Source organism: Dermacentor silvarum, unplaced genomic scaffold, assembly GCF_013339745.2.
Source record: "Dermacentor silvarum isolate Dsil-2018 unplaced genomic scaffold, BIME_Dsil_1.4 Seq257, whole genome shotgun sequence".
Taxonomy (NCBI): Eukaryota; Metazoa; Arthropoda; class Arachnida; order Ixodida; family Ixodidae; genus Dermacentor; species Dermacentor silvarum.
In genome coordinates this window covers 1-60,001 of record NW_023605938.1, presented here as the reverse complement: position 1 = coordinate 60,001, position 60,001 = coordinate 1, and the positions used below count along the sequence as shown (strand labels likewise).

The following is a 60,001-nucleotide window of genomic DNA, read 5'->3' as shown; positions in this document are numbered from 1 at the left end:
CCAGGAGAGGAGTAAAGTCACAGAAAACATTCAAGGTAATAGGCACCACAATGGCTGCCATCAGCCATATTATGCTTAAAACACCTGTTCTTAAAAGATCATTGAAACTAGGAACTAAGCAGTATTCTCATTGTTCAGTACTAAGGAGGGGACCAGCTGGGAACACTGAGTACGTATGGCTCCTCCGCGGCCGGGAAATAGTCCAGGCATGTGCAGTGGGAACCCATAACAATAAGCACTCTTTTTCCTGCAGAGCTGTTGCGTTTGTTACTTCATGGGCATCTGGTATGTCGCATGTTAGGACTATTCTGAACGAGGTGGTCTTGTCTGGTCACATTCAGTGCCATGTCTGTGCCTAAAGAGTACCATGTTGTTCGAATCGACTACCTCCCAAGTGGCTGTAATTAAAAAAAAAAGGGGGGGGGGGGGGGAGATGGGCAATGTTAAGTGTAAAAACAGAAAGATTCATAAGTTGCGTGCGAAGTATAGTCTAACCTACTTATAATCATCCTACATATAAGAACTGATAAGCTATAACAACCAGGCTATACTGTTTCTTAGCACCCCAATTACCTATGAATAGGTCAGAAAATAAAAGTGCTGGCCCTGTTTAGGATAAGAAAAGCGTAGGGCTGCCGTTTCCAAGGGTTAACAACAGCAACAAATTACTCTTGGAGGAAGACGAAAAATTTATTTCTGCGCTTTGTGTTAACCCTTTAATGACAATACATATAAATACCCAAAAGGGATGCTTATTTTCCATCTAAAGGTACAATACTCATGGAGAATAAGCATAATCAAAGAAATAAAAAAAGATATTTTGCGTAACCTTTTTTAGCAATAGGACGGAAACACCTGGCAAAAGCTGCAAGTGGGCTTCACACCAAGCCACCCAGGGCTTCGTTTTGGATTTGTGCAGACAGCTCTCGTCATATGTGAACCACAGGTGCACATTTAGTTTGCTTTACATCACGTGTGTGGCACCATTACAGCCAGAGATCTTGCATCCGTCTTACTCCTTCAACAGTGCTTTCAAAAGAAAACGAGTCACGTGCCAAACTTCCTGTCATTCAGTGTTGGCCAAAGACATTTAGCCTGAAGCTTCGTACTCAATACTGAAACTCGGCAATAAAAAAAAAAAAAAAAATTCTGCTATGTTGCCTGTGGGCAACACTCATCAATAAAGGGTTAACCTCCTAAAGACTATGCAAAGCAAAAATTTACATAAAACCAAAATCTATGAATGATCTGGCCTGGATATTGAAGCTATCAATTAGTGACTCAAAAATGACATCAAATTTACAGAAGCCTATGCTAGTTGTAGCAGCGAGAAATCCACTCCATCTTTCACAGCACTGCTAGTAGTTTTTCAATAGCTCTGATACTTTTTGCAGGTTTTCTGCAATTCAGATGTCTCTCTGCATGGTCGTAGTATATACCCATGTCTGCATGACATATCATAATGATACATGATAACTCTGACTCATAAAATCACAACCACGCATTTCTTTAAGCAATTTAGGTTTGTTTAGGCATATGTGGCCTAAGCAAGGCTTGTCTAACTTTCTCACAAGAAAATAAAAAATTAATGCAGTAAGGGGCTAATTGCCCAACTTTCTTTGCTTTTGGAGCACCTCTACCTTCTCCTGTGCAAAAAAAAAAAAAAAACCAAAAAAAAAAACACGCTTTGCCCATAGAAATGTACTGCTGCTTTGTAGAGCCTACTGATGAGATCTCATTAAGCACAGACTAAAATTAATGAAAATTCACTTTGATGTTGCATGCGTAAGTTGGCACTCATTCACGAATACGACTTGTACTCACTCCACACTCATTTCACAGGCGTGAGATAGAGCGTTAGTGTATGACAAAAGGTGTGAAAGGGCGTGAGTATCAACGAGAGTGAGTGCCAGTTAACGTGAGTATGAACCAAAGTCAATGATAGTGAGTTTGAGTAGGCATGAGTATGAACGGGAGTGACTGTCTGTGAGCGTGAATAGGAATGTGAGTGAGTGCCGACAAGTGTAAGTGCACATGAGTATGATTGAGTACATAGCGCACAAAACATCCGCTTATTCTGCTAGCCTATGGTTGCATGATTTAAAAATAACTTTTGCTGGGCCTGATGATCATATTGTGACCAATGCATGTACGTGTCAGTAGTTAAAGCTACAGTAACATTCTTTCAGGTATATGCCTTTGCACAGCGGGAACTTGCAGATCTTCCGCCTGAAGAGCATGTACATGACAGCACACCACCTCGTAAGAAGAAGAAAAAACATCGGCTGTGGTCCATGCACTGTCGCAAGATTCAACTGAAAAAGGACAGTTCCTCTAATCACGTGTACAACTACACTCCGTGCAACCACCCAGGCCAAGCTTGTGACCAGAACTGTCCCTGTGTCATGGCGCAGAACTTTTGTGAAAAATTCTGCCACTGCAACTCGGACTGTACGTATTCACCTCATACCTCCTACTTTATTATACTGCTGGTTTAGATAAGTGCAGGGATGTAGAGCATGGAAGTGTCTGAATATGCACATATGAAAATAGGCCGAGTGTGCATAAGTGATACAGCCAATGCAATAATTATGAATGGTGCTTGTACGTTTTCATTGATGTCTTAAAAATACTGTTATCATTTCATGCTCATTGTTTAGAACTTTAACAGTGTCCATGACCACCAAAAGCATCATAGCACAGTGTGTTGAACCGAACCAGAAATAAATACTAGCTGGAACTGAACCTGAACCCAAATTGTTATTTTTATAACGTGTCTGAACCCAAACTGAATTTAAACGGGAAAAAAAAAATGGTTTCCGGTTCAGTCCAAAATAGCTCAAGCATATAGGGGGCCAAACGGGTTATCAATAAATAAACAATTCTTCGAAATAATTACTTTTTTCAGTCGGCGCACACCACAAGCATGTTCTTGCGACTCGCAAGTTCTTAGATGCTAGTGTGAGGATAGACATAGGTTTGTGCTGGTGACTAGGTATGGCCACTTTGGCAGAGAAGCTTGCACTTCTTAAACTCAGCCATGCCAGTTGTGTTCGTGGCGGAAACATAATTTCAGCAGCACTGCAGAATGATGTTTTCTGCTGGAGCTCCAACTTCAGTCGTTACGCCAGCTCGCTACTATTAGTACGAAATAAAACATGAAACGCACATGGTAGTACACACAGGGAGCAAAAAAGACTGTCATTGAGAAGGGAAAATAGAAAAACCGAGTTCATCAGCACAGCTTCTTGTAACAATAACACTGCGGTCACTAATGAATTCCGTCACCTTCTCGATGTACGGTAATGATGGCTGTAAATGGCACAGGAAATGTGCTTTTGTTGCATGCCATGGTTCAACGCATGTTTGGCACCTCCAAGCAGAGTACAACAATCTTTAATTTCTGCAAATCATTCCCAGGGTGCAATATGTGTGATTTGGACGTTTTTCTCCACATTTAGTCAGTGCAAGGCTTTGCGCCAAGTGCAGTTGCATAAAAAAGATTGTTGTAATGTTTAGTGAAAACAGTTCTTGTTCATGGTTCAGAAGCATCAATGTCTTCACTTGCTTTTATGTAAAAAAAAACTCAGTAAAGGTGTCCCTTGCTGGCTTCTTTCTTTGCTACAGAATATGAGTTTAAAGTTGTAACTTGTGTAATACAAGGTGAATCCGTGCTGTCATATGCCGCAGTTTGCTCACCACCAGTCCAGTAGTAATTACTTAAGTTAAACGAAAAATTCATTACGCTGCCATCAACGCATAGACACTAAGTCTACCCCATTCAGACACAGGCATTGTCGCTAATGGCAGTAGTATTCAAAATAGGCAGACTTTTTTTTTTCTTCGGAAATGATCCTCAAAATATGGTATCGGCTTATATGTATACGTAAACGAAGATGCTATAAAGTCATGCGCATGCTATAAAGTCAGTCTGGAGATCTTCTAGACTAGCTTTAAAGGGCCCTCACCAGGGGTGCGATCTTGTACGTGTTCCAAAAAGGAACGGAGGCGGTCCGTTCCATCGAGCCGCACACGATTGGTCAATTTGATTGTCACAGTTCAAATTGACCAATCGTGTGCGGCTCGATGGAACGGACCGCCTCCGTTCCATTTTGTAACGCGTACAAGATCGCGCCCCAGGCCGCACAGAAAATTTCGGTTATAAGCTGGAAGTTGTTACGTGCTCTCTAGGGAGTGTTCTACCTCAAGAATTTTTCAAATTGGTTCTCTAATAGCCGAGATCGAAACATTTCAGTGTCACGAACTCATGTTTTCAGGAGGGGAGCTTCACAGCCAACATGGACACTCTCTCCACTTGCCCTGTCTAGCCTCCCCGAGCAAAATTTCTTCCCTGCATTCTATCATACTGCAGCTCAAGGATCGCGTGACGCATACATCACAAGCTCCGCCTTCTTCTCTTTTTTTTTCCGCCCTCACTTTCTTGCTGGGCGGCGCACTTCCGCTGACAGCATCGCGCATGAGCTGTTGCGTTTGTCTCGTTTTGCACAGCGCACAAATTTGCACACTGTGCACGAGAACACCTGACTAGCGGTATAAGTCGGTGCTATATGGACACCGAGGCAGACGCAAGCAGATCACAGAGCATGATAGCACACTGGAACAAAGTAGGAAATGATATAGTTTGATTGTCTAAGTATGCGACTGCATGACGTGGGAACAAGCAGACGAAACCGAAGTACAGTAATACCTCGTTAACTCGAAATAGTAAAAACCGGCAAAAATTTAGAGATAAGCAATAAGCAATCTTATGGAAATTGCACAGAAAAGTCAAGTTTTTTTCTAAAAATTCACCACTGCTGACCAGCTTTTCAACAAGAGCTTCTAAACTTCTAAAGTGCAAGGATAAGAACCTACTCGAAGACCTTCAGAAATAGTTATGCAGTGTTTTACAGCAAAACACATCAACTTAAATTAACAAAGCACGCGTAACCACAGTTTCGGCGTGTATTTGCTGCCCTCATACCGGCAACACCTGGGAGACGTCGCTCAAAGTCATCGCTCTCGTGGGGTTCGACTTGTAGGCGTCAACCAAACGCGACAACCATTTCTATTGCATGGCTAGTCGCCATCGCGCGCAAGATCACTTGCATGGAGTTTGTATACTTTATTTAGTGCAGAAAAAACTTCGTAAGGTCGGTGTGCTTCACGGTACTTAGACCTAGAAAGGCGTCCTCGCGCTGCTTTTCGTATCGTATGAGCCGATCATTTCCACCGCTGCACTCAACTTTATTTCACAGCAAGCGAAGCATGCTTCTTGTTTTGGCTAATGTCGGCACTTCTTCAGGTCCTTCGTAGTCGGCATCGACGTCTTCACCCTCCTCTTCGTTTGTTGCCGTTCCAGCGATTTCAGTGTTAGTAAATTCACCTGTCACCGGTACATCCTGTTCGCATAGCTCGCACTCATGCTGCGTGCATTTAGTAGAATAAAAGTAAAACGGAAATCACAGCTCTGATGGCAAATCACGAGCGTTGCGTAAAGTGCTCACTTTTGTTCACTTTACGCAACGCTCGTGATTTACCGTCAAAATAACACCCTGGATGCAACGTCCAGGGTGCTATTTTGCAGGGCCTGCCTCTGCGCACATCTCTCCCGTCATATGACATTCCACATAGTTGCTTGACAAAGTTGTTATCGCCGCTAGGTTCCGACTTCACATTTGGGGAAAGCATCCGGCGAAAAGCGTAACGGTCTGGCGGTGGAGTTTTTGTTCCAGTCTCAGTAAAGATTAAGATATCTGCAATTTGGCCCAAAAATATTTCGAGATAAATACAATAACTACATGGCACATGTGGGAAATGGTTCGGTCGTGCGGAAAATTTCAACTTAGCCGATTTTTCGAGAGATGCGAGTTCGAGTTAACAAGGTATATTACGAAGTAAAACAAAAACACAGAGACATTCGGTTGGTACGTTTTGTTATTTCTCTGAACTTTAGTTAGTCTATTAAAGCAAGAGAGTAAATAAATCATGGTAAACATCAGTTGCCTTGAGTACATAAATTCAAGGCAACTGATGTTGCCTTGAATAATTGTCGAAGTCATGGGTCACTGAAAGTGACGTCACGGCTAGGCGATGTACGTAGCGCACTTGAGATATATACGTAACTCTCTGGCTGGGAGCGTGGCGCCCACGAGGAGAAGGGAAAACGACATTTGTTGTGAAATTTCAGCTCTTTCCGCGGTGCGTAGCGATGTAATACTTAGCAGACACGATTGTTAGCGTGCATTATCAGCACTGATCTTGTCGGCTCGAAATGGCCAGACCTGGTGAGGGGCCCTTTAAGAAAGCCTGCATATTCAACACACTCGATGGCACCAAGGACAACGTTGTTTGGGGTGCCAAGGACGCCTGGGAAGCATTCGACAAGGATGAATGCTCTGGCTTTTCAGACAAGGATGCAGCTTGTGGCATTCACTAGTGAGATTCAGTAGCTGAGCTTATGGTAAATAAAGGTGTTTCAATGTTCAAAGATTTTAACTTTAAAAAAAAATTAAAGGTCGGCCTATATTTGAATAATTATTTTTTTATTTCTCAGCTAGCATAATATAGAAGTGAAGCTATATTTGTGTTCAACCTATATCGAAGTAAATACGGTAACTTTGTCTTTCATATCGACATGAAAATTTCTTCGTATCTGCGCAGTTTATTCGTAAACTGCGTGTTGTAGAGAAAAACATTTTTAATCATTCTTATCAAGGTGCCTTTGCTGGTTTTCAATCGCTCATTTTCGAAAAACACATAGCTAACATCCCGGCAATGGCAGTGACGCGACAAGTTTGTCCAATCGGGGCACATCGTGTTTCGAACAAGTGTAAAAGAAAAAATAGTCTACAAAGTGTACAAAGAAATAAGCCTGCAAAGAAAAAAACTATTCGTGTTTATAAGTCTGGGCTTTTATACATCTTGGAAGGCTATTTTCTTCTAGGGTTAGTTCTTCTATTCAAAGTTATGAATACAAATCAAATAGTCTTTGCTATTCTATTCGTCAGAAGAACTGAAAGCTGGGCGAGTTGGTACCTATTCATATTGTGGACGCAATATTTTCATCGTCTTTGTCATCTCTACATATCACCACAAGCTGCGACTTTTTTGTCGTCATAGCTCGGAATCTTCGATAATAAAGAAGTTCCTTAGAAGTGGTAGAGGTGCTGGGTTATATACAGTAAAATCTCGGTGATACGAATCTCGCGGGGTCGCGTGAAATATTCGTATCACCCGAAATTTGTATCATCAAAACATACACAATATCAAGAAAAATGAATTTATTTTTACCAGAAAAGGGGATTTTGAATAGTGGAACCTCATTGATACCTTCATCGCTGCTGCATTTTCCCGGCTGCTACATCGCGTTTTTGTGGTCCCGACCTAAATCTCATTGACTTCCATGTATAGTTGAATTTCGATAATTCTAACTCGAAGGGGCCCAAAAATTTGTTCGAATTAGAAGAAGGACATATTTTTAAAATATTCGTGCACCAGAGCACGAGGTATGAACGGTGCGATTCGTGAAATATCGCGGCTTGCAAGCACAAATCGAGCGAGGGCTACGAAACTGCCCGCGTCGGCCAACGCTCGCTTCGCGATAACGGCAGAAAACAAAACTGTAGGGAGCAGGCGGCACAGGCACGGCAAATGAGAGAGATTGTGGTTGTGAAGAGGAAGAGGCGACACGGCGACAGGCACGCGCGGGGACCGTCACCGTCGCAGGTGGGGGAGGAGGGCGACAGGGAAGCGGATTTGGCCTCGGCAACTCTGTCGCTTCGGTGGCTCCCCTCGCCCTCCCTCTCAACACCCTCGTAGCCCCCTCATCTTCAACTGTCTCCGTGCGCGTCCGCCGCTCCTGACGGCCCGGCGCCAGCTTAGCCCGCTCCCTGAAGTTTCGTTTTCTGCCGTTGAAACGAGCGTTGGTCGGAAAGCTCAAAGTTTCGCCGTTCCGCTTCTCAATTCGTCCGTCGTCGCCATCTTGTAACAAACGCACAAACACAAAAGAAGCGCGGGTCTGCGATAGGTAGTCATACGGGCCCTCCGATGAAAGCGGGCCACCGTTTGGCTGCCGTGCTGAAAGGCGTCTCTCCATTGGTTGCTGCTGTGACAGGGGCAAGATCGTAAACCACGCCGGCGTCGTCATCTGACACGCAGAATTCGGATTACAGAGAGCTCCCAGGTTAGTGATGGATCGTCGCTCATTGGAGAAGAAATTTTGGACAAAGCACTCTTCGGAATACGGAAGTGCAAGCCTCCTACGGCAAGAAAAATACGGCGATTAGCGGGAGAAGCGGAGGAGCACTCAACTGAACGTGCCGCGCTACCTTGCACCGTGGATTACGTGCCGCGCTATCTTGCACCGTGTGACTCCGGCAGCGAAACCGACAATCGCCCTGTGCCCTCGGCACCGATAACGCAGTCGACGGAAGACGCGCCAACGGAGGCTCCCGCGCCTCGGCGTACTGCCGTGCAAATCAGCCGAGATCGTATCTCGGTAGACATAGCTCCCTGCGACTAGGCAAAATGGCGCAAACGCAAAGAACGCGACCCAAAGCACAGCAGCCACTCCGTCCGGCCGATGGCACGCGGAAAAGGAGGAAAAGCACAAAAGCCACAAAAGCGCCACCGCTTCAAACTCTTCGCGCCCAGTCGCGGCCTCCGCGCTGTCCGGCGCCGCGTCCACGCCTCCGCACCAAAAGAGACAGGGAGAAAGCGCGTGCCTCCGCGCTGTTCTCTTTTGTGGCCGTCGGTGGGGCGGCGTTTATTCATATCAACCGACGCGGTTTGAAAATCGATTCGTAACTACCATTCTCTAGCACGTTGCAAACTAACGGGGCTCGGCCGGGACCAGAGAAAAATTCGTATCATCCGGAAATTCGTATTAGCCGTGATCGTATCATCGAGATTCCACTGTATTCAGAATTATGTTCCTACATCGAAAGGTTGTGAACAACATGAAAGCACTTTTTCTGCATTAAAATACAACCTTTAACTTCAATGACATTCCTGTAAAAAAACATTGATTTTGGCCCCCGTCTGCCAGAGAGACCATTTCCTTCACCTCCTGATAAAACTTATGCATGCCCTATGTGCACTGTGCAGCATATCACCATAGGACAAGATTATGTTTACTGTGCTGAACCGTAGCAATTTTTTATTTCACCGAACTGGAACTGACCCTGTTCCGGAACGAAATTGTAGCTCTGAACCTGAACTGAACTGGCATTTTTTTTTTTGACACCCTGGATAGCATGCTTAAACAGCCTGTTTCATTAATTCTGTACTGACAGCAGTATAAAACATTTTAAAATGTGTGTTTCTAACATAAATTCTTGCTTGTTGGATACACTTGCAGGTCAGCAACGATTCCCAGGGTGCCGCTGCAAGGCACAGTGCAACACTAAGCAGTGTCCTTGTTACCTGGCTGTGCGAGAGTGTGACCCTGACCTGTGTCTAACTTGTGGAGCTGGTGCGTTTTCTAAATTTGGAGTGCTCTATCCTTGCCAGACCTATGCAACCGGTGCGTTGTTGTTGTTGTTTTTTTTTTTTAATTCGGAAAGCTATATCTTTTTAAGGGACACTAAAGAGCAACATGATTTCACCTGTGTTGGTAAATTACCCTTTTTCAATAACAAAAGCGTCACTGTTATGGGAGAAGAGGCTTGATAAGACAGAAAAGGGACAAAAAGAAGACTTTTTGTGACGTCGCCTTGAATTTCCCACACCATCTAGCCGTGAGGTCATGGATTTTAAGTGTCTGCTAAGGCCTAGTTAGTTGTTTATCGGTAAAGTAAACATAAACTACATTGTGCTCTAAATGAGCCAAAGATTGAACATGACATGTTTTGGATACTTGTACTGAGCCAATGCAGCCCAAATATGAAAAAGTACTTTGAAGTCTGTGATATCACACTGACGTACTGGTGCTGGGGTTTCAGCGAAAATTAAAAAAAATGAACTTTCACTGTAATGTTCTTTTTAGTAATCAGCATATTATCATGAAATTAAAGAAAATGAAATTTTCTGAGAATACTTTTTCAGTCTCAACTGATGTAGTGTTTCTGTTTAGTATCCCTTTAATGTTCCAATACCATTATGCTAATTCTATTAATGAGTAGCCACTGGACACAAGCGCTGACACTGACATTGAACTGTAATGTGCAATCTGTGAAATATGACAGATTTTGTGTATTCTTTAAAATTTTTTTTACTGTGTTTGCATGCAAACTTAAGAGTATGTGTTTACAACAAAGATTTAATATTTAAAGGGGCACTAAAGGTAATTACTAAGTCGGCGTGGACTGTTTAAATACCATTCCAGAAACCTTGCAACGTTTGATTCGTGTCAAGGGTTTCAGTTTACGAGAAAATTTCATCTGAAGGGTCCGAATACCTTTATTGCAATTCAAATCTCCCGCCACCGAACCGGGGAGTGGTGCCATTGCGTACACTATCACCTCTTTTGCTGCTGTCGGTGAGTAAAATGGCGCCCGACAGACGGCGGTACGATCTTTTGCACAAAACGCAAATGTGCAGCCATGGAGAAACTGAGCCAAGACAGAAGGGTGAATTCGCCTCTGCAGCTGCTTTTGGTCAAGTGGCGTGGGCTGTTGGGCATCCCGCGACATCACGTGGAAATGGAATTCTCTGCTACTTGCAGTTTGTGTGAGTTTAGCGAACCAGCAAAACCACGCAATAACGATTTAACGAAACTACTGAAATGCGAAAGCGTGGGCGGCGCAGAGTCAAGCGAAAACAAAACGTTTTGACCACCCACATCGTTGTCAAAGGTAATGTCAGTGAGTTCTTTTTTCTAAAAATGAAATAGAACTGAACAAGAAGCATATTCTTTCATCTTATAATGCAATAAATGATGATGTTTGTGGGGTCTCACATGTGCTCTTGGGACAAAGGAACGACAACACAGTAGTGCAAACAATCAAAAGGGCATTTTTGCACCTTTCATACACCAATGCACACTAGCCAAATTACAACCAATTGAACATTCACATGAGCGCGCGACGAATCAAGGAAGCTCACCGCGACCCGATAGCGAGCGAATATGTTCGCCCCATGCTGTGACACCATCGCATAGTCGTTCACGTGTACGGTCACGCGAACGGTAGCGCGTTCGAACGATCCGTGTTCGTCCATACTGGTGCCCCACTCCGAGCCACGTGAGACGTCTCTCGAAGCGTTGATCGGCGCACGCGCGGGACGTCCGCGTCGCTCACCGATCCCAACCCAAACAGAGAGCGCCTTCGACCTTTTTCTCCCAAGTCACCCCGCCGTTCGGTGGCGTTAGCATCGTGACACTCGCGCCATCTCTCGCAACGCGCCGCAACCACTACGACCGCCTCCGGCGCCCAGCCACGCGGTGAAGCCGGACCACAGGAGACGCGTGAGAGTCGCGCATCCCCACATCCCCCCAGCCTTAAATCACTACACATACTCCGGCGAAACATGTCACAAGGTCTATCAACGCGCGCGTCGCCGAGGAAATGTCCACACGTTATCCACAACATGCGAGCCGACATTGTCTCTGGGGTTCACCACTGGCGTCCGTTGGTCACAGCACCAGCTCTGCAGATTCGATGGCACGACTCCAGCACAGGACTCCGGAAACGGCGACACAGAAGTCGGCACGAGAGACGCGCCCTACCGGCGAGAGCCGCTGTAGTCGTTGGTGACTGCCGGCCCTTTTCCCAGCCCCCGAGGGTAGCGAGCCGGACACAGGCGGCCGCCGAAATCGCTGCACCGAACTGGCCACAGGCTTCTGCATCACCTGGGGTAGCTCAATTGTAGTCCGGGGCAGCAGCGTTGACGATGTGCAGGTGACAGCAAACCAGGGGTGACTCTGCTCACGCTGCGTACACTCAGCGCATTCGACAGACACTAAAGTAGTGCAATTGAGAGGAATTCGGCATGCGCATCGCCCACGTGGTACGATGTTCAATTCGGTTAGCAAAATTTCGGGCGGCATTTCAAATGCTGAGTTCACGTGAACAAAGCTCGCTTTCTTGAATGGAACGAGTAATTTCAATTCGTGCGAGGCTAACTAAAATGAGGGAAGCAAGGTGCGACACCTCAACACATTGGTCCACCAGGTTGTGTCCCTCCACGTGCGACAGGTGGCTTTGTAAAGCCTTAGTCCTAATGCGTCGCTACTTTGAGAACAACCGGCATCCAAAAAAAAAAAAAACACAACACCCAAAATGGGCACAACAGGCAGCCGCGAGGAGACGTTAGCTCTGTGAGGTGGTCCTACCCCGCTCGGTGCACACAGCATCCGAGTTGACGGCGCCCACCATCCCAGACGGTGTCGGAGCGCCCGGTGCCAGGCCGCTATACCAGTCAGCCTGTAGCGGCACCCGTGGCCCGCGGCCACCCGGCTCCCTGAGCCGTGACTTCCGAAGTCAAAGAGATAGAAGAAGCTATTTACATAAGAAATTTGGACCACCCACGAGGCTTCCGTACTCACTCGCTTCAGGCTTGCCAATGCTCCGCGGGCACTAGGCCTCGCTCTCCCAGGATGCAGACCACGTGGCTCTCGTACCGACGAGTGTACTTCAAAACACTCACGCAAAGGCTTAGCATGTTGAAAAGTTCAAACACGCTACAGCAACCGTTGCCTCGCTCAAGAAAGTATGCCGCCGACACTAGCGATCAAAATCCACGCTAGGACTATGCTTCGGTTCAAGCAAAGGTTGTCTCGAACCGAGCAAAACTGTTAAAATTATCGTCCGATGCCCCAAGAGGTCCACGTTGGGCAGCCAGATGTGGGGTCTCACATGTGCTCTTGGGACAAAGGAACGACAGCACAGTAGTGCAAACAATCAAAAGGGCATTTATTGCGCCTTTCATACACCAATGCACACTAGCCGAATTACAACCAATTGAACATTCACATGGGCGCGCGACAAATCAAGGAAGTCCGACTCACCGCGACCCGATAGCGAGCGAATATGTTCGCCCCATGCTGTGACACCATCGCCTAGTCGTTCACGTGTACGGTCACGCGAACGGTAGCGCATTCAAACGATCCGTGTTCGTCCATACTGGTGCCCCGTTCCGAGCCACGCGAGACGTCTCGTGAAGCGTGGATCGGCAGCACGCGCGGGACGTCCGCGTCACTCACTGATCCCAACCCAAACAGAGAGTGCCTTCGACCTTTTTCTCCCAAGTCACCCCGCCGTTCGGTGTCATTAGCATCGCGACACTCGCGCCATCTCTCGCAATGCGCCGCAACCACTACGACCGCCTCCGGCGCCCAGCCACGCGGTGATGCCAGACCACAGGAGACGCGTGAGAGTCGCGCATCCCCACATGTTATAACGAGTGGTTGAGTCACAGAATTTAAATGAGGAGCGCCTTCGTCATCGAGCAAGTACTACTTGAATGTCCCGGGGGAGTTTATAATCGTTTCCTGCATTTACTTCAATTGCTTGATTACTAAGACTCTGTTCGTGATAATATTGACGCCTTAGAGATTCTCGAGCACGATCACTTTAGCTTGACTTATGGAATTTTTCACTGGTCGATCTGGAGCAGGATTTTTTGCTCCATGGCTGCGAATCCGAATTTCACTGGTCGATCTGGAGCGGGTTCGCACTTTCCACTGGTCGTTCCGGATCAACTCGCTCCGCGCCGGATCGCTCTCACTTGCTCCGCTGTCGAGGCGCGGATTCGGGCGGAAATAGGACGAGAAGCACACGTCACTTCCGCTCGATGGGGGACGGCGATCTTGGTGGCCATGAAAACATGCAGAGCAGAAGTCGATTTTTGTGACGTGTGTGCGCAGACTTCCGGTACGATCCAGCGCAGAGCATTTTCGCTCTCCACTGGCAGATTAGGGTTGGTGAATTGTGAGCACTCGCTCCAGGATTTCGGCGGCCACTCCAGATCGACCAGTGAAAAACACCATTAATATTTGCCTTTAGTGTCCCTTTAATGTCTGTTGTTTTTGAAAAAAAAGTTTGATATTACAATTCATTATTTGTGGAAATGCTATGGTAGTGGCATTGTCTTCAGCCATCAATGATTGTCATCTTGTAACTGGCTGGGCTGATTTCAGTGTTTTCTCTGGTCTCCTTCCGAGTGGTTGCCATCATCATCAACCTATTTATTTTCTTTAGAGAATGAGCGTTTCTGTAAGCGATCTCCAATTAACCCTGTTTTTCATCAGCTGACTGCATCCTGTGTTTCCAAATTTCCGAATCTCGTCACGCACATACCGCATTTACTCTATTGTAATGTGAGTTTTTTTTCACGACTTTCGTTGCTTGAACTCGACCCTCGTGTTACATTGGAATATGGCAAAATTGACCGTTTTAAAACAAATATTCTAAATCTTGCTATTTTTATCGTTATGTTGGCAACCTGTACATCTCAATCCAATCCATAAACACGTTTTTGTACAAGGGGCTCTATTCTAAACACGCATCGCGGTATCGAATCCCGGCCACGGCGGCCGCATTTCGATAAGGGCGAAATGCGAAAACACCCGCGTACTTAGATTTAGGTGCACGTTAAAGAACCCCAGGTGGTCGAAATTTCCGGAGTCTCCCACTACGGCGTGCCTCATAATCAGATCGTGGTTTTGGCACATAAAACCCCATAATTTAATTTTAATTTTTTTTCTCAACACGCATGGCGGCTACACGGCCGCCATTGTCCATCATATTGACTCTCTGATTGGCTGTCAAGAGGTCACGTGTTTTGAAATTTGTGCCGGGAAGCAAAGTTTTTCAAAATGCAATTTTGCGTTTTCATCAAGATAACGAAATGTGACGTGGAGCTGTAAATTTTATCAACTAATACTTTTTTCATGTCCATGGCAGCTATATTGCAATTTTAGCGCTTTACAAAGAAAGGGACTGTAGCGTTCAGAAGCCCGTACAATGCACCTGAAGTTTTGCAAATATGGGGTGGTGGCGGTTCTAGATAGCCGCCATGTCAGCTTGCTGATTGGTTGAAGGAATATCTTGTGAGGAGCGTTACAGGGCCGTTTCGTAAATGTCAATTTTACGTTGCATTAAGTTGCACTGGGCCGCTATTGCAGAGATGTTCCGCCATAATTTGTGGTGCCACAAGCCGCTCAAATTATGCTAATGAGCGGCCATATACAATGGCAGACGAGAGGCATGTGTATCGCCGTATTTTCCTCGTCGTTTGGGGCCATGAAAATCTTATGTTCATAACACATGCTTGTAGCATTTGCATCGCTCTCAGTTGGTGTTGGCATTTGTGTTTTGGGCGATCATTTAAAACATGTTCACTTGAAATAATATTGCTTGAACATTACAAACCTTCTGCGACATTTTGCACTTTTCACTGCTGCGTTTGTATTGAAATCAAGATTAATGAATCATCAGAGGTTTTGACAACATCGGCTTTTTAATTTATAAGAATAAATGTACGCATGGCGCCCTTGAAGTTTCCTCGCGCAGTGCGAGTAAGTCACACAGTAAACAAGAGATGGCAGCGCCAGCGCTTGCGTCGCACAAGTGGATGCCTGTGGCACATGCAATGCTATCGGTGATATTCAGCCGCTTCTCAGCCAGATGAGTCGGGCTGAGTCACTTGCTTTTCACGAGATAGCAATAATGCGGCCTAGAATGTGCACTCATCGCTATTGGTAGGTCGCGTAAGTTGTGTCAAATTAAAAAAACAAGCGCGTTGGCGCCAGTATACCATTACTCATTCCGTTTTCCGGGGACACGCATCCTAGCTCCCCGCAAGGGCGTCTGCGTCAGCAGGCGTTTGGTGTGTTGCGACACCACGGACCCGAGCACACGAGGGTTGGACCCTCCCGCGTGTAGCCGTGCGCGGCTTAGCCGTGTCTGGGGAAAGGGGGATCCTGGGGGTTGAGTCAATGCCGGGTGATTGGACCTTTAAGGCCCCCCAGCGGAGGCAACACACCTCTTCGGCCTCTGCTTCACATAGACGGCACCTCCAGACTGACCCTCCTGGAGGAAATCGGCAGTCTCCTTTTCCTGTCCCCCTCTTCAATCTTTTGTCTTTTTCTCTCACTTTTCCATCTGTCCTGTCTCCTACTCACTTCTTCTCACTTCCAAATTTCCGGGCGGCAAGGGTTAACCGTGTGTAATGTATCCAGTCTTGGGTATGTACATTAGGTTATAGTGGCGGTGCATAGCTGGCGTCTGCAGGTTTCGCGTAACCTGTAGCGTCCCCTTGTTGGGCTCGGTGGTGGGTGGCTACCACCGCCGCCGAACTTTGAAACCATGTTATGGCAGAAGCGTTCCCCCGACTTTCAGATCGGCCTCTGAAAAGAGGTCGCACCGATGCAATTTTCCAATTTACCCTCCGAACCGACCTAGACACCTTCCCTAAGTACCATGTCCTTCATAGTGAAGGCAACACAAGCGTAAGAAAACTCTCACCCTTTCTTGTATCGAAATGCCTCGTAAACACGATTGGACCTGACTACAAAGCCACAAAGATGGCTAGCGGAGACCTCCTCCTCGAACTGAAAAAGAAAGACCAAGTTGAAAAGCTCGCCCAACTCACCAGTGTCGGTGACATTAACGTCACAATCTCTCCACATCGCTCGCTCAACACAAGCAGGGGAGTAATATCAGAAGAAGATTTCCTAAACCTTAGTGACGAAGAGCTCCTCGAAGGGTTCCAAGATCAAAACGTAATTAAGGTACAAAGGATTACACTCAGACGAAACGACCAACAAATCCCCACAAAACATGTGATACTAACATTTGGAACTAGTACTGTGCCCACGTCACTCGAAGCAGGATACCTAAGAATCAACGTCCGACCGTACATACCGAACCCAAGGCGGTGCTTCAAGTGCCAGAGGTTTGGACATGCATCACAATCATGCAGAGGAAAAGAAACATGCGCGAAGTGTAGTGCCAACGACCATCCTTCTGACAACTGCAATGCTCCTGCACATTGTGCCAATTGTAAGGGAGACCATCCAGCCTACTCACGGAGTTGCCCTTGCTGGAAAAAAGAAAAAGAAATAATTGCAATCACCGTAAAAGAAAAAATTTCATTCTATGAAGCGAGGAAAAGGTTGGGACACTTACCTCAACTTAGCTATGCCAGTGCGGCGCGGCAGGGGGCAGCGCCACACCGGTTTCAGGAGTCTACAAGGTCCGCGCGCGGCACTCCTGCAGAGACTCCATCCGCCCCCTTGGTGGTAGCAGCCAGTGCTGCTCCATCATCATCGAATACGGGCCGGCAGACCGCAGTGTCGCAGGGCCCAAAGTTGAACCGAACTCCACGGCCCGAGACACGCGTTTCGGCGCCTGGCTCTCGATCGTCCAGCGCCTCGGAGAAGGCGATGGAGGTCGACCCAAAAACCCCGGTGTCATTGACGCCAAAAGATCCGCGCTCCCTGGAGCGCAGCAAGAAGGACAGACTTCTTGTAACTGCGCCGAAAAAGGGACAGGTAACCTGAACGGCTACCGCCCTTGATTAGTGTAGTGATCTTTTTATTACATGTCACCTATCACTTTTTAGCTCACACGCACATAAGTAAACATTTTTATTTGTCTTACAATGGCTTTCATCATCCATTGGAACTGTAGAGGCCTGATTCATAATCTAGGTGACATCAAAGACATTATAAATAAGCTATCGCCAGTTGCACTCTGCCTTCAAGAAACGAACTTAGGCCCCAAAAATACACAATTCTTGAAAGGTTTTACTGTCCTATGCAAGGACTGCGAACACTCCAGCCGTCTGTCAGGAGGAGTCGCCATAGTAGTGCAGGGCGGCACTCCTACACGAAATGTCCAATTAAATACATCTCTCGAGGCTGTAGCGGTCACCGTTCTGTCTCATAAAACCATCACCATTTGTTCACTATATCTTCCACCCCATACCTATTTTACTAGTAAAGATTTAGAAAATTTAACAGACCAGCTGCCGGAGCCTTTTGTTTTAGTTGGAGATTTTAATGCTCATTGTACTCTTTGGGGCAGTGGCAAAACTGACCCAAGAGGGCAGCTCATCGAAGATTTTATCCTGTCAAATGATATCTGCCTCTTAAACTCGGGTGCATCAACGTATTTTTCACCTACTTCACGCACTTTTAGTTGTTTAGATTTAGCTTTTTGTTCACCATCTCTTTTTAGCGATCTTAAATGGGAAGCCCTCGACACGCCATATGGTAGTGATCACTTGCCCGCAATCATAAAAATCTTACCATCACCACCAACCCTAGGCATTAAGCCACGCCGGTGGAAACTGCAGCTTGCTGACTGGCCAGTTTTTATGGAACATGCTAAACTGGAAATGGTCTTCTCACCAGAACTGAGCGTTCACGAACTCAATAAATTGAGTTCCAGGAATTGCCTACGGAGAGTTTGCAAAGGATATCTAGCCTTAAGAACAAATTCTGCCGATAGCACTGGTTTCGAGAGAAGTATCATTAAACTTTCGTTAAAAATAAATTTAAGCACCATTATTAACATTTACTTACAAACTACACCAAATGTGTGACCATTCTTTGATTGCCAATTGTTTATTAGATTTTTCAAACGCCTTTGACAACGTGTGACATAAAAGTTTACTTTATAAACGAAGCATTTCAAACTTGATTGTAACCTTCTATAGTGAATTGACACCCCACACGAACACATAATGCAAGAGTTCCGCACTATTCAAGAAAAATATAAAGATCACACAGAATTTTACACAGACGGTTCTAAAACACAAGAATACGTGGGTGTGGGAACCGTAACGGAAAATTGGGAAAATAGCATCCGAATACATAATTCTGCTTCAGTCTTTACCGCCGAAGTTATGGCTATATGGACGGCAGTAAACAAAGTTATCACCGACAAACAGAAGAGTGCTGTCATTTACACCGATTCGTTGAGTGCACTCGGAGCTTTAAATTTAAAATCCGACTGTGAACCGCTGCTCGGCGATATCTTAAACATGGTGCTTAATAACAAATACGGACGAACCATACGATTCTGCTGGGTCCCTAGCCATGTTGGGATACCAGGGAACGAATCAGCAGATAGATGCGCGGCCATGGCAGCGCACAAAGACCTAACACACACGAAACTTCCATACAAAGACAGTATACGAGCAATTCGCAAAGCCCTGACATCAAAATGGCAACAAGAATGGGACTCCTGCATTAATAACAAGTTACACATAATCAAACCCCTGCTTGGCGAGTGGAAATCGTGCAGTCACCAGCAACGGTTCTACGAGGTGATCCTATGTCGACTTCGAATAGGGCACACACATCTGACACACAACTTCTTACTTAGAAAAGAAGATCCGCCAACCTGCGATACGTGTCATGAACCTCTCACAGTAATACACATTGTTATGACATGTCCACATATAGAAACACACAGACGGAAAATTCTGCAGAATCTGTATAACTTACACATACCTTTACACCCCCGCCTTACTATTGGGAGATGATCCGCTAGTGCCATTCACTGACTTGTTCAAGTTTTTAGTTGAAGCCGGTTTATTACATAGAATATAAGGTAACGCAATTCTCGCTACATTCACATCTCATTTCTTAATACCTTGTGCCTGGCGCAGCATGGCCTTTGTCGCTTTTGCGCCATTAAACCTGAATTAACTAACTAGCATCCTAGCTATTGACGCAGACACCTTGTACGCATGCAGATGGCGGAAGCGAGAAGCGCGATTTTGATGGAATAATAGAACGCTTTTAACTAGCTGCTTTATTTTTACTGAGAAGGAAACTGTTTGCTTTATTAAGTCAGCGCAATGAGACACTTGGCACGTTTCGATTTGGCCACCTCGACAGGCTGAATCGCTGCAATTGTGTGTGTGCGCAGAGTATTCTGCACTTGTAAAATTAATTAAATTGTAAATTAGTAGCAATCGTTTGTGTTCGCAGAGTATTCTGCACTTGTATTCTGCACTTGCTCTGAAATTTTGGACAGTTAAGGTAGATAAAGAGTATAATAAACAAAGCCACAGGAGTGTCCGAATCCACAAGAATGAAAATCTGACAAATCCATGTACTTCCCATTATTCCCATGGTGGCTGAACGATCGCAGTGCGAGAGTTCCCTCTAGAGTGCCCCAAACGGCGGGGAAAATGCGGTGATACACATGCCCCTCGTCCGTCATTGCACATGGCCGCTCATTAACATAATTTGCACGGCTCGTCGCACCACAAATTCTCTGTAATGGCGGCCCAGTGCAACTTCATGCAACGTCAAATTGACATTTACGAAACAGACCTTCCTGTGACGCTCCTCACGGGATATTCCTTCAGCCAATCAGCAAGCTGACATGGCAGCTATTTAGGACCGCCACACCCCATATTTGCGAAATTTGAGGTGCATTGCACGGGCTTCTGAATGCTACAGTCCCTTTCTTTTTAAAGCACTAAACCCCAATATAGCTGCCATTGACATGAAAAAAGTATTAGTCAATAAAATTGCAAGCTCCACGTCACGCTTCGTCATCTTCATGAAAATTCAAAATTGCATTTTGCAAAACTTCCGCTACCCGGCACAACTCTCAAAACAAGTGACCTCTCGACAGCCAATCAGAGAGTCAACATGATGGATAATGGTGGCTGTGCAGCTGCCATGCGTGTCGAAAATAGAGCACTGTAAGGCATGAGAAAGTCTGTCCGACGTACGTTTAGCTTCTGGGATTTGCGTACGTCCGAGGTACCTTTACACAGAGCAACCCAGCAATCACCAAATGGGGTGTCATTACCCACTGCTTCTCCTGGTTCACCGCGCAGGCAGCCAGCGTCAGAGTGTAAACAAACTCGCGCACGGGACCTCACTCCACAATGCCTAGGGACAAACGCATACAAATTGAGCAAAGAAGCTTCTTCGTAGTACCTAGGCAAAGTCAGATATTCAAGGAGCACAAGCCCCCAGATTTTCTCTTTCGCACCCGCTTTTACTCGCACCTGTGTACAAACGTCGGGTGATTCGTCAAATGAGCATCTTGTTGTTTTTGTTGGAATCAACGCCATTTTCACTGTGCTTGTGACTGGTTTTATGGTTACGGTGTTGCAGTACCCTATGGCCTTTCGCACTTTGACTCCATTTATTCGTGACGTTATGGCGACATAGCGCATACAGTATCACACCCACTTCGAGAGACGAGCAACTTTGATGGCCGAGAGAGTGGGAAACTCCGCCGTGGCTCGGCAGCTTTACGCCAACGAGTCAATGCTTCGCGAATGGCAAGACCAATCAGAGGGCCCTCTTTAAATCTGAGGCCGGTCGAACGAACTCTGTGGACCTCGTAGTGGCCTGGTAGCGTCGCCAAATCAAAAGTTTTGTGGCCTCTTAAGAGGTACTTAATCTCAAACAAGCTCGATTATAATGTCACTTGGGCTATCACTTTCGGAGATAGTTTCGCTTTCGCGAGGCTTGGCTCGTGCCGGCACCAAACCCCTCTAAGTTCGGTGCCGGCACAAGCCAAGATCAGTGCCAAGAGGCTGACAACACTTTTGGCACTGATCGCAAGCTTGGCACAGCGGCAAAAACACTTGTTGGGGACGGGAGGCATTCGGTGCCGAGTCACTGGAAATTTCGCGAAAGTGAAACAATCTCTGAAAGGGATTGCCCAAGAGAACTTGTTTCCAAGCTATGATTTCTTGAATAAAGGTAACATTTCTTCTTCCTTTCATCTCGCGTTACATTCGCGGTTTTATTTATTTTTTTTTTTTCGCTTGACTGGAAAGTCGACCCTTGCGTTACACAGTCGTGGTTGCGTTACATTCGAGTAAATATGGTAATTTTCTGCCGCCCTTGACTAATCCTTGAGGAGGAATCAGGAGAGTTTATGCTCATTATATCTTCATTATTATTTGGTCTTTTTCAAAACTTTTTGAGGTAATACAGTAGGGCCACTTATGACAGCTTCACTTAAGATGAACATGCTTGTTGCGAACAAAACCACCGTGACCATCAAAAAGTACATAAGTGCATAGCCAACCGGTTACGGTGAATGCATGGCTACAGTGCAACGCCAGTTCACCAGTTACGGCGCCTGTGCGGCGACGTGATTCGCAATAGGTGGCCTCACCACGCATGGGTCCTTCTCCAGAACTCCGTTTCAGGCAAGCTACGCTTCCCCATCAGCGGCAGGTGATGCCCGTGAGTGTTGGTGGCATGAATGCGGGTTTGCTGGAGAGTACAGCCCATCGTTTAGAGATAGATACTTTTTCGGTTTCAAAACTCCTCCTTGCGAGACAGGCATGTGGTGCTCTTCATTACTGTGAGGGCTCTGCAATCAGAGTTTCAACTGTGCGAATGATGTTCTGCTCCACGCCAGTCTGTGCATCTTTGTGATACATTTGCTTTCAGTGGCGGCATTTTCTTTTTCACTGTGCTTGTTATTTTAATCATCGTGTGCGCATGATTGACTCCGAGAGTGTGGTACACACAAATCTAACGGACGAGTGCATAAACCATATTGTCTGTTTTATGGTGTGAGCAACCAGCGGACAGCCTCGACTTGCGTATTATTCTTCGGTCATGCATAGCACTGCTGCACTATTCAATGAAATGCTGTAGTGCTTAACAATATGCTGATGTGTCCCGTATTAAACTGTAGCAGAAAGTAGGATTAACCCAGAGAGGCATGTTCTCTCTGCCATCTGATCTGCAGTGGCATGCAAACTTGGAAAGAACTATGTTCCCCGAGCAGACAAACTGCTAGGGAAATTGTACAATCCATGCAACATACATTTTCAAGGAAACATATTGAAAACATTCAAACAAGTCATCAAGTCGTTGATATTGAGCGTTGCTGCATGGACATTGAAAAATGATTCCCTCCCTTGTGAGTTACCAATTGTTTCCAAGTACTTTCTATCCAGTCACAAGAAGCGGAGGAAACTACAGTTGTTCCTCGCAGAACAGACCTAATTTGTTCTGTAGGCAGGTTGGTTCTGCGAGACGTTCATTCTGCAGAACATGTTTTCTCATTGCGTCCTATGAGAAACCTATTAAGGTGGCGGTCCCACTCCGGCGGCACGCGCTCGGCATTTTAGTCATTGTTTGCGGACGCACTGTGCTTCCTGCGCTCATTGGATAAATGTGAACATTATTTCGTTGGAAAGCTTACTTTGTGCGCTTTCCAATGATACCTAGTATTATTGCCTAGCCTGAAGCGTCACTTAACGGCAGTCAAAACAGTGGGAGCGAAAAACGGCGTTCTTGCTGTACTAGCCTCTGCTGTACTGCCATTCCGACTAAACTGTTAAACATAACAAAATGAAATTTGCTGTGTCTTTAAATGAAATGTCATACAAGGTTTCTATGAAGAGAAATTGCGTGTAAAGCAATTAGAAATTTATATAGGCGCCAATAAAAATGGGCAAAAATACAAAAGTTTATGAATGAATATCTTTTTTCCTTTTAAATTCAGGACAACAACATTTAGTGGTTTTCTAGGCTACAGTGTACTTATCATATATGCAAAGTTGTTTTGTGTTCTAATGAACAGTTTGTGAGGTATTATTACTTACATTTGGCAATTTATGACTATACTTGGTCACGCATTACCGGCGACGGGACAAAACTATTCCAGCTGAAACTCTGAAATTTTCAATAATCAAGCAGCAAGCCCTTATCTCAATTTCTATGAAGAGAAAATTGGCTTATGTTAATTAGGGAATCTACAGGGGAGTAGTGAACTTAGCTAATTTATCTGCTTACCAGGTCCGTGCAAATTGACATTCTTTTTCATGTAAACGCTAATTCACAACAATTGTTGCACATTATTATAACCATACAGTGGCATGTAATTACTAGCACTCACGAGGTTTACTAAGCAGTGCTTGAAACAGAAGATTTTAAATAAATATTAAATCTCACAGGCGATTTTCGGTGGTGGTGCCATCTGTGCAAAAAAATATCAAGCTGTTTCACGTCAGTTCCAACGTTTGTCAAATGTGGCGCCACTAAACATTACAAAGCGGGCAAAACGCGGAGGGAATTCTTTCTCCAGGTTTGAGTGTTTGGCTCAGTCTAGTCACGGCGCCTCCCCCACTTCCTTCAAGCACACGTGTCTGCAACCACGCCTTCAATGTAGTCGTACACGAGTTCACTAACTTGTGGCTGCGGGGAGAAAAATAAAGAAAGAAAGCGCCGTGCACGGTAGATCATGAGTGCATGCCAAATCGCTAGCAGGTTAGGCCATTGTGCCAAGGAGAATTGCAAATTGCCCTCGCCCCCTCTATTTTGCAGGCCCGTAGGACGATATCGGGAAACTTGCTTTCCCCACGTGGCGAGGTGCGACGTGTGTGGCAGGGTACTGTGTTTTACTATTGTACGCGACGCCGGTGGAACGATAGGATTAGCAGCAAACCATGAGCGAGCCTTACAGACTGCAGCGAAAAGTGCTGATGGGTGCGGGACCTGCTGCATTCCAAGCCGCGTGCTACTAAAAAAATGTCATGTGTTCCGACGCCCAGTGAAGTTTTGAAACACGTGATTTCCAGTAGGTGCTTTTCTCGTTGAAAGATATATCGTATTTATCCACCTAATCATCGCACTCACACAGTGGTCCCACCCCCACTTACTTTTTTGTGTGATCATCGTACCCTTGAAAATCACTGTAGTGACTGCAGTTTGTTTGTTGTGGTGACATGGCAGCCGACCGAGCAGTTTTCCGCCATTGCATGCACAACAGTGTGCACAACAGAATACAATCCCACATTCGCTCGAAAGTCTCCGAATTCAGCAGACAAAAGTTGAGAGAGAGAGAGAGAGAGAGAGATAAATGAAAGCATGGACAGCGCGAAAAAGGCAGACAACACGTGCACAATTTACATTATATAGATTGATGACTATTATAAGAAGTACTTCTCGCAAATAATTTGTTTATGCAGTCCCTGCTTGTGTAGATCATGTGATCTTATGCCATAGGCTAATGTGAAGACTTAGTATTGAACGCCTGTGTCACGAAAACGGCTGTCGGCGAAACATGCACAACTTCTGAGGGCTGCGCGCAAGGCTGTGCGCGAGTGCTTGCGATGGCCATCGTAATCATAACGCTGGCGCGATGAGCGCTAGCAGCGGTGAGCGCGTGTGAATTTCCTAAAGCAAACGTTCTGTGCAACCGCTTCATTTACCATTCCACTGTACTGCGGCTCTGGAACTCGAATGACGTGATCTCCAAAACTATTCGCGCGGAATTTAGCGGGTGCGCCACCGAACCCGTGACCGCGCCGTAATTTCTACCCCAATAAATCAGCCTAGCCACTTGTACTATGCTCTCTATTTGATAGGGATCCTGGAATAATAACTTTCGTCACCGAATCGAATACAGTCAAAGAAAAGTCTAATCGAATAATGACTATGCGATTCGAAAACCGAATTGAACAGTACATCATTTGATTCGACCAAAGTAATGAATATTCGCACACCCCTACTAGTATTTCCTTTCCGGAAAACTTATCGCCACTGTGCACCTGCAACTTACAAATTTATAGCTGCTTTTATATAGACACAACGGGAAATCTTGTGCGGCACTGAAAGTACAAGCATGCATCGAGTTCTGCACCAGAACTACATACTTAGCTTCTGCACATCACGTCGCGCATCTTTGTGAATGCACCCTGTGAGGAAGAAATTACAAAGTAGTACAAAAAAATTCAGAGCCCTTCCACTACTGTGAAGATGGAAGCCCGCGAAGCTGTGACAATGGTGGGTCTGCTGTAGTGAATGTTGCTGTATTGAATTCATATATTATCATTATTGACAAAATCGAGCGTCCTTGGCATGTTCGTCAAAAAGCAAGAAAACCAGCATCTTGTTTTCGCCCGGCGCGATGGTCAAGTAGTGCATTTGCTGTGCCAAGTCCGCCCACGATACGCTCCGCATCGCGGGCCCGATCTTCTGCCGAGGCCTTGGCGCGACGCCGACGAGATCTCTGCCGCTCCTGCTCTCGGAGTCTCATACCCCCCTATCCAACGCGGGTATGAGCCACACGTGATTTCTTTCATACCTTCCTTCTTTCCCTCTTTCCTTGCCAATTTTGGTATATACCAAGTGAACGAGACGCCACAAAATAGTTGCCTACTTCCGGTGTACACGGACGTGGAACCTAGCTGTTACAGCGAAGCTGTAACAGCTAGGTTACATAGAAGCGACTCATAGAAACGGTTACATAGAAGCGGCACATAGAAGCGACTGTGTTACAGCGCTGTAACACAGTCGCTTCTATGTGCCGTCTCGGTGGGCCTCTTGCAAAAGCTGGGCCGGTATTTTGTGGCGATGCCTTTCCGGTAATAATGCCTTTTCGCGCTTATCGCGCTTTGTCAGTGGACAGCGCGATGGTCCGCTCGCGTTATCAACGGCATCAGCCGGCCGGGAGCGGTGGATGATAAGACTGGTATAGAATAAGTCATAAGGCATCGCTACAAACTACGGGTCCGGAGCTAGTGTTCGGATGTCGGTTCCCCATGCACGCGGTCACGAAATACGCAGTAGCTGTCGGAGAGCAACGCCGCGCCCTCCCCCTTTTCCAACCCCGCAGGGCAATTCGCGCAACGGCAGGCGGCTTCCTCTTAGCTTCCCTCTTTTGCGGGCGCCAGATTGAGCCGTGATCGTCGGCTCCCCTCGTGCGCTCTCACTTTCTATGCTGTATGTGCGAGTGAAAGCTAAATATTTCATTTACCCCTACTATTTTACCGCCACCTCTCCTCCACTGCTGACCGCTGTTCAGGCGTCAGCAGACTACAGTCCCGTTTTCATGAATGCGAAAGTGGCGCATCGCATTTCCAAGGGCATTTGGGAAAGGCGATGCGACGCCATTTACATGAAACGCAGAGAACGTAGCGCCACATGAATGACTAGAGTTGCTAGAGCCGTGGAGAGAGCGCATTGGCCACTGTCGGGTCGGTGACAAGGGGCACGGTGGTATTTAGAGGCCCGCCTAGGCTCTCGCTTGCTTCTCGGTAGCGTCTTCGCGGTTGTCATCGAAAGTATTGTTAGGCGCCCTCGCCTCCGTTCTCCCCTCTCAGTAGTGTCGCCTCTCAGTAGCTTCACGGTTGTCATCGAAGGTCTTGATAGGCGCCCTGCGTTTACATGCTCCGCGAGAGTCGACTAGCGCCCGTAAATCTACCCTCGCCTGGCGCATTGCATTACCGCTGTTTACATGAATGCGATGCGCTAGAAATGCGATGCGACACTGTCGCATTCATGTAAAACCCTTACGCTAGACAGTTACTGCGGTCCGTAGCAATTTCCTTCCCTGTCCTTTATTTATCTTTATAGGCACAAAGCAACAGTGACCATTTCAAGACTAGAGCCTTCGTTTAGCGGGTCTGTACTTTGAAGTATGCTAAAGAAATACACTTGGAAGAGAAAGAAACAAAACTTGTTGACGATCAACGACACTCAAGGTTCTGCAGTGAGCACTGGTCTGCAGGCCATCTGCCGGGACGGCTTTCGAAGCAGCGGCCCACGCTCACCTGACGGCTACGTCACAAGTGGCAGTGGCCAACCACTAATAGCCACCATCATCAGGATTGACGATTTTACAAAGTTTGAGCGAGCTATTGTTGAAAGTATCAGTGGGGAGAAAGCCACCACGCGCAGCAACAAAACAACAATGGTGCGAGGAACAACTCGTGAAAAGAAGGGGGGAGGGGAACTTTTCCTCAATTCGGCGAATCACCTGTCGCCGCGTCGCAAGAGGGCCATCCCGGGGCATGCTGCGGCGGCGAAGAGCAGATTTTTTTTTTTTTTTCGCTTTTTCCAAACATGACTGAGTGGCGTCGCCTGGTGGGAGAATCTGAACTACACGCAAGATGGCGACAGTGATACCGCCACCTTAATTCTTTCCTGAAGCATCGTTAATTAAGCAAAAAAAAAATATTTTACAACACAAATCAGGCAAAAATTGAAAGTGTACTTACAAATGATGTTCGAGATCCAGATAGAGTGCTTGGATCCATCTACAGTAAAACCTTGATAATTCGAAGGCCACTGGACCACGAAAATTCTTCTAATTAAGTGGATTTTCGAATTAACCGAAATTAAGAAAAAACAAACAAACAAGAACTTCCCGCAAAAAGAAATTGCCTTTATTTTCCATGTCCGAGAAAGATTACTTGATTTAATCACTGATGTTTGATTGCTTGGCGCGGTAGTTTGCCGCCCCAAGTGCTATGTTCTCCAACTGGCTCACAACACGGAGCAAATAAAAATCACCCCGCGCTGCACTGAACAAAGTTGCGGACGATGTTCACGGAATCGATAACCACTGCTAAAGCGGACGGGCGGGTGCTTGACTCCAAAAATTCGGACTTGCTGGATATTGCGGACTTCAAAAATGCACCGTCAGGGTTCCCATTGAGCTAATGCATTCCCACAACTGATTTTTCGGGTGAATTCAGGCCCCAAAGTTCGATTTTCCGGACTAAATCGCTGGTTCCGAGCCATGCTACCCAATCATGGAGGCCGCCAGGTTGGATTTCTCACTGGCTTGGCTTCCACTGGCCCGCTGTTTAGCCTTCAAGATTGGGAGGCGCACGCTATCAATAGAGAGCGCTCGCCAGCCTCCAATCTCGGAGGCCATGCCAGCTATTCCTTGGCCGACCAAACTCTCCAAAGGACGGCACTTTTTCAATTTTCTTTCTTTTTGCGGTCAGCATTATCGTCATAATTATTTACTGTGAGATCTGTTTTTTTTTTTTTTTTTCTAAGTTTCGGTTGCTATTTTGAACATGGTGTGTACATTGAGCAGGTGTCTCGGTGATGTTCGCGGAGATCGCCAACGCGGTGACGCATGTGTCGACTGTACATGGAGACGATGTCAGTCTTGCGCAAATCCAAGCAAGTCTAATCCCCTCCAAGCTAGTATGAGACAGGGCATTATTAGAGATTTTCTTTAGCCGCACTAAGCAGCATAATAAATTTATTTTTTCCGGCCCAACGAGTATTTCAGGCTATTTTTCGGTCCCCGCGAGGTCCGGAATATCGGTCGGCGACTGTATGGAGCGCCCTAACCTAGTAGTCTCACGTAGCTGCCAGCCGGAAACTACGAATTATCCGGATAGAGCCGTGCGGGCTTTTCAAATTATCTGGGTAGAATTTGCATTGAAAATGACTGGACTGCTCAAATACTTTGAATTAGCCGAAATTTAGAATTAACCCAATTCGAATTATCGACCTTTTACTGTACATAGTCTGTGTGCTTATAACAAATATTGGATATAGCGAAAGCATTTTTGTACAGGATATGAATTCGTCCTAACATGGTTAAACTGTATTTACTTGTCCCGATAGAGTCAGGGTATGTATAACATTATGCTCATGCCAAGGGGGTTTACAGTGTCCTCTCACCATGGGGTACTGGGAAAAGCAGCCCATACTGCTTTCTGATTACAAGCCACCAAAAAAAGGAAATGAGTGTGCGGCTGCATCTCTTTGGCAAGCATTTTTTATGTCCGCTATCGTGAGCGGAATAACTTGACCCACAGTCGTTGTTGGTGTCCCATGCGGTGAAGCCAGTTGAATGCTATGGTATCTGCAGTGCCACGCCTTTGTTTTAAGGAATAGAATTGTACAGTAAAACCTCGATATAACAAAGTTGTAGCGAAAAACTTCGTTATATCGAGTTTTCGTTAATTCAATAGAACTAAGATGGGGAAATAAAAATAGTTTGTTACATTGTGAATTTCGTTAAATCGAGGTTCATTAAATCGAGGTTTAACTGTACCATGCACCAACACACATTCTGTGTTCAGACAAACACATGCTAATGTCTATTCCTGATAACACACATAGGAAGCAAGGAGCCAGAAATAAGCAGGCGAGCAGCTGTGCAAACGTTATCATGCCTATCATTGATGTCAATTGTTTCTGCGTAAAATTACGGGGAGCCTAAGAGCCACAGAACAAGTAGAGTTGATGTCAATGCTGCAAGGACCTGCGATTTGAAGTCATTCACCCGCATGGTCCGTAGAATCATATTATACTAAAACATTTTCTTGGCAACTTATGCAAGTGCACTAAAGAAAGTGCGCTAGGCTAGTTTTTTAAAATACACTTTTGGATTTATACCGACATCAGTGCTTTTTTGATTAGAGGTATTGATAGGCACAAAGGATGGAGATTGCTACTGTCACCACCTTGAAATTCCTCCACAAAGTTCTTGTGACGTCATAGGTTTTGGTAGCATCCGTATAGCCTCATAAATTTTTATTTGTGAAAAGAATTCCATTGCATAAAAAATAGCAAAGAATCAAGCTCACCACTTTGATGGGCTCTTTGTTCACAACATGGCTGAAATATATGAAAGCTGTGACAACTCGAGTTATCAACATGATGGTTAATGTCTGAAATTAAAAAAAGGCAATTTGGCTTTCATTTTCTCTGCTAATAATAAATCTGACCAAAATAAATACTGATACGGTAAGCTTCTGTTAATTCTAGCTTGACAGGGCCAACAATTCATTTAATTATCCTGTGGTCCAAATTAAAGAGGCATAAAGACATCAGAATACACCACTGCTTCATTTGGCAGTATTTACTCAATTCTAATGGGCCGCCAAATCAAATGTGCACCTAGTTTTTATGGATTCCTAGTACAAAATGAATGTACATGCAAATCTAATGTGTACCTGAGTTTATTTTTTTAAAGTAGCAAGGCCTCCGACTCCGGCAATCACAAATAAGATAAACATATAGAGCTTACCGTCACAGAATATACATTTATTTTCACTGAAATCGATTTTCGTCAATCGCAACAATTTTTTATCACTGTATATGGACTACAATATGTTGTGCTCCACGCGGTTTAATGTGTTTGATTTCAGTAGCATAGATCCCTACCAGCTTGCTAGACTTTCTATTGTAAGCTGTAGACTGTGTCATATAGGTTACTAATCCACTATTACCTCGGGGTGCAGATCTGAAATTTCTGTGTAAAATGCAGAGCAGAGATAGCTTGTGTCTTGCTCAGTGTTGGCGTGAATTACTGCAAGCCATGAGTGAATAACTTCCTTGTAATTCATTGATACAGTTATGTTTTTATTGACTGTGCTGGCATTCAGTGCAATTGTTGTTTTTTTTTTTTTTTTTTTTTTTTTTTGCCATGCGGCAATGGCATTCCATCTCTAATGCCTTTCTCCTCCTGTGTGGACTCGGGAGAGACTTTGCTCTAGGAAAGAGCCATTTGGCGAGTACTTTGCAAGCAGGTTTCTCCTTGTCCACCCCCATTTCTGGCAATGCTTGCTAGCTAAGGCAGTGTAATGAAACCAGACCAGGCAAAAGATTCCCTGCAGCAATGTCAGCACATGCTGTAACAAATATCAGCACCACCTTGCTTGTGATTGGCTTTTATACTTCAATTATAAGAACTTGTGATCAGTGTTCTTCCACAAGGAAAGTGAAAATAGGATCTCGAAAGAATTCTTCATCAATCTGAACTGATTTAGTGTTGCTCTTTAGTGTCCCTTTAATAGCAGGATGCAGGACATGCAGCACAAGGTGTCCTAACGTCTCTGCCCTTGTTCTTTCCGTGCAAATGTGTATTTGTATAAGCATGCCTCACCTCACTGCAGCCATCAGGATATTTTAGTGGAATTTATTTGGGTATTGTTAAATATCATTACTTGATTATGTATGTGGTGCCACAATTTTCTCTCCATACAGATCAGTTTGATGTCCAAAACATTTCCTGCAAAAATGTGAGTGTACAGAGGGGCCTGAGAAAGGTAAGCTATAATCACCACTTTTCAAGATGCTGATTTGAGAACAAGTTACAAATTTTCAGCACCTGTTGCTGGCACCATCCGATGTTGCTGGCTGGGGGATATTCTTGAAGGAGACAGCTCAAAAAAATGAATTCATATCTGAGTACTGTGGAGAGGTAAGTATCATTGCTGGTTGTTAACCCTTAATTAATAGTTAATCCACTGGAGAAGCTGATTGATGTAACAGAAATGCATGGTGCTATGCTAAAATGTTTGCTGCTACAAAATTATGTTGCATTTTTTAGTTTTATGAAAAAAAACTATTTGTTACTTTTATGGTTGATCATCTCAAAAGTACCCCATTAGGCAATCATGCAAACTTCTGATTGCATGGCATTGTAAAAAAAAACATAAGAAAAAGGAACATAAACATGTTCATCTGTGAGTGGTAAGGCTCAGACATTAGTAGTGTGGGACAAACCAAAAGGACACTGATGAAAGCAAATACATTGGACATATTAGGTGATATTTATGTAAGGTTAACACTGTTGTTTGGTAGAGCTCTGGCTGTTAAGTCAATAACACAAGCTTATGACAGTACACTAAGGAGTATTAGCATACTGTCTGGCCTTCTGATTGAATTGCCTTCCTTAAATCTACACATGAATGCTCTGTTCGTAGAGTGCTGTGTTGTTTCTGCAGTAATGCTAATTCTGCACTAATTAGCACAATGAGTTGATCATAATATCTTCAGGTCATACAAATTGAATACAGCATGTTATACAGGGTGTTGCACTAACTTGAACGAAGGATTTAAAAAATATGGTTAGCTGCAGCTGAATGAAACCAACGACATACGGTTTACTGTCATGTGGCGCTCCTTATATTTTTTATATTCTGCTTAATTAGTTCATTAACCAAGATCAATGTGCAAAATGTTTAATATTCACTTTAGGGCCAAGTGCATTTCATTACGTTGTAGAGGGGATTCAGAAACAACCAATCCAATTCTTTGTGGCAATGTACATGCTGCGTGGTGATTTTTTTCAGCGTTTAAAGAAAGCCTGTGAAATATGAACTAAAACCACATGACTGCGCTCATGCACTATCATATTGCAGCGCTCTCAACCGTGCTTCGAGCCTATTGCTTATCAGGGACGACGGCGCTTCCTCTCCGTGTGCCACCGTCAAAGATGCTGACACACTGTGAAGCCAATGCCTGTAGCTGCGACCGCTCACTTCGCCACGGTTCGCACGCACGGTTCTTTCGCTCGAAGCACGGCTGACAGCACTGCAATATGATAGCACATGAGCGCAGTCACATGGTTGTATTTCATATTTTGTTGGCTTTCTTTAAATGCCGAAAAAGATTACCACACAGTATGTACGTCGCCACAAAAAATGGATCGTTTGTTTGTGAACCCCCTCTGCAACGTAACAAAATGCAGTTGGCCCTGAAGTGAATATTAAACATTTTTAATAATTTATCTCCGTTATTTGACTAATAAAGCATAATACAAAAAATATTTTGAGGAGTGCCACATGGTGGCAAACCATATGTTGTCAGTTTCACCCAGCTGTGGTTAACCACTTTTTTAAAATCCTTGGTTCAAGTTACGTGAAACACCCCGTACATACTTGTCCAAGCAGAATGTGGTGTAGCCAGTGAAAGCAATGGATGTGCTGTTTTTTTTTCAGGCATGCTTTTTGCTTGCAGTCTATACTACACCTAATTTGGCTTGTAACTTTAATCCTAGATCATTTCACAAGATGAAGCTGATCGTAGAGGAAAAGTGTATGACAAGTACATGTGCAGCTTTCTCTTCAACCTGAACAATGGTAAGGGCAAGTTTGACTTTATTTGCCTTTACATGGATGTTGACAGCTGCGGTGATGGTTTCTTCTTGTAGATTTTGTTGTGGATGCCACTCGTAAAGGCAATAAGATTCGGTTTGCCAACCATTCCATTAACCCGAACTGCTATGCCAAAGTGATGATGGTGAATGGAGACCACCGTATTGGCATTTTTGCAAAACGGCACATTCAGTCTGGCGAAGAGTTGTTTTTTGACTACAGGTAAGCATCTTTCGTAGTTCCTTGTGTGCTTGAAGGGTATGACTAGTAAATTACCAAGTTTCACGTGCTTTAATTGCATGGAAGTTTCAGTTGACAGTGAAGGTATAAAAAAAGTCTGTGCCGATGATCCAGGGCTGCTATGCTACCAGTTTGGAACAGCATGATTGTTGTTTCTTATTGTCCTCTTTCATGGGGGTGTGGTTGCAGTGCGAAGTCTGTTCTACATTAATAGCTGAACATGTCCTCAAGCACCTCAAGAACAATGCTTTAGCAGTTATCTTTTTCAGTGTGTGTGTATTTTAAATCCACAGCCATTCTTGCAAATTCTGCATTTTAAACGTTGTCATTTAAAATAAGGTGATATCTCTTTCTCTGGGACATGTCACATGCTCTTGACCAAACTCGTAGTGAGGCTGAAGATCAGCATTAGAAGCTCGTCCTTTTTTGCCATATTTTCAACAATCACCATTATGGCAGCATTATTAGAGCCAAAATTCCTGATTTTAGTATTAATGCAGACAAGGTGTTGCAGTTTCATTTTCAAATGCTAAGCATGCTCCTAGATATTACTGGTACTTTAAACGTTCAAATTTCATGCGCAGTTGGTGTGCATGCATACAGCACCTTGTGGAATTGCGTAATATTCACATATATATTGACTTTTGTGGCAAAATTCTGAATTCGTTGAAGTTTGGGTTAAACAGTGTCATTAAACAAAAACTCGGAAAATCATTGAAAAGTAGAAACTAGTTGCAGAAAGTAAGACACCCTACATTTGTAAGGAGTGTCGAATGGCATTTTCTTGTGTTGCCCAGAAATGATGAGTAAAATGGGCTTACATATACAGAGTTAACACCTGCTATGACTGAAATCACTCGCCGTGGTGACTTTGGTGTTGTGCTGCTAAGCCTGAGGTTGCGGGATCGAATCACGGCCACGGTGGCCGCATTTCGAGGGGGCGAAATGCAAAAACACCCTTGTACCGTGCATTGGGTGCACTTTAAAGAACCCCAGGTGGTCAAAATTAACCTGGAGTCCCCCACTATGGCATACCTCATAATCATATCGTGGTTTTAACATGTAAAACCCCAGAATTTAATAATGACTAAAATTTAGTTTTTGGCTGTGGACAAGTTGGAAGCAACCCTTGTGTTACTCACATGCCTTGTTTGGCTGCGGTCTGTTATTTAGGGACACTAAAAGAACACACAAAAAAAAACACTTATTAAGCTGTATTATTAAATCATATTTCTGCACTTGCAAAAGGACCACCCCTACCATGAGAAGCTTAGTAAACCAGAAAAGATGCAAACACAAAAGGCTGGTTGTTTTTCCACCCTGAACTTCCATACAAGCTTGCCATGACATTATGGATGCTGTTTGCTCAGGTGTTGGCACTGGGCAGCCATTGTATGCCGCAACTAGCACCATTTTGAATAGCGCTGCTGGTGGTGAAATTGCCAAAATGCTGTGCTAGCAGATAACACGGCTACTCATGTTTCACGTGCTCACATGTGCCTTTCTTGTTCATAACTAGAAATGCAGGAGGACTGACTATCTAGGATAAGTGGATGTTTAAGACCCTAGGACAAATTTAGAGAGTTCATCACATCAAAAGGATCTGTTATGATTTTCTGGGAGTTTTCGCAGACTAAGCCTGATGCACCTAGTTAAAAGTTTCTGAGCTGTACATAGCCACTTGCTTTTCATTCATGTGTGGCGATTCGAGTGCCTACGGTATTTGTGAGAAACTAAGGTTGTTCTTGCAATGCCACAGCGTCGAGATTAGTTCCAAGCTTGCGGCTGCTGTTCTTGCCTTGCCTTCGAGAATGCATGTGTAGCATCGCATTTTATAATCATTTATTGTTGCATGTCTTTAGATTACCAGAGAATTGATATTAGTATACTGTAAGACTGCCACATCAGGTGGTCTTGCTGACATGCTTTTTTCGCATCTGGAGCTGTGTTGCGCTTGGCAAGTTTTTTAACTGGTTGCTTTAAAAGGTAACATAATTAATTATTTGTTGCACTCTTGAGGAACTCGGGCTCCAGAGTGTAATTACTGGGTCAACATGTAAGCTCCACGTAAGTGATTTTAGCGTACATTGGCGACAAGCGACGCAACGGAGATGGCCCTCACGTCCACGCATTGCCTACAAGTCGAGCCCACGCGAGAGACGTGTTGCCAGTATGTTGCCAGTATGAGGGCAGCAAATGAGCACTGTAACTGGCATGATCCATGGTCTAATAATTTAAGTTGATTTGTTTTGCTGTACACAGCAACTTAAAGGGGCCCTGAACCACCCCTCGGGCTTGGAAATAACATAGTCCGTGGGTAGCATACGCTGTTGTGAACATCTCAGCCAAGCTCTGCTGTCGTACGCAGTCCGTGGAGCTCGCAAGCGGAGCGCGAACCTTTTTCTCGAACGCTCTCGTTTCAAAAACACCATGATCCTCGCTCTTTTCTGTGTGCTTTATTTCGTAATAAAGCACACTCCAATACGCGGCTGCTATTGGTCACTTCGGTCGGCTACACCGCGGTCGCTGCGAGGTGCAGCCACGAGTCCAGTGGCTAAGTGCACTGCGGCTCTCTGAAGACAGCCTCGTTTGGCTTACGTTTAGCGCGGCGTAGACACCAAATCGGAAATTTCAACCGCGCGCCACGGTGATATCTCGGACGTCACGGTGACGTCTCCGCCGTAGCCTTCGCAGTGCAAGGCTTTGGAGGAGAAAGGGGAGCACAACGGAGGCCATGTTTGATTGCCAATAACTCCGCTTCTGCTGAGTGCATTGAAGTACTTTTTGCGGCAAAGTGATTCTGAAATAGCCTATTTTCACTTCAAATGTCTTTCTTCACTTCGATAAAAAGTGGTTCTGGGCCCCTTTAAATTAATTCTGAAGGTCTTGCAGTAGGTTTTTTTTTTTTTCTTTGCACGTATCAAAATTTGGTCCTTTGCTTCTTCCGTGTGACAACCATTCCTACAGCACTGATGTACTTCCTGTTCCAGCTTCGCACTATTGGCTAGTCTTTCATAGCACTTTTCAATCAATCAATATTTATTTGACGACAAAATCAAATACAGGGTGGGTGTAAGTACACATTCGGAGGTCCCGAAGTAACAACTGTCGGGGGGAACCTCCTAACAAGACATGAAAAGGGGTTAGTAGGATCGTGGCAAACAGCGAGTCATGTCATATATATACAATTTCTGTATCATCGGAAATGAACGGTAAGAGAGAAAAAAATCTTTTAAAAACATCACAAGTATAATCACAGTTAAAAAGAAAAAAAAATTGCATAAATCATTAAAGATAACTCGCAGAAATTCAAACGAGGATAAATGGCACGTAAAACTAACAACGAGAAGTATCAATTTATAGGCAAAATTCAGTGACTTGGTAATTTGGACAGTACATTGCATATGAGTAAACCAGAACAACATCTAATTATTTCTACGTTCGTTAAACTATATTATGTGTCAAATAAAGTGTTCATGAAATGCTCCTTCGTTCTACGCTTGAATGATAATAATCTGGATGACTTCATATCAGATGGTATTGAATTCCAAACAGAAATGCCTAAAAACGCGACGGTAAAATTCACATAATTAGTTCGTGCTTTTGGAAGAAGAAGATTGAGTTGTGCTGAAAATCTTGTGTTGTTATAATTTATTAGGCTAGAGTGAGTAAAACCTGGAATATTAAGCTCGGTATTTATAAGACGAAACATAAGCAGTGACAGCTTGTGATTAAATAACATGCGTAAAGGTAAAACATTTAGGGAACGGAATATGGGAGCAGAGGGAGATGTATGCGATTGGAATGCAATTAGTCGTAATGCCTGCTTTTGCAAAACTTCTAGCTGATGAAGATGTATGGCATATGTATTACCCCAGGATGACAGGCAGTATGAGAGATGACTGTGTATGTATGCGTAATATAAAGACATGAGAGTGGTTTGCTGAAAAAAAGAGCGCGTTTTTATGATGATGTGAATACCAAATGAGATTTTTTGAATAAGTGATTGAATATGGCACTGGAACTTTAGGTTCTCATCTAGAACTACACCAAGAAATTTAGTAGACGCGGATCTTCTAAGTACATTATTATTTAGAGACACTACAATAGAGTCAATGTGATAAGTTCTTGAAGAATGGAATACCATAAGTGTTGTCTTAGATGGGTTAATGGATAGCTTGTTTTTTACACACCATTAATGAACATTCGCTAGGTCAGCGTTAAGTTTATCCTGCAATGCGAGTAAATTTTTATCAGATGGGAAAATAGTGGTGTCATCGGCATAAAGAAGGCAGTGTGCATGTGTTAATATTTCTGGCAAGTCATTAATGAATATGAGAAATAAAAGTGGCCCAAGTATTGACCCCTGAGGCACGCCCGTATTTACAATTTTTGATGAGGAGAAGACACCATTAACTTCTACTATATATGGTCGGTCTATTAGGTAGTTGCGAATTAATTGTAAAGGCGGCCCAGAAATGCCATAAGATTCAAGTTTACTTAAAAGAATACGATGGTTAATTGTATCAAACGCCTTAGTGAAATCAATTTCTCGCTCTTCTGGGCAAAGAGCGATAAATTCTAGATTTCCAGTACCAAGCGATCGAGTGACAAGAACGACCAATTTAGTCGCACGACAGCCCGCTCCATCACTCGATGCCATCGCTCAACGCTGTTGTGCACAAAATCGCTCACATAGGCTACAAACAAGACAAATTTCGGTCAGTGCTCCTTTAATGGCTGTTACCAACTCATGGGTCAGTGCTGATTGTGTATGTTGTTCGTCTATACATCTGTTGCTGAAATTGTGTTCCTGTTAAAAAACATTTACTAGAAATAGAGTCTCAAAACAATCATCTTGGTGTTTTTTTTTTCTCTCTTTTTTTTTAACAGATATGGGCCTACTGAACAGCTCAAGTTTGTTGGCATTGAGAGAGAACTGGAATTCTTGTGATTTTCACTGCGGGTTTGGTTGATCCTTGCATCTCTTGTGTGCTACACGCTGTGTGCTACATAATTGAATTTCATCCAATAAATTCACTTCTCTGCTGTTTGGCGTGCTGCATTCAGACAGTAGAGTATGTAGAAGTTATTCCCTTCGTTTAGGAAGGCGAACTTTAGACCATTTATACCGTAACTGCCCATACTGCAGTACGAAATATAACACAGCCTTCTCTGACTCCCATTTACCCTCCTTATACTCAATGCCAACACATGCCACTTAGAATGTGGCCGCGCTAGACAAAATAGCAGTTATAATGCGACTGCCAAGAAATGCCATGTAGACAAGCTTGGCAACAAGCTACTTAATGGTAAGAGTGAACGATGTCGTCTCCTGCAGGCTATCGTAGTCCGTGCAAAATAGCAGTAGAGTGAATGCAGTCGCCGACCAACTTTGGGACACGAAAGGGACCACGAATATGTCAGGATATTCTGGCAGTCCGAATCAAGGAAAACATCTCGAGTCCGCTGCTACTACAACGCCTAGAATACTGAGCGAAATTACTTTCAATTTCATGGTGGTCGAGGAGAGCCCCGGGGGCCTTTCGATGCCGTGAGGTGCAGATTTAGCATGCACGATTGAGTGCTCGACGAAGCCAGTTTAAGCCTTGTTGCAAGAATGCAACGTGTGGCTCTCTGCCTACACGCAAGCTTTCGTAGTTTTGTTCATTTAGTGCGCAGACCTTGGCAGGAACTCTCGAATCCTAACTCCGAATCACGAATCTACGGCCGTGCTGCGCGCACATAATCTCGAGTCCGATTGCCGATAATATATTGCTGCCGCAAGCATATATCAGCGGTAAGCTTCCCTCAACGGCATGCAACCACCCCGGCAGACGGTTAATTTTCGCATCGCCACAATGTCTAAGGCTGGGCATGGAGGAATATCGATAGGCCTAAGCAGCGCTGTTTTGCTGGTGCTTATCTTGTGCTTAGTCGACTACGACTTCACAGCAGCTAAACGTTAGCAAGAAGCACAGATTTACTTTATATTAACTCTGTGGCAAGAAAGAGATGAAGGCTGGCCAATGAAACAGCCTATGCCAACGAATGGGAAGATACGGGCAACAACGGCCGCCATGTTTGCAACATTGCGCACAATGTCACGATATGGATCACAGTGTTACATTAAATCTGTGCTGAATCGAGCAGGTTGGGGAAAAAAAATGAGGCATCCAAAAAATTACTCTGCGACTGTATAGTGCCGCTGCGGTGTGCGCGCATTCCGGTTTGGCGGTGGTGTAGAACCGGCGTGCACCACATGCTAACGTGCAGTGACGTTCGTTAAATAAAAGAATGCAAACATTGCGTTTTATGGATGAATACTGCGTATATTTGTGACTCCGGTAGTGATAGAGCAACAAGGATGACTGACGGCGGCGGCAAGACCCTCATGCTGTTGCGGAGCTCCCAACTTCTCCATAACGATGATAGTAGCAATAACGACATTATGACACTCGTTTTGGGTGACCCATGACAAAGCTGCAATAGCTATGCTTTTCAACTTCTGCGACAGATATGCCGCTGAAGCTGCAAGAACATGAAAAAAAAAAAAGAATGGGTGAAGCTCCAAGAATATGAAAAGAAGAATGGGTGCTCAAATGAAAGGAAACAGTCGGAGGCGCAGAAGGCTGGCACAGTGATGAAATCAGGAAGTTTGCAGGCATAGCATGCAATTGACTGATGTAAGATGGAGGTAGCCGGGTATCACCTCATGGAAGAGGCCTTCGACCTTAAGTGGGGATAAACATGCTGATGACAAATGGTGGAGCAAATAACAGCTAGAGTAACCTATGTAACGAAATTAAATTAACGGGCACACTTAACTCCAGTTGACATCTACGTAAAGCGAAGTATTCTTGGTGTGATTGGCTCATGAACTATGAAGCAAATGAAGTGTTGTTTTTGAGGTATAAATATTAGTATTAAAGAGCAGCATGTTATGCAGTGAATTATAGACAGGCTGGATATTATAGTATAGCCATATTTACATGCTAAACATCATACATTATTTGTTCAAATTTTAAATGGTAATCCATAGTGTCATGTTGTACTCATTGTGTATCTGATGCTTCGGTTTCTTCTAGTACAACTGTGGATCAACACGCGCTTGGCTTGCCCGCGAGAAAGGGTGTTCTATGCTACTTGTCAAAATATGCGTCCATGGCGTTTGGCATTAGAGGCCACATAGGTAAGAAAAAGTGCCTGGAACTTGGCAAGAAAGCTTAGCTATAAAGTCGAAGTGCTGAGTCGAACGCAAACTGAAGAAAAAAAAAGTCGCATTAAGGGGTACCTACTCATCGAGAAGAAAATTTGTTTTAATGCATAAGCATTCTAGGGCTACGTCCTTAGGAAATTCGTCCGTCCGTCTAACGCGCGGCGCCATGCGCTCCATAGGCATACTTCGTTACCGTTTAGCCTATTTTGATTCTGTTTTTTTTTTTTTGTCACGTTCCTTGGACTACAGTGCAGGTCGAGACAGTCTCGCATTTTTATCTTGACTATTTATAAATTTATGGCGTGGCTATTCGTTCACCCCGAAAGTGTGCTTGGTGCGAAGGTAACTTGAAAAATGACTATCTAAAAAATTTGTGTTGCGAAAAAAAAAGTAAGACTGTCACGACCTTCAGCATGCATTGAGCTATGGAGTCAATACTCAACGAGCCTTCCATCATGTTTTTTAAGCTCCCCAGGCCCTCCAGAAAGTTCAAGAGAGAAAAATTCTGCTCAATAAAATGTTCTCAAGGTATCACTCTGAAACTTTTATGGAAGTATCAGGGAGACATTCTAAACATTTGTGCCAATTTTCATCAAAATCCATGAAGAAATCAGGAAGTTTATTTTCAAAGCCACGTCCCCCCTTAAATCTTATGGGGCGGGAATCGATATATCTGAGAATGCCTTATGGCTACGTATGACTACTAAATTTATAATTATCACTATATATAGCGAGTACTAAAGAGGTGTTAGGAGTAATTAAGGTTAATAAAAGTTTAATTACGATGAAGTTAAGTCCGACTCCTTAAGACATGATGGGTAAGGAAGCCTAATGGAGATTAATTATGATGAAATTACTTGAGCGTAATGATTATTAGTTAAGGGCAATTAAGAATAAAGAGGCTAATTAAAATATTTTGTTAAATTAGTTATCCTAATCAAGATTAAGGGTACTAAGGAAAGCCTAATTTCAATTTATATATTCATGTAGGCTAATCAATATTAATTAAGGGTGATTAAAATGCCTTAAGTCTAATTAAGATTAACTACTTAGAGGGACGACCAATTTTCACGATGCCTATTTTTTAGTGAAATGGAAAGCTTACCGGTCAGAGTGTCGAATCATGCAGCCAGCGTTGATATTTCTGCAGTTTCGCAACTCGCCCTTTCGAGCCGGGCATGACTGTTTCCTACAAACTGAGGGCGCTGCAGTTGAGCTTTGCGCCAAGTCAGCAGCGCTGCTCTGCTGACGTGTACGCTGGTTGCGGTTTGCGCTGCGTCTAGTGCTGGTTGCCAATTTTATTTCCTCACTGTGTGTGCCTCATCACTGTCCACGTGCACGTGGCCGGCTGTCGAGGCCTTTTGCGTCCAATCCAAGTTCGCGCACGGGGATACAAGTATCTGCGACGTGCGGTCACCAACTGTTGATATCGCGCGCACGTTTTCGTCTGTATAGGCCAGGGTGTAAGATATATTGAGGACACTGGCGAGACGCAATCGACCAGATTCAATTTAATTCAGCTTTATTCAACATCTTTAAGATGTTTGGAGCACGGACAAAAAGCCTGAAAAGGCTTGACTGGGTCCGTGCACCAGAGTATGGCATACAGTGGTACAAGTCCCATACATGTACACAAAAAAAATCAATATGCAGAAAATGCAAAAAACTTCAGAAAAGTGTACAAGAATGCAAACAGTGGGCAAATATGTGCATTAAGAAATTCCATAAATATATACAAAAACATTGTGAGAAATTCACTGAATGAGAAATGGAGGAAATCGAGAAACACAATTAGTGTTTCAACAAAAAGGTAAACCATTAGAGTTATACATATAAGCTTCGAAGCTCATTAAAAGAGATCATTTCTACATCTGTGCCATTTTTGGCCAACTCATTTAACAAGTTGGGTAAAAAGTGTACCTTAGCATTTGCTTACCATAGGTCGTGCGGCATTTGCCAACTTTCCATTTTTCGGGATAGCGTGTGTGGTATGTAGGGGAAATTTTTGTCAACCTCGCCAGTGATTTCAGAAGGTAATTTTTCTTATTTGTTTCCAGCTTATGTTGCCGAAGTAGTCTGAAATTGTACATACATTGTGTGTTAACAATCTTAAACTTTTTTAACATGTCCTCTGTGTGACTTAAGTAAGGAGCTTTAAAAACTAGGCGTATTGCACGCTTCTGAAGTGAAAGAAGTTTTTTTTTTTTTAATATTTTCTTTTGTTGTTCCCCAAACTAGTGCACCGTAGTTTAGCATGGAAGAAAATAGGGCATTGTACAGAATATTATTAACCGAAAGAGGGAACGTAGCGCAATGTCAACGCATAGGAGCAATTACTTTGGACAGCTTTTTTGACAGGTAATTAATCTGAGCATCCCAGGACAAATTATTTGAAAAAATTACGCCGAGCGTTTTAAAACTTTCTACAACTTCTATTTCGAAATTGTTTAGCAATAGTCGGGGGAGTTCGCAGAATTTGTTTCGTGGGTGAAACAAAACGGCCTTAGTTTTACTAATGTTTAGCTTTAATTCATTATTTGTAGCCCATAAGTGAATACGACGAAGTGTTTCGTTTGCGCGAAAGACAGGCACGCGACATCCAAGCCGGCAAAAAATAGGCTAGTATCGTCAGCGTATAATAAATGCTTGACCGTATGATCAATGTTAACAATATTGTTAATGTAAAGAACAAAGAGAAAAGGACCCAAAATGCTTCCCTGTGGAACACCTAAATTAACTGGCTTTAGTGAAGAAGAGTGACCATTAATCGTGACAAACTGCGACGGATGCTCTAGGTACGAAGAAATAAGTGACAGAGCTTTCCCTCGAATGCCATAGTGCTGCAATGTTTGAATGAGTATGTTGTGATTAATATGATCGAATGCTTTTGTGAAATCTAGAAAGACGCCAAGGACCAAGTTCTGAGTTTCAAACATTTCAAGTATTAGTTCTTTTTGAGTGAGCAGTGGCAGCTCGGTAGATATATCTTTTCTTAAGCTATATTGCGAGTCAGTTATTATGTTGTAGTGATCAGTAAATGAAAAAAACGTGTTAAAATTATTTTTTCAAGACCTTTTGAAAAGACTGGCAGAATTGAGATTGGACGATAGTTCGTAAGGTCGTTCTTATCACCTTTTTTGAAAATTGCTGTAATTTTTGCGCATTGCATTTTACGAGAAAAGACTGCACATGAAAGGCAGTTGTTAATTATATGCATTAAGCAATGCACGATTGAATCAATAACGAATTTTACCAGTTTTATCTGCAGATCCATCATATCTGTGGCTGTGCTGTTTTTTGAACTAGTGTAGGTTGTAATAACTTCCGTTTCAGACACTGGCCGCAGAAAAATTGTATGCTCGCAGCGCGGTTGCATGTAAGACAGGCTATCGCCTCCAGACGATAATGGGAGATTATAAAGAAACGAATCATTAAATGCATTTGCTAGTTCTACTCCAGAAATTTCCACGTTGTCTTTCGATATCCTTGTGATAGGTTCAGTACGTCCGCCAAATATCGCATTTAATTTGCGTCACATGTCCCCAGAACGTTGACTCAAAGAAATTAAGCAGTTATAATCGTATCTGTTTTTAGCAGCACGAAGTTCTTTAGTGACGTGATTTCTATGTTTTTTGAAGGCACTAAGCGCACCAGGACATCTAGTTTGAATGAATGTTTTGTACAACTGTCCTCGTTTTCTTATTAGATGCAAAAGGTCAGTCGTTATCCATGGCTTACGAGCTTTCTTCGGTCGGTTAAATGGTTTTTGTGGAAAGCATGAATTGTAGATAGCTGTAAACTTTTCTAAAAATCTGTCGTAAGCGATTTCCGGATCAAGTTCACTCAGTACATCATCCCAGTTTATATGTGAGATTCACGAAAAGTGGTTAATTTTAAAGGGTTAATTAATCTGTAAGAAACCTGTCCTACTGGTGTACAATGATCAATAATTTTAGAAGACTCATTTACAGAAATAAATATTTGAAGATGGTCGCTTAGGCAGTAGTTAATGACACCAGAGTGCACGCGGTGCAAATCAACATTTGTAATGAAGAGATCCAGCAGCGTTTCTGTGGTTTTTGCCAGCAACGTTGGAGAAGCTATTACATTTTGGCAATTGTGTATGTCTAAGAGAGACTCAAAGGCAGCTTTATTAGGATTATCTGCAAGTAAATGAATATTGAAGTCGCCGCCTAAAATGATATGATATGTATGATAATTTACAAATTCCAGGAGAGAATCTTAAAAGCTAAAAAAACAGGAAACGTCACCGCGAGGTGAGCGATAGCAGACACAAAATAAAGATTTCCGTGATTCCAGAACTAGTGTTTTATAATGAGGAGTAGAACAACTAAATTCAGAAAGTAATTCGCACTGCACTTCCTTTGAGGCTAGAATAGACACGCCTCCGCCGCGCTTCTCATAGCGGTTTACAAAGTAAGACATATCCTTGCATTTCAAACACATCCTCTTCGCAAGTAAACCACGTTTCTGTAAACATCACAATGTCAAACACAATTTTAACTTCGCTAAAGAAACGTTCAATGTCATCGTACTTATTGCGACCGGATCTCAAATTTACACACAGTTACAGCATTACTGAAATTCAGTTGCTGTTAGGTCACTTAGCTGCATCCATAGAGTTTCTAAATAAAAAAACCTAGAGGAAAAAGTGGCGCTAGTGTCTACGGGCGTTCTCCTGAACGTCGCCTCAACCTACATGGGAATGATGGGAAGTACAGGCTTCGGATTGACTTCTGTCTTGAAACTGGTGGCGTTTGCATGCGGCGCAGTAAACGAAGCTGTATTAAAACATTTTCGTGCAAAAATTAATTTTATTTATGTTGTGTTTTATATAATGCATAATACATTGAATAAAGTTTGTATGACTTTGAGATTGAAGCATGGTTTACCACCAGGGTATGCATCGTTCTGCCTGATTTAGCGCCATTGAATAATTATTTATTTACTTTCACAACAGCAATAACAACCGTGCATGTGCTTATATAAAAAATACTCATCAAATATTTGTGGGAACAAAAATTTTGTATTATGAGAAAAGTGTTGCGCCTTTGAGAGAAATGTTACAAGTGTCGTCTGCTACGACGCCTGCTCGCTGCGAACGCGGGGAAAGTGAACTTTTCTCGCAGACGCACTTGCGTCTGCGCAGACGCCCTTGCGAACGCTCTCGCTCTTTCGAAAGGCTGCATCGGCTGTCACGATTGATGAACGTCTTCGAGTACTTTTAAACACATCTGCTGCAGTGCTATCTTGGACGCTTGTGGCCTCTTACGAGCATGCTTCACTATATTTTATGTTGACGTACCGCTTCTTCTGAAGTGCGCGCCAGCAACTGTTATGTCGTGGCTTTGCGCTTACCCGTTTTGCGACAGCAGACTACAGCCAGGAAGCAGCAACCTTTCCTACCACAAGTAAGTTTGTGTTCTACGGATTGTAGCAACTGCGCTTGGAGCAAAACTAGCGAAACCAAAACTGACAAAAAAATACCTGTAGACTAGTTCGCCAGTCGACAGAATACCAATCCGTAGCCTGTACTTCCCATCATTCCCATGATAGTTGAACTATCGCAGCACCACATTGCCCTCTAGTTATAGTAATATGAAACTCTATGGCTGCATCAGTTTTGCAACTCATGAAAAAGGTTATCAGCATTCTCGTCACCAAAATGATAGCTGACATCACACTATACAGTGTAGACCGCTTATAACGTAAGTCGCCGGAGTCGCGAATATCCGCACTATAAGCGGTACCGCACTATAACCAAAGCAGCAATTTTCAAGGCCCGCACATATGCAAAAGATGTGCACCGAGCCGCCACGCGTATGCGACAGTCGAGGAATGCGGCTAGAACGTTTGCATTCAATTTACAGTCGAATCTCGTTAATTCGAAATAATTCACGCGGCGGCGCCGCCGACCGGCATTGCTCCGGCACCGCCATAGAGTAAAAGCTTAGGAGAGACCCCTCAATGTCGCGCGCGAACAAAACAACAAAAAAAAAAAAAGAAAGACGCGGCGAAAATTTCACTCTCTCTCAAATGGCAAGGTCGCCGATTCTGCGTTGCGCCGGAACATGCGTGTACGTGCCGACTGTGCCGACGTCTCAGCCACGCTCTCAGCCACGCGTAGAAAATGGCAGTGAACCCTTCTTTCTCCTTTATGCTTCCTCTACTTTCTAGTCACGTGTTGACCTTGCACGCTGCGGCTACGGCGCAGAGGGAAGCAGCGGCGCTGTCCCAAGCCGCCCAACGAAACTGCCCACGCCGGCAAACGCCGGCTTCCCGATAACGGCAGAAAACGAAACTTCGGGGAGCGGGCGCCGGCCCGGCTGGAGCGGCGGCGGGCGCGCACGGTGACAGTCAAAAGTGAGGGAGGGCGAGGGGAGCCACCGAAGCAGCGGAGTTGCCGAGGCGAAATCCGCTTCCCTGCCGCCCTCCTCCCTCACATTCCACGGTCTCCGCGTGCGTACTTCGCCCTGCTGTGCCGGCGCCGCCCGCTCCCTGAAGTTTCGTTTACTATCGAGAAGTGAGCGTTGGATGGCGTTGGCAGTTTCGCGGCCCTCGCTCGCTATGCGCGCCGTGATATTTCAAGACTCGCACTCAAGATTCTGGTTTCAGCCTCACTGGCTGTTTGTTCGCACCACGTGCCCTTCTCCTCCACTTCGTCTCTCTCTTCCTCGAGCACTCCTTACGGCGCCCGTTTGAGGGGAGCGTTCGCCGTCTCCGCTGACTTCCGTACTCCCACGCAGCCGCACTGTAACCGGTGTCTAGTTTCCGGCCGCAACTGCACTTTAAGCGATACGTGTATACATGGAGTGCTATGGGGAAATTAACGGGAGTCTGAAAAGACCGCACTATATCCGGTACCGCACTATAAGCGGTTACGTTATAAGTGGTCTATATTGTATCTGACTTCATCATGCAGTGACCATCCCATTTCATTGATTGTACTCAATATCGACAGCATTGCATCTTGCGAAACTGTCCTCGTGTATGAATGCATCCACGATAACAGTCGTTGCCAAGAACAGAATCCATGTTCGTTATAGCATGTTTCTACAAAATACAATAAAAGAATAATGTGAGGTTTACACCTCGTTCTGCGCATTCGCGTTAGATTTAGTACTATCCGATTGGTTTCAACACCTTCTGTTATAACATGGCTTTTCTTACTAATGTGCCGCCGTAATTCGCTGTCTTCGTATTGCTCCATTTCGGAGTGTACTCGATAAGTATGCAGAGCTGTTCATTGGATCTTGTCCAGATCGTGCTCCTGCCTTATGGCAAGTGTCTCTGAGCCATCCGATTTTTTAGCAAAGATCTTCCCATAACGGCACCATACGTATTTCCACCCGCTTTCCCGCTTTTTAGTCACAGCCATTCCGAGAAGACGTTTCAGTGTTGGACATAAGTGCTGATTCACATGGACAGGCGACGCTGATTTATTGCCAAAGTCGCTGTTCTTAAGGCGCAGCTTTCTCGCCTTCTCAAGCAAGGCATCCCGTTTCTGTCGTCGCATGAACTGTACATTAATACAGCCTGGCTTGTTTCTAGCATGAACACTGTGACAAGCCTCAATGTCGTCTTGTTCAATGCTCACCCCTGAAAGCTGTCCAAGTTTGCAAACAAAAGCAGTTATGTCCTCGTTAGTGCTTTCCTCGATTCCTTTAATTTCAATGTTTTTGTTCCGAGAATATTGTTCGGAGTGTTGTAAACGAGACTCCGCGTCTGCAAGGCGTTTCTTGATTCCATCGAGTTCAGCACGTAGCTGACTATTTTCATCCTTCAGCTCAGCATTTTCCGCCTTCTTGGCGTCGAAATTCTGTTGAATGTCTTCAAAGACAGCGTTCATATGATCCATACTGTGAACATCATCACGAAGTTCAGTCCGCAGTGCTTTCATTTGCGCGTGGAACTCCCTTTCTACAGCCTCACGGACTGCTTTTAGCTCCTGCCGTAGTTCATCCCTTAAGTCATTGATTAACTTCTGCATGACTCAAGACAGTATCAGCAAGCACACACGCACACAAAAAGGTGCAAAATAAAACTAAGCAAAGGCAGCAGTGACAGCTACTACGTAGTAAGAATAACGAGGGCCAAAAATGGCACCAGCGCACAAAAAACTAACCTGTAAAATAGGCAATGCAGATGTGTGAGATGCTTTGATCGCTTTGCTGCCACTGCTGCCAAAGAAGTACACGCCCGATGAATAGCTCCTTTTAAGCAGTCCGGTGTAAAGCCCCTATATATAAAAGTAGCGCCATTCTTAGATCTTGCCGCCACCCGCGCTCACCCCGGCGTTTCCTTCTTGCCGCCTCCTGTCACCCCAGCCTCCTCCTCTCCCCCATTGCCCAATCTGTGTCACGTAAAAGCACGCCTTGCGCTTTTGTATATTTTTTTCTTTCCAGCGCGCTCCGACTGCCATTCTCGGGCCTGTGCGACGAAAGTGCTGTACGCTCAAACGGATCAAACGTGTTAGGGACAAGAACTTCGTTGTGATTGCATGCTGCTGCGCCTTAAGTTGCCGCAACCGACAAGGCGAGGGCAAAATGCTTTTTTTGTTTACCATCCGGCGTGCGCAAACGCTTGCTGCACACTTGATATTTGCGCCGTCTCGCATCGTCGCGTTGCTACTTCCAAAACGGCATTATTAAGACCAGTTACTGACTGACGAAGCAATATCGCGCCTCAAAAACTTCTCCGCAGGGCGCGATCGAAGTTTTCCTCGGATTTCCTCTGGTAGCGCGTTAGCTGTCGTCTGCCACGGCAGGCCCGACGCAGGCGGCGCCACTGTCGATATCGCGCCTCGATCGCGCTGGTCGCGCCGAGCGCGATAGTGGAACGGAGGAGGAGGGAAGTTGATGGCGCTACTTTTTATATATATGGGCTTTAGTCCGGTGATGCTGACAGCGCCAAAGGCCGCAGTGTCCAGGCACGCAGGTGAACCACACGTGTCCAGAGGCTGGCAGGCTCTGTTATACTTCCACGTTCTCGGCGCGCGGGCGGGCGGCTGTTGAGGTCGGATACGTCACGTCGGCGACACCGCGCCAGGCGCAAGTCCGGCTCTCTACAGTGCAACCACTTCCGACGCGGCGCAGCGGCCGCAGCTGGAGAAGCGCATGCGCAGTTAATTCTCAGAACGTCGCGCCATCTCTCGTGAACCCGCGAAACAATTCCATTCGCCACTCGGACCTGTGCCTGTGGAGTGTCTCCCTCGTTTCGTGCGGATACAGTGCCTAGAATATATATTCTAGGCACTGTAGTGCGGATTTCGCGCGCGTTTTCGTGTGAAGCGGCCATTTTGTACTGGCGGTGATTAGCTACAGCGACGAGAGAGGGCGCTCGGTGCTGACGTGTTCTAGAGTTACTCTATTGACCATTTTCGCGGCGATCCCATGGGCGCTGCCATGTTTGGTCACTTGGTGACGCGTCCATTGCTTGCCTCAACTGCCTCCGTTGCCTCCTTGTTTACAATGGAAGTGTATGACGCCGGCGCGGCTTAGAAAACCTCTGTTTTCGGAGATATCGTAGACGGTGACTAAGTGGACCACACGAAGCTTGATCACAGCTTCAGAGAACATGCAAAAGCGCTTTCGGAGCTGATTAAGCTATGTCCAAACGGCGCAAGCAGCGTATATGGTGCTTGTTCTAAAAGTGGGGCTAAATATGTATTGCAAGCTATCCCAGCTTTCCGATTTATGAATTCAGTCAGGATTAATGTGTTTTGCTCTTTGTTCTTTATTCGGCAAATATTTGAAGGCAGTGGTTTGTCAGTTTCTGACTCAGTGAAGTTCCTCGGTGCGGCCACTATCTGATTATTTTCTGCCTAATCGCTCGCGGGTGTGGTCAGTTCCGATAGATTTGTTCTTGCTGCGCACAATGCTTGAAACGTAGCTGTTTTGTACATTGTAATACCTTGTAGCAAATATATATTACAGCTAGTAACTCGCTTACTCTTGTGGACCGTCCGAAACATTCAGCTTCGACCATTCGTGCGCCATAGGTGTAGTCCGTCATTTATTTTGCGTATACAGTGCGCATATATTCAAGTGTGCGTCCATTCACTTATTCTTGACCACGTTGGCGAAAAAGTGGGTGTAATTAAGTTTCCGTGCTGTTGGGGTAGATGTGTGTAAATACCGCGCGCGAAACCTACTATGACAGAAGGCGGCGCTACTCCCGTTAACATTGTTTAACGAGTGGTACTCACTCTTGCCGACGTTCTGGGGATGAAGCCCTTTTCTTTGAAGGTTAGCGATACAATGCTGGCGGATGAGCAAATTTCTGCATCCTCGAGGAAAGCCGTACATCACGAGGTGCCGGTAACACGTTCGGACAGTTGCAGCAGCTCCGCGAACTTGGCCACACAGATTCATTCTATTCCTTAACATGCCAGTCACTATTTTTGTAGCCAACTACTGACACGTCTTCAATCCACATGATTCAATCTAGCATGATTGGAGCACAGTGTGTTAGCGAAACTCATTTGCATTTCTGACAGCTGATTGCACAGAAGCAAGGTAGAAGCGGTAATGGTTTCGTATTCGTGCGCGGTCGCTGAGGAGAGGTATGGCGCGCCGCCGTGAGCGCCATCTCGTCTCTCTGAAACAAACTGCTCCGCGAAAAGGGTCAATATGCTCCCTACTGGTAGCATATACAGTAACTCTAGACCCATTATTCCACGACTCTCTCGAGTGAAGCCGAACAGGACGGTCGTGGCCGAGTGGAGCTCAGCGCAGCAGGAGCAGTGAATAAGTTCAATTTTTGTTTATTCTTATTTGCTTGATAGAAGTGGTAGGGTACCCGAGCTATCTATATATATTGTTTTTCATGCTTTTTTAGTTTCTTGGTTAGTTTGGTAGGACGTTAGTAGGTAGGCGAATAGTACAATTTGTTTAATTTTTTTTTTTTGGAAGCGGGTTGTGGCGCACGTGTTGCATGGTGAAAGCAGTGTAAAGCGGCAGTTTTAAACCGCGTTAGGGAAGCTAGCGGAGGTAGCCGGATAGCGAGTTTGCCGTACGGCTTACCGTGGGGCTTTGTTCAGGTATTTTGGTGGGCTTTCTCGTTAGGTGGTCGGGTGGACAATGGTGCGGCAGGCTAGGAAGGACAGGGGTGATGACGAGCTGGTGCAGTGCGAGGAGTGCAAACGTTGGTGTTATTTGGACGAGACGCACTTCGCCAGTTTAGCCGACGCTGAGGAGGCTAGCTTCGCGTGCAGGTCGTGTGAAGGATTTAAGGGGGCTGTGCGGCGGATGGAAGGGGAATGGGCAGCCAGTGTGGAAGAGCTCAAAGGGGAGCTGAAGGTGGAGCGAGAGCGGCGAATTGAGCTCGAAACTCGGATCGGCGAGTTGCTTCACAGGGAGGGGGCCGAGGCCGTCCTGGTAAAGCGAATAGCTGGCGAGCTACAAGAAGAACGGGAAAAGCGGGCCGTGCTGGAAGAGCGGGTGGAGGCGCTAATGGCACAGGCGGCGCGTAATCCCGGGTCAGCTCAGGCGGGCGGCGGGGACAGCGCGGAGACTCAGGCAGAGGCATGCCATGAGAGCAGGGAGGGACGCCTAGGGGCCGTTGAACAGCAGGCGAGAGCCGGCGGCAACACGGCGGTTCCACAACTCTACAGCGAGGTAGTGCGGCAGGCTTCGGGTGGGAAGGGACGAACGGCAGGGAGCACATCGTCACGTGTCAGTGGCGCACGGCGGGTGGAGAACCAGCTAGCGCGAACTGGAGGACGACAATCGCAGGCGGGAGGCAAACGTGTAGAGCGAAGGGTCCTAGTGGTGGGGGACTCCAACGTAGCTAGGGTTAGGAGGGCGTCCTTACAACAGTGAAGGCAGACGGGCGGGTGAGGGTGGAGGCCCAGTCAGGGAAGTGCATGGTTGACGCAATGGCAAAAGCTCAGAAGGTGGTATCGGACAACATCGAGCATGAACATCTGGTCGTTATCCATGCTGGTCTCAACGATGTGCTGAAGGGAAGGAGCCAGAACCTAAACAGACAGTTAGAGGTTGGGTTGCGTAAACTCAGAGAAACCTCTGCGAATGTGCATGTGACCATATGCACAATCCCACAGGTCCGGGGCCAGGCTAGCGGGATGGAACGGAGTGTGCTTGAGGCTAACCGGGTCATTAGGGGTCTGAGCCGACCACTTGGGTACGGCATAATGGAGGTAAACCGGGAAGTGTACGAGTCTGGCTCCCACCCTTTTGCACAGGATGGCATTCACTACAGTGGTGCCACGGGCGGGAGGGTAGGTAGTAGGATAGGGCGCCAAGCTACGGCTTTTTTGGGGGGACCCAGAGCCCTAAGACCACCAGTGTAGACGAAGACGGACCCAGAGAGGCCCCAAGATTCAAGAAACGTAGAATCGGTAGGAGAAGAAATAGACGTAAGCACCAGGGGCAAGGTCATTCTGACATAGGGTACATTAACATGCAAGGTGGCAGGAATAGGCTGAAGTGGGAGGAGATAGACGAGCAACTAAGGCAGGAAAAGCTGATGGTATACGGGTTTGTGGAGACACATCTTAGGGACATGGAGCAACCTCCCTGTAATCCTGACTATGCATGGGAATATTGCAATAGAACAGAGGGCAGCAGAAAAGGGGGTGGAATTGGTGCATTCATTCATAAAAGTATGAACTGGCAAAGGGTCAAACAGGAATGCAAGGAGCATTTATGGCTAAAAGGGAAAGTTGCAGGAGAGCAGACACTCCTTGGCTTTGTATACCTGTGGACAGGAGCAAATGCCAAAGAGGAAAACAAAAAAATGCTGGAATGCATATCAAGTGACATTAATGAGCTAGGAGAAGGGTGCGAGATTATTATACTAGGAGATATGAACGCACACATAGAAGACATGGACGGGTACACAGACTCAACAGGCAACATGATGCTGGATATGTGTGAAATGCATGACTTAGTTGTATGCAACAGTACTGAGAAGTGTGAAGGGCACATAACATGGGAGGTAGGGAGCCTGCAGTCGACGATAGATTATGCACTAATGTCACATAGGATGCACGATAGGCTAAATGTAATGAACATAGATGAATATGGCTCCAGAAGTCTAGGTAGTGATCACAAACGTATTAAGGTGAGTTTTAGAAGGGAAATGAAAGTAGGTAGGAGGCAAGATGAACAACCAGGTGGGATATTTTACTCGGAAAAGCAGCTTGAAATAGCAACCCAGCAAATTGAGGAAGTAATTTCAGAGGATACAAAAACAGAATGGACATATGCAAATTTAACAGGGCTATTTGAGCTAGAGCTTGCTAAGGTACGAGTCAGGACAAAAGGGAACAGAAGACGTAAACCCAAGAGCTGGTGGGATGAGGAGGTTAAGAAGGCCATAGAGAAACGTCAGGAAGCATCCAGGGAACACAGATATTCAAAGCAGAGGGGTGAACCAGAAGCTGATGTAGGCAGATAATGGAATAACTTTTTAAACTGTAGAAGGGAAGCATCCCATTTGATCAATGAGAAGATCAGAAGAAAGGGGAGCCAATGGTTGTCAGAAGTAAACAAAAAGGATAGAAAAGCAGCGAAGAAATTTTGGAAACATCTCAACTCCTTGAGTAATAAGACTAGCCTAGAGCAGAGGTTTATAGTTACAGGTCAAGGTGTTCGGCTAGAGGGAGATGAGGCAATGGAACATATAAGAACAATGATGACAGAAAAATTTAAAGAACGAAACATAGCATGTGCTCAATCAGGTGAGGATAGACTAGTTAGTGCAGTGGCTCCACTGGCACAAAGCGAGTGGGAAAGGGCAGAGAAGAGGGTTCCTAGTAGCACGTCGACAGGTCCTGATGGCATCCCAATTATGTTGATAAAGACATTGGGCCCAAAATCTAAGAAAGCATTAAGAGAGGCAGTGAGCAAAATGATAATGGACGGTAAAGCCCCCGACGGGTGGAGACTGAGCAGGATGAGCATGATATATAAGGGAAAGGGGGACAAAGCCGACATAAACAACTACCGTCCCATAACAGTGACGTCACTGGTTTACAGGGTGGTGATGCAGATTATAAAGGACAGACTGCAGGCATGGGTGGAGAGCGAGGAGGTGCGGGGGGAACTACTAAATGGGTTCCGGAAACAAAGAAGGTTAGAAGATAATCTGTTCTCATTGACACAGTGTATTGAAATAGCAGAAAAGGAACACAGGCCCTATGGCTTGCATTTCTGGATATCAAGGGAGCCTATGACAGTGTAATCCAAAGGGATTTGTGGGACATACTGGGCACTCTAGATGTGGAAGATGGAGTAAGAAATCTTTTAAAAGATATCTATAAAAGTAACAAGGTGCTTATAAAATGGCAAAACAAGGTATCTGGGCCTATAGAGATACAGCAGGGGCTTAGGCAGGGGTGCCCTCTGTCACCTCTGTTGTTCATGCTGTATTTACAAGGATTAGAGAAAAAATTAGAGAGGAGCGGACTTGGCTTCAACCTTTCCTTTTTCAAGCAAGGAGAATGGATTAAACAGTCATAATTACCAGGACTGATGTATGCAGATGACATTGTACTTATGGCTGACAGCAAGGAAGACTTGCAGAGATTAATGGACATCTGTGGCAAAGAGGGAGATAGCTTAGGTTTGAAGTTTAGTAAAGAAAAATCGCCAGTCATGATTTTTAATGATAATCAGGGCAGCGAGCATAGGATACAGGAGGTTACACTCGAGGAAGTGGATAACTACAAATATCTTCGAGTGTGGATAAACAATGGGGCTGAGTACCTAACGGATCATGAAAAATATGTAACGGCTAAAGGTAGCATAAATGCAGCTGTGATGAAAAATAGGGCACTGTGGAATTACAATAGGTACGAAGTGGTGAGAGGGATTTGGAAAGGGGTGATGGTCCATAGTTTGACTTTCGGCAATGCGGTCCTGTGCATGAGATCAGAGGTTCGAGCAAGGTTGGAAGTTAAGCAGCGAGGGGTAGGTAGACTGGCTCTGGGAGCACACGGAAATACACCAAACCAGGGGGTACAGGGTGACATGGGATGGACGTCATTCGAGGGCAGGGAAGCCAGCAGCAAGATAGAATTTGAGGAGCGATTGAGAGAAATGGCAGAAAAGCGGTGGGCAAGGAGAGTTTTCAGTTATTTGTACATGACGAATGTTGATACAAAATGGAGGAAGCTGACCAGAAAACTGTCAATGAAATATTTGGACTGCAGAAGGGGTGCAAACGAGGAAACAGCGGTTAAGAAAAAGGTTAAGGAAACAGAGAGGGGTCTGTGGAAAACAGGGATGCAGACGAAATCAGCACTGAGAACATACAGAACTTTCAAGCAAGAAATTGCCAAAGAAAATATCTATGATAATTCTAGGGGAAGCTCTTTGTTGTTTGAAGCCAGGACGGGAGTATTGCGGACTAAGATGTACCGAGTCAAGTACCAAGATATAGACACGTTGTGCTGTGCGTGTGGAGAAGAAGAGGAAACGGGCTGAACACCTCATACTTTTTTGTAAAGGGCTTAACCCTACAGTGTAAAGCAACGGGGCTGATTTTTTCAAAGCATTGGGGTTTAGAGATAGTGAAGGCAAAATAGAGTTTAAGCGGGTAGAAATAACCAAACAGAGGTTATCTGATTGGTAGATAAAATAAAGGCAGGGGTGAAATTTCACCCACCACAAAGTACAAAATATGTTCATAGTCATGGCTAGGTGGCGTATGCCACCGCCCGATTTAAAGGGTTTAGCCTCATCCATCCATCCATCCATCCATCCATCCATCCATCCATTCCCGTGCGCCGCCCGCGGAAGGAAAGTTTCTCCTCGCCCAACTCTCCCTGGCGCGTATACGCCTGACGCGATGTTCTCTGCGCTTGCGGCGGTCATGGGACCCAAGGATTCCCACAAGGCTAAGCGTTACTCATGATTAGGCAAAGTTATACACAAGAATCATGTTCCCCTATGGCAAATTCTTGAGTAGGTCAACCAAAAATAAGTATTGTATATACATACATATTGCCTGAATGTTGTATTCTTAGTTTCCGCAGGATATTATTCCCTAGTTTTTGTGAATTTTCTGAGTTTCCCGGTAAAAAATAACAGGGCAGGGCAGAATACCTTACATTTCACCGAAAAATTGTCGGACGGCTCTACGGCCCTACCAAGCAGCGAAAATGCCGAAAATACTCTACTGTACGTGTAATACTCTACACTACGGTTGGCAACTCTGTTATTATCCTCGCACAAACTCACTGCGAAAACAGAGAGAGAGAAAAAAATTTATTTGCACTATCGAGGTCATTGCTCTTGAGGGCGAGTGAGTTGAAAACAGAACGCGCACTTTTAACTTACGCAAGCCCGCAGTTCACAAGACATACTCTTCATTGAAGAAATGCAATGGTTTATAAAGTCAAATTTGCATTATTTATTTACTGACGCAGTTCTCACCGTTTCATGGCTTCCTGCAGAAGCACACGTATCCTTATGATTTCTGTATTTAGTAGGCTGTCCGAGTATGCTGCTGCGGTTAGATTGCGACATGTTTGATTTCTGTATCACCACAATAAACGATTTGCACTGGGGCTTTCGAATTTCAACATTACTTATCGATGAATGAAGTTTCTGCCTGCTCTCGACGCCACACTGCGTTCTATACAGTTGCAAGCATTATATTGTACAACAGGGCTGAATAATAACGTTTTAATGCGTACAGAGGCAGCATCATTGTTATTATTATCTAGGGCGAAAACGTGTCATGCAGGGAATTGCGAGAATATGATTTCGAACAAGAAAAAGTAGGTGTGACGTGAGCATCCGTGGTTGCCAGTTCTCGGCACATACATTACAGAGAAGCTGCAGAGATGTCCCTTCACGGGAGTACATGTACGCGCCGCTGTATTGAAATGGGAGCAGTGGGAATCACGTTGTCGTGTATACGGTAGCCCAACGTCGCCGGGCTCACATAACGTCCGCAGCGCCGTCTTTCAACAATTTCCACACTTCGTATCTCGAGCCGTGGATCGAAAATGCGAGCAAGTGGACTGCCAAAACGGCCAGCAATGTCGGCAGGCCCTCGCGTTTGGACATATAGTTCAAGCAGTCGCGATAGTACACCCTTGACACAAGCCAACCTGTACTGCCTGCTGTGAGGGTAATCGGATTCACCATAGCAACACGCTATAGTGGAACAAGTGATAGCGGCCGGTGCAGCCAATTAGAAATTTAGGTGACGTTTGAGAAATCCCACGTCTTCTATGATGTACACATAGGTTGCGTGGCCTGTGTCTTCAATCCCCTGCTTTATTATACCTGTCGCTACAAGGCCAAACTAGCGTTCTTGGAACTGTTGACTGTGAACAACTCAGCAGCATATTTGCACAGTGAATGCCAGCAAAGTCGCACTTTAGACTGCCACAAGCAGGAGCAAAGTGCACGTGCAGCCGATCGTCTAGAGTTTTTGTACTCGAGCGCGCTCGAAGCATTTCAGGATCTCCTACCTGACTGAATGCGTAAAGCCCTCATCCTTTCAAACAACATCTGGGCTGGGCACGCTTTCATGGCAAGCATTCGCTCAGAAAATGTGCCAGTAGCGGCAGCTGGCGGTTCGGAGGTAACAAGTCAATCGTAGAGCCAGTGAAAAAAAGTGAATTGATGAAAAGTGATACATTTCAGCCTCTCAAAGGTAATGTCCAAATTACATTCGCTAGTTGCTGACAAATACTTGATAATTCTAGAAGGGAAGGAAGGTCGAGTATGTCTTAACGTTCCAGTTAAGTTTGTGCTTCAATGTATAAAGCGACGTTTTTATAAGAAACTAACTGGAACGCCAATGCGTTTCTCCGCAAAGTTCGGGAATTAATATCTCGAAACTGGTGTCATCCCGAGAATTCGTTCCAAGTTCCAAGTACCTTGCGCACACCACGGCTACAATTTGTAAATTGCAATATGGACCCTCAGGTAATTAGTTAAAAAATAATCAGTGAATTTTTGTTGATTAGTCGATTATACATTTCCATTTTTCGTGCAAGTAATGTCCGCCTCTTCGAGTAGACCAGCTTATTAACTAGAATTGTGCTATCTGCCACAGACAACCTGTGAGAATTTCTGAAAGTGTGCTGAAACACCCTGTATATATACATGTATATATATTTGAGCCCCATTTCTGCCGCCTTAATTGAGACAGCGAATACGACGAATTTGCCTAAGGAGGCGCGGCTGGAATAAACTCCTTGCACATGAGCCGGACTGCCAAGAAACAAGCGTACTAGCGAAATATTTTGAAACTTTATTCCTAGAGATGCCAGGACGCAGTGAGGTGAGAGCAGAGCTGTCAGGTTTGTAGAAATTAAAGCTGGAAGGGCTATGTCTAGCCAAACCATTAAAGTATGTTTGAGCCGGTTTGTCGGGCCACCAGTCGGTCGGGTGGCTATCGCGTTGTGCTGCTAAGCACGAGGTCGCGGGGTCAAATCCCGGCCACGACGGCCGCATTTCGATGGGGGCGAAATACAAGAGCGCCCGTGTAGCGTGCATTGAGTGCACATTAAAGAACCCCCCGGCGGGAAAAATCAATTCAGAGTCTTCAACTACTGCGTGCCTCATAATCAAATCTTGGTTTTCGACTCCACAAATTAATTAACTTTAAATCCAGTCGTCCGGTTCCTGTAATCGCTAGCGGGTACGGTCGAGCAAAGGCCTATGATCAATCCATCGGTCATTCTGTCGACCCATCCTCGACTTATCCCAGGCAAGGGATGAGTCGGCCCGCCCAACCCGCTTGGCAAGATGGATGTACTGCGTGTATGCGGTCGGAGTGGGCTGGGTCAGCTGGACTTCTGATTAGACGCGCTCACGTTGAGTTCATGCAAACGAAGCTCAAGTAGTATATCTTCCTGAGGAAGGGATATGACACTAAAAAATACTATCCTTTCATTGCTGTGACACGAACTTTCGTTAATTTCATTTTGATGGAAATATGACAGCAACGAGTCTGAACAAAGCACATTCTATATTGAAACTTTGGCATGCGGTATGA

General features: G+C 45.0%; 1 protein-coding gene across 2 annotated transcripts; it reads left to right on the top strand.

Annotated features, from left to right (window-relative positions):
- Positions 1 to 2,115: 2,115 nt before the first annotated feature.
- Positions 2,116 to 38,827, top strand: LOC119434822 (histone-lysine N-methyltransferase E(z)-like). Of its 2 annotated transcripts, none has more exons than XM_049659607.1 (7): positions 2,116 to 2,451; positions 9,362 to 9,526; positions 31,640 to 31,701; positions 31,761 to 31,856; positions 33,438 to 33,519; positions 33,591 to 33,756; positions 38,668 to 38,827. In XM_049659607.1, the coding sequence occupies exons 1-7, from the start codon at positions 2,148 to 2,150 to the stop codon at positions 38,726 to 38,728; spliced, it is 936 nt and encodes a 311-aa protein (XP_049515564.1). In that variant the 5' UTR covers positions 2,116 to 2,147; the 3' UTR covers positions 38,729 to 38,827. The 2 variants fall into 2 exon arrangements, with proteins under 2 accessions (XP_049515564.1, XP_037557804.1); XM_037701876.2 differs by having other exon boundaries at positions 2,127 to 2,451; positions 9,362 to 9,475.
- The last annotated feature ends 21,174 nt before the right edge of the window (positions 38,828 to 60,001 follow it).

Bases quoted from the DNA above. Each gene is read 5' to 3' on its own strand.
- LOC119434822 (XM_049659607.1), top strand. From the start codon at position 2,148: ATGTACGTGTCAGTAGTTAAAGCTACAGTAACATTCTTTCAGGTATAT. The intron at 2,452-9,361 runs GTACGTATTCAC...ATACACTTGCAG, and splicing joins CTGCCACTGCAACTCGGACT to GTCAGCAACGATTCCCAGGG. The intron at 9,527-31,639 runs GTGCGTTGTTGT...CTCTCCATACAG, and splicing joins TTGCCAGACCTATGCAACCG to ATCAGTTTGATGTCCAAAAC.